Genomic DNA, 60,948 nt, shown 5'->3' with positions numbered 1-60,948 from the left:
AGCACCCCAAACAAAATAGTCTAGAACCAAGCCTGTATGCACTATCACTATCAGATAAAATGTTATCACGACGATGAATTGGCAGTACTCGGGGGAGAATGGGGGCGGGTGGGACAGGGCATATGGCATGGATAGAGCTCATAAAAGTCTTCAAAGAGCTGGGCTCATTGATCGCCGTCATTACGAGGTAGATTACTTTTTTTCATGTGCTTTATTGAATCAACATAATAAAAAACATAAACGACAAAATATCAATGATTTTAACAATAATAATAATAATATTCAACAACAAAAATAAACATGACATTAACGTAATGCATACAAAAAAGCAGCTTATATCCATGTAATACATATTACAACCTAATATAAGTGGTAGAATACTTGGTAATTACTCTCAATTCTTTTACAATTATCTACGCACAAAAATCGATTTAAAGCATTATAATAGTTTAATAATCCTTGCAGCATGAAACATACCTGAGTCCCAAGTGAATTGGTTCGATGCACTAGCGTACCTAAGGGGGGGGGGCAGACTGCCCCCCCCTGATGAGTCACAACTCATGCAGGGGACGTATCCCTGCCCCCCTGACGAGAACGTGAAGACCTTTTTTTTTTTTTTTTTTTTTTTTTTTCCTTGTCAAATTTTTTTGTGCTAAGAAAGAAATCCTTTATTTTTGGTTGAAGACTTTTTTTTTTTTTGCTTGTAAAAATTTTTCGCGGACGAAAAAATTAGCCCCCCTTCTGGAAAATCCTAGGTACGCCAGTGGTTCGATGCGACTCTTGATTCGGTCATGTTCACACAAAAAATAATGCAATTACAGAAGGCAAAGTGTGTCATAAACAAACATGATTTAATAACACCTTAAGCACTTTACATTCCTGTACAAGAACTGTTTCCAAAGCATGAGATAAAAATTCATATTGCAAAAATAGAATAACACATGGCATGGAATAAATGCATATTGCATTCATGAATTTTGATTGTCACTCTTAACATGTGAAAAACATTCTTAAGCACATTTTTGTTACCGGCTAGCATAAAACATGTAGATGTATGTACAATACTTTTCTATATAAAATATTAACAAAATCAATATGTTGGATTACATGTGGTATGTAAAAAATATTTACACGCATGAACTAAATATACAGAGTCGTATATAATTTATATCAAATTCTGCAAACTTAGAACCAATATAGTCTCATTTATATAGATGCATTTTATTATAAAAGAACTAATACTTGGGGGAAAAATCAGAGAAAGAGAAGAACAAGAACTAAACAAAGGCACACACTCTATATAGAAAACGCATACACACAAACACCCACCCACACACACACCCCAACTGGCTAAGGGGAAACACGGAAGAAACAGAACAAAAAATAACAAAACACACACACACAAACATAAAAATAAATACAAATATCTGTAGGTCAGTGCAAATGATCCTGCAGTATGTTCATTAAAATATATAATCAGTATTATGAAAAGGAAACTAGAGCGGAAGAAGAAGCTGATACCTGGGTGCACCGAAGAGATGAATTGTATAAGATGGGGTGAAATAGAAAACAAAAGGAATAGCATGATAAGGAAATTAAAAAGGATGAGGATTTGGCCGACTTTGTTAGGACATTAATAGGGACATTCTTATACGTTTTCTTTAAAAAGTTATGAAATATTCTTTCATTTTTTTATCTATTTATCAACGGTGACGAAGAGGTGTAACGTCCGGGAGGGACTGAGATAGGAAAAGTGGATAGAAATGGAGGTGAAATGGAAAGGCGAGAACGTGGAGGTTTGAAAGTATTCTTTTCGAATTGAACGTAGTCCTTAAAAGTACTGTAAACCAGAAGGAGTGGAAAGCCGAGTAGTAGGAAGACTTAAGCAGAAGGCTTGAGTAGTGAGAGAAGGCTGACTTGAGTCGGCGAATGGAGTAGTAGCAGGAGCAGGAAAGTAGATTAAAACTGTTTTTTTAGTAATTCTGAGACAGTTATGAAATACTTGTGGGGATTTATTTTTATTTTTTTGCTCATAAATTCCACCTCCACTGCTAAAGATTTTTGTACCATAGTTAAACCATAACTTTAGATCAGAGTTTGAATTGAATCAAATATATTTAAACCAGTGACAACTTTATACCATATTTTAAATTGAACCAGAGTTCTGACTAAAGGCCTTGGAGAAATTATTTCAATTATTTTGTTGTAATTATAGAGTAAATTACTCCTAATAAACAATAGAAATTGCAAAGAGGTTTATTTACCTAATTATTATAAAGAGCATTATGAAATCCAAATGTATAGCAAAACTTTCTAAGTAATGAAACTAATTAATTTCACTGGCCTAAAATATAAACTGAAAATAATATAATAGTTCTACATTACCCCCAAAAGGCAGTTCGACTCAATATGATTGATTGTGGAAAAATCCTCAGTCCAAATAACGTTATATATATATATAGTATTATACATGTGTCATATACACAGCAAAAAACTGTGGTGTTAACCGGTGTACATAGAGGACCACACCAATTATTTTACACCGGTATTAAATTGACAGTGTTAGTTTAACACCTCAGGGTGTGGTCCTCTATTAACACCAACTGGTGTCAGTTTTAACACCACAGTTTTTACAGTGGATAATGACATAGATATTCTCCTGGATACTGTTGAATAAAGAATAAAGACTTGTGAATGTTCCGGTTGACACTACACTTCCTCTCCCAAAGAAGTCAATGCTATGGAGAACAGAGTCTTCCCATCTTCCATGGCACTATCTGAGTATAACGACTCTAATCCCGAATCGGGTGATTCTGGCTGATTGCAGTTTATTGGTAGTTCCGAAGGAGGAGGGATATCCACAACTTTGCTGATACTGTCCATTCCCTTGTAAGGCATAGAATCGGCATAATACTGGCTCTCCAGGAGGAGTCTTCCATTGGCCAAGTTGTCATGGTGAACGGTGGCGGGTAGAATGGAAGGACTGGTGTATCTAGGGTAATCTGAAAGAATATTTCCATTCATCTCAGGGTTTGTATACCCGGATCCAGCCAGGGAATCATAGTCATCTGTAAATAAGGAATTCGATCAAGACAGCGGTTAGACCATAGAGATATATACTAAGAACGCAAACTAGTATATCTCTATGGGTTAAACCGACTATACAGTATGAAGGTCACACAACTATCGAATGTGACTGCAGCAAATTATCGCGATTTTCAGCAACGAAGTCTTTTCAAGGAGGTGAGAGGTGGTGTTGCTTTTGGTGTTGTAATGGCTTTCAAACAATATCAGAGCTACCTTCACTTAATTTTCTCTCATGGAAAGTGCTCACCATGTAGACCTCAAATAAAAGACAAACTACCTCGAAAAGCATAAACACTTTAATTTTGTTGAGCTTTTATCAGTCAATACAACTATCATCATCATCACAATCATTATCATCATCACCATGATCATCATCATAATCTTTTTCTTCAATTACAAGATGAGAAGCATCAGATCTTACTGTATTGAATATTCCTCCGATGAGGCACGGACGGGTCTTCACCATCCCCTTTAACCTTGGTCTCCTGGAACTCTTGAGAGGGAACTGTGCTTCTCCTCCAGGTGAGCAGAACAAAAACCAAGATCAGGACGACCAAGAGAACCCCACCTAGTGCTCCAGAGAGTGCTACCCACGAAAGACCCAGTCTTGTTGGGTCTTGAACACCGGTCGTTGATTGGACAGGAGTGTTCGGGGATGAGGTATTAGACGTCTTTGATGGTGCAGGAGAGGTCGTCGAGGAGGCAGGAACGGGCAAAGCTGCTGAGAGATTAATATTGAATAGGATGGTTGTGTTGTGTCAATGTTGAGCCAACATTAACAATGTCATCTTGGAAAACATATGGAAATTACAGAACTTGGTGGTCAGTTAGCGAAGACTAATTCTAGGTCTTACATCAGTCATTTAATTAACCTATAGGTATCCTGGTCATTTCTGATTCATACACGTTTGTAAAATCACAATTACACCAACACATATTGAGTCAAAAGTTGTTGTTTACTATTTGCTATACCTAAACCCGTCTCCCGGTAGGCTAAAGACAAGGGGGTGTTTCATGAAAGCATTGTCGGACGATTTATAAGACAGTTACTACAGTAACAGTTCTTCTCAGCCAATCAAAATCAGGGAAAGTTGTCCGATCTGACCACCTGTCAGACGACAAATGTTTGATGAAACGCTCCCCTTGAAACCCTTTGGTCACTTGGAAGAAAACCACTCAATTGGGTCCATTTCAGAACAAGACATAATGCAAGACTAAATTAACAGCAATCCAATCTCCCATGTATTTTTTTCCTAAAAATACTTATGCAGGTATCATAATTATGGAGACGGTTGTATATATCTAAGATTGATTTACAACAAAACCATATACAACAACTAGTAGGGGAGAGAGATAGGGTTCCCATGCACCCGAATGATATATTTTTTAACCTACATTTTTGTAATCCGTAAGATGTGTAGTGAATGAATTTTGATGTTCCCAAAACGAAATATTGTCCCATGGGGTTCAAATTCAAGATGGCGTCCAAAATGGCCGCCATATTCATGGGATTTGGTTTTTCGTACATAGATTCCGACACAAACATTCATTTGCCACAAAATTAGTGTCATATGAAAGATAAATAAATTTTCTACAAGTTGATACTATTCATGGGTGATGAAAAGCTAATTCAGCTGAGATTTTGATAAGAAAATTGCAATTTTGAGAATTTTTTCCAAAAAATAAAAAATTTGCGAAATACATGATTTACCATAAATCTAAAGAAAATAAAGGAATCGCCTAAAAAATTTCTAGAAAACTTTCCTAATATACAACTATTAAGCGGACGAAATTCCAAATTGATATCGGTCTTAGTCACAAACTTATAATGTCTCAAACTTGAAAATTCAATTTTCAGAAATTTAGCTTTTTTACTGCATATCGGAGACTTGGATACACTAATGTATATTGTCACATTTTCAACCAAGAAAATGGAGATAGGCCTTAATAAAATGCGAAATTATGTATTATTTTGTTGGTAGAATTAACTACAATCCCTTTATTCTTCGATTTAAAGTCGGTTGATATAGTTTTTGAAAGAATTAAGACTTTTGGCCAAAATTTGTATGTTTTTGGTAAAAAAAATGCACATGCACTATTATTGATCAGATTTATCATGAATGTTAGTAATAAATTCACAATCTCAACATTCGATATGAAAGAGGATGTATCAACGAGAATATTGGCAGGCTTCATGCCACCATAAGTATCTTCATTTACTTCAGATAAAAGGAAAATATGCTGAATGTATTAAGCGATTTTGCGCTTAAGTGATGCCAAAAAGCAACCTCAGTGTGGCAGTCGCACCCATGAAAACGATTGCAAAGTGATGAATGGTATGTCATTCAAATAATACAATAGCTTGGAACAGCCTCTCGCATCGATTGTGTTGGTATGACTAACACACCGTAATGTACAGTATGTAATGTGAATGGTAATAGAAATGTGATTCAGAAGGATGTAAAGGCAAAAAAGGTGTTTCTGTTACATTATATATAAATTTGTTTAATGAAGTCTCTTGGAAACAGTTATAAGATACACTTGCACTGCAGGTAATAGAGATAAAGTTCTTACACATCAATACACAACTCAAAGGAATATGTCGAAGCTACCCCCACTTTATCTGTATTTTTAATCTATGGCCTGTATTCCTAAATCATGTTTATCTTCGAACACAAAATTAGTGTCATATGAAAGATGAATACATTTTCTACAAGTTGATATTATTCATAGGTGATGAAAAGGTAATTCGGCTGAGATCTTAATAAGAAAAGTGCATTTTGAAATTGTTTCCCCCAAAAATGAAAATTTGCAAAATTCTTGATTTACCATATATCTAAGGAAAATGAAGGAATTGTCTTGAAACTTTCTAGAAAACTTTCCTATATAATAATATACAATTATTAAGAAATTGAGTTGTTTTTTTTACTGCATTTTACAGACTTAAATGTACTATATTGTCATTATCTTGACCACCCTTTTCAACACATTGATTAGTTTTTCTAACCTACGCCTTTTCAATCCTGGAGTCGTATACTGAATGAATTTATTTTGATCTTCTGAAAACTTGAATATTGTCCCTTGGCCGCCACCTTGACGGCCATCTGGATTCTGACAAAAAACTCTTAACAGAACTTTTCAATTCGACGTCATAGGAAAACAAATTACAAATGTTTTGAGGGCATTCTGATTATGAGAAATTAATTGAGTGGGTTATCTTTATTCTTTACGATTTGAATTAAACAATTCTGATTCATTGAAGTGCCAAAAATGACAAAAACCTCTGTTGACCAATGTAAAGAAGGGGAAGGTCTTTTTGGAACATTGAGATGTGTATGGTTGTGTTATTAATCTTTTTAATATTTTCAAAAGTAGAAAATGTGTTGACGAATCAGTACCACGGAAAAGGCCTCCTGTAAATTGCATTTTACAACTTGCAACAATTAACTTATATCATGTCAAAATGTAAGCTTTATGGTTCTTAGGGAGGACTTTGACAGACAGGCAGTCAATCTTAGAAGTCATTGGCAGGCTCATGTGCTAGATTTGGGCGATCTTTTTTAACTAAAACTTTGTGCCAATGTGATCTTGGAAGATATATTCCTGATCCAGAAGTTGTAAACTTTGGACTGGAAAAGCAAGAGATTTTTATTCTCTTTGAGAAAAAAAACCACGGAATTTTCTTGGTTGCCATCCGGGCAACCATGATGGCAGTTTTGGTTGCCAACGTCACCCCGGCAACCGCTAATTTCGAGCCCTGCTTTGGAGTGGGGATGGTGGATGGAATTTCCCTCACGTGTGATCTGTTCCTTCTCAAGATTCCTCCGCTCGGCTTTGATACTTCGTAAGACCTGGGTTCCTCACAGACTTTGGATGCTTTAGCTGGTATCCAAGTGTGTTATCTTGGATGTATAACTCTCACTGGCTGTCCTACATGCAGAGGTGGTAGATTAGAACTTGCATGTCGATAATGCACTTCTTCACCTTGTCTTGCCTATTCAAGAGAAAATCAGTGGTAGTAGAATCTCTCGAGAAATAGTGACTTGATAATGTGGTTCTGATGGGTCTACCAAATAACATTTCTGCTGGTGATCTCAAGTTACTTTCGACTGGTGTTGCTCTCAGGTTCATCATTGCTAGTTGACTGTCTTGGCCAGTCTGAGAACATTTTGTCAAATGATTCTTGACTGTACGAACCATCCTCCGAGCTAATCCGTTTGATCTTGGATAGTGTGGAGAAGAAGTAATGTGCTTGATATTCCACTTCTTTTCTTCTGCTGCCTTGCTTGATGTTTCTGGCATGTTTCACTCTGCTTTATCAACTGGTCGATTTCCTCGTTGGTGTTTGACAAGAACTCTGTCTCACGAGCAAGTCGTCTGGTACTTTCGATTCCCATGTGTCCTAGGTGAAGCTGTCCAAGGATATCATTCCTCAGTGACTTCGGTACGATGACTTGACTTCCCGTGAAGAGTACTCCATGTGATAATCCGATGTTATCTCTATACGACCAATACTGCCTAAGGGATTTCAATAACTCTTGGATTGTTTCAGGCCAACTCAGGCCAAATCTGCCATAATGATCTGGGAATTGGATCACTAGCCGTTTCTCTCTGAAGTTCTGTCCTCTTGTGTTTTCCGAAGAGTAACAAGTCGATCGCATATGCGAATCTTTTTCCTCAGAGCAGATGGATTTAACTCTGACACCTAACGGTACATCGCTTGCTTCCTTGGGATTAGGAAGTCGACTCCACGAATCGGAAAGAATCATGTCGTTTCCAGGTCGGTAATTGATTTGACACCTGTTTCCTTGGACTTTGATTATAAGCGATCGCTGTAGATGCGGCGTTGCACTTGTAAAGAGTTTTTTTTTCCATATAATTTCCAGTGGTCTGTGATTGATTATGACTGTGAATTCTTTCGCGAACAGATATTATAGCAGCGTTTGATACCAAACATTAGGACTAAGATTTCCCTCTATGTTTGAGTAGTTGGAATGTGCAGTGGAAAGACTTTGGATGCAAACGCAACAGGTTACGTTCCTGAAGCAGGCATGCTCCTAGATCTTTCATTGATGTATCTATCTCGACAGTTCTCTCTCTCTCTGGGTCATAGAACTGTAGACATGCACCTGATGATACTGCACATTTCAGGCTGTTCAAGGAATGTTCATGATCATTGTCCCAGATAAACGGTACTTCCTTGTGGAGAAGTTATCGAAGTGGTGCTGACTTTTCCCACAAATTAGGAACATATGCTGCTAGGTATTTGAACAATACTAGGCATTTCTGAACATCCTCTTTGTCCTTGGGTAATAGTACTTGGGTAATGTGTTGGCTTCTACCTTGCTAGGATCTGGGTAGATATCTGATCTAGTGCACTTGGAGCCAAAGAAGTTGATAGCTTCTTTCTTGATTGTGCATTTGGAGCTAGTGAACACTGAGTCTTCTTGCTTTGCCGTCTCCATGAACAAGTACATATTCTTGTTGTGTTCCACGTTGATCTTGATCTTGTCCTTCAATTAGTGTGCTGCACTTGCGTGGTGCGTCTATGGTGGGTTTAGCGTTGTCCTTGACATGAAGCATCGCTTTTCCTTTGAAACTACCAATTAAATAGCATCGAATTGATCTGGAAATGCTTGTTCGAGATCCTTATCACTCGTGATAGGTGTTTGTTTAGGTTTAGGGTTAGGTGTAGGTGTGTCATAATTGTACATCGAGTGAATTGTGATAATTACAAGGATAGCTGAAACCTTGACATCTGGTACATAGAATGTCTGTGTTGACCATTTCGGACTGTAACATTTTATGTCAAGTGTACCTTTACATTTAATTGGAATCTCACCATAAGCTTCAACTTTTACTGGTGTTTGTTTCACTAATGATTCCCACTTTGAACTTTATATTTCCTTGGCGTACGTACTATGATAGTCTTAGTACTTGCACGTGAGTCAACTCTTAGGTAGAGCTTATGTTGACCGACTCTGTGGGCATATGTAAATGTTAGCAAATGCTACTGTACCTTCTGAATTTACAACTGTGTGTGGCCCATTGGTGTGTATTGTGTCAAATTATGCAAAGTTGGATAGACTGCTATGTCTTTAGACTGATAATGATCATGATCTGTGATAATATCGTGTGCTGTGTCCATTTCGCTGATTGGTTAGTTCTTTCGACATTTTGATTTTGATCGTGATTTCTTTTGTTTTGGTAAACGATCATCAGATATCATGTCAGATCTTCGGTCATCTGAACTAAGTTATGGTTTAGGAATACAGGCCATAGATTAAAAATACAGATAAAGTGGGGATAGCTTCGACATATTCCTTTGAGTTGTGTATTGATGTGTAAGAACTTCATCTCTATTACCTGCAGTGCAAGTGTATCTTATAACTGTTTCCAAGAGACTTCATTAAATAAATTTATATATTATGTAACAGAAACACCTTTTTTGCCTTTACATCCTTCTGAATCACATTTCTATTACCATTCACATTACATACTGTACATTACGGTGTGTTAGTCATACCAACACAATCGATGCGAGAGGCTGATCCAAGCTATTGTATTATTTGAATGGCATACCATTCATCACTTTGCAATAGTTTTCATGGGTGTGACTGCCACACAGAGGTTGCTTTTTGGCCTCACTTTAGCGCAAAATCGCTTAATACATTCAGCATATTTTCCTTCTTTCTAAAGCAAATGAAGATACTCATGGTGGCATGAAGCCTGCCAATATTCTCGTTGATACATCCTCTTTCATATCGAATGTTGAGAGTGTGCATTTATTACTGATATTCATAATAAATCTGATAAATAACAGTGCATGTGCATTTTTTTTTACCAAAAACATACAAATTTTGGCCAAAAGTCTTAATTCTTTCAAAAACTAAATCAACCGACTTTATATTGTAGAATAAAGGGATTGTAGTAAATTCTAACAACAAAATAATAGATAATTTCGCATTTTATTAAGGCCTATCTCCATTTTCTGGGTTGGAAAATGTGACAATATATATTAGTGTATCCAAGTCTCCGATATGCAGTAAAAAAACTAAATTTCTGAAAATTGAATTTTCAAGTTTGAGACATTATAAGTTTGTGACTAAGACCGATATCAATTAGGAATTTCGTCCACTTAATAGTTGTATATCAGGAAAGTTTTCTAGAAATTTTTGAGGCGATTCCTTTTTTTTTCATTAGCTTTATGGTAAATCATGTATTTCGCAAATTTTCAATTTTTTGGAAAAAATTCTCAAAATTGCACTTTTCTTATCAAAATCTCAGCCGAATTAGCTTTTCATCACCCATGAATAGTATCAACTTGTAGAAAATTTATTTATCTTTCATATGACACTAATTTTGTGGCAAATGAATGTTTGTGTCGGAATCTATGTACGAAAAACCAAATCCCATGAATATGGCGGCCATTTTGGACGCCATCTTGAATTTGAACCCCATGGGACAATATTTCGTTTTGGGAACATAAAAATTCATTCACTACACATCTTACGGATTACAAAAATGTAGGTTAAAAAAATATATCATTCGGATGCATGGGAACCCTATCTCCCTACCAGACTAAACCATCTATAGGCAATTTAGGTATTAAGAGCATTAACCAGTAAACCATGACAATTGACCAGCAAAGCTAGGTTTTTATGATAAGCCTAGTGCTAATGCATAGTGAGGGTCGCAACAAAGATCGCAATTTCAGCAACTACAACTTTTTATGACTTAACAAATCAAAGATTTCCATGACAATCTAGCATTCTTTTTAAAATACCTTTCCTTTTAGTTCTTTTTTTTTCTCGTCTCCGTCTTTTCATGTTTTTTTTTAATCATTGAAAATTCACCAACAGCAATTCCCCTTAGCACCCCTCCCTGTAGCAAAGTCCTTTGGAAAAAAAACCTCACCTTTGATGTTCGTCACATTTCTGGATTCATACCTAGCACAATCCTCACAATCTTCAATCATAATCTGTGGTGTTATTAAACAAAAATAGTTATTTTCTTTAAAACTGAATAATTATAAACATAAAGAAAACATATGAATATAATTTTCTTTTTACGACCAAGCTGAAATTTAAACACCGACAAAAGAATCGGTGACGTAAACTACAATATTAGGTACAGCTCGCAATTGCTCAATAGCTGGTTAAGTGATGGAGGAATATAACCCCTCTGGAAAAAAAAGCACCAACAAATACAGAATTTTAACAAATCAATGTGGCGCTTAATTTCTCTAACTCTCTCTCATTAAGAAAAGCTCCTCTTAGATAAAAAAAAAAATACGGGTCTGTGACTTTCCACATTCTATATTCCAAGGATTTAAAATAAATCCAGATCGGCTTTGAATAGTGATTAGCCGAATATTAGATTTAGATTTAAACCTCGTTGATTTGAATATAAATCTAAAAGATTTGAATTTAAATCTTTTAAGATTTAAAAGTTAATCCTTTAGATTTAAAATAAATTCAAAATTCGGCTGGTCACTATTATCTGGATTTATTTTAAATCCTTGGAATTTAGAGTGCATGATTACAATTGGTTAGATTAATCACAACTATTTGTAGGACAGAGCACGTAGCCCTCATTAAGACACACAGACTGAGAAATGAACATGCAAATAACAAATAAAATGACGTACTTTATCATAAATGTCTAATGAAAACTTACAAATGCTCTATAGGTTCCTTCAGGCACATTTTGAAAAGAAGCATGCGGTTGGCCATTCCCCTAAATCAATCAATTAAAAGAGAAAGACAGAAACGATTTTTAATGAATATTAAATAAATACAAAATATCGGTTGCACTGTGCTCATATTTAACGACAGAAATCATTGAAATAAAAATGTAATTTTGTCTTACATGGAGATTTAATTGAGTTGGATATATGGCCTTTAAATTCCAGACTTGAAAATGGATCAGAAATTGAGATTGTCGGTATTATACAGCAATATATATTTTTTTTTTTTACAATAATTCATGCAATTCAGTAAATATGAATATCATTTCGCTAAATCAATGAAATTCGGATAGGGACCAGAAGTCTTGTAAAGAAACAATTAAATTATTATTTTTTAAATGTATATTCAAGATTGTTGAAACATGGCAAAACAAATAATTAATATGATATTAATCCAATGCGCAAATATGTACGGAAATATTTAGGGTTACAGCCCTGAAACTAATAAGCCAAATAGCCTGGTTTTGGCTTGCTATGAATGACAATACGATTGATTTTTAAAGATACCTTTATACAGCAGTTTTTAGGCTATCAAAATGGTCTTATAAGGGGCCATGGACCGCATCACACCCTTGCCTCGTACACTCTAAATACAAATCAGTCCAAAATGACTAGTTAATACAGGGTCAGCTGGGTGTAAATGTTATTCTAGTCATATTTGACTATTTTCTAGTCGTATTTTACTAGAATAGAGTTATATCTGACTAGAATATAATTATGTCAGAAATGTGACTATCAGTGATTGTCATATCAGTTGCACTCAGCTGACTACTGGTCTAGTCAATTTGACTGATTTGTTTTAAGACTGCAATTCGAGCAGAAATATAAATTCCAATTACAAATTATGATATTGAAGCCTACTCACCGACAAAGTAACTATTTCTTCAAAATATATTTCCCATTCATTTACATTCTGGATGCCGACTAAAAAATCTGTATATCCACTATTGCTATCAGGCGAAAAGGTCACTATTACATTGCCAGAGCTGTCCTGATATACACCAAGATCATATTGCGATGGTATGGAATTACCTGCATAAAAATAAGATCATCAAAGCAAGTTCCGAGTAAAGTCCCTACTGTAATTTTAAAACCCTACTTAAAAAAAGAATTACTGTAGAAACTATGTTTTTCTTATGAATTTTGAAAAACGAAATCTAAAATGAGGTAATATGTTTATCTATTTATTTGGTATATTTTAAACAGGGTAGCCCCATCATTAGTAAATACTGTTTTACTTTGGGGCTCTGTATAACATGAAACATAACAAAATGCAAGCATACAATACAAAGGGTAAAATACATAATCATAAACAAGATGGAATTTTTAAGTTAAAAGACTCTGGAACATTACTATAACCAAATATATCTCTCGTGAACGTAAACTCAGGTTTAAAGTTGTGGTTTAAGTATGGAAAGCCAATTGTTACATAAATCGCTAACAGTAGAGATGTCATATTTCAGCTCATTTTACTCTCAAATCATTCATAATTGTCTAGGAAGGATAAAAAGATGATTGTCTTCACCATCGATGAATCAGGAAAGAGCACAGTAAACATAAGAAACATGCAACTTAATAAAAAATTTGACACTTTTGGCTTCCCATAATTTTAGCACAGAGTTAGACCATGGTCTAAGTTAAAACTGACTTCAGAATACGGGCCTTTATGTATATTAGGGATAAGATAATTGGCAAGACACTAATGAGAAACTTACCAGAGGTGCAAGCATGTATGTCCGGTTCATCTTTGCAACCTGTTGAAGAAATAGTATAAATTTGTTAGAATCCTGTGTGCAAGAATGGGATGTAGCATACTCTTGGTATTCTTATAACATGTCTAATTTATATACATCGACCTAATATTATTAGGTCGATTCCAGTGTTATGGGGATGAAAGTCAGTGATTTTTTTTTTAAATACTGATATCAACATGGAGCTGAAAAGATCTGATTCAGCTTCATTTGACCGTTGTATACATGACCCTAGGAAGTGGGGGTGTTGGGTTGCTGTGTGTGTTATACATATAGGCAGCATCCCAGACAATCAAGTAGGTATGCTGAATTTAATCAAACTCACCTTAATTTTGTAGTGAAAACCATTTTTTTTCTTTTGCTTGTCAATATTTTCCTAGACCCAAAATTCCAAAACCCAATTCACCTTTATTTTGTAGTAGTGCAACCTTTTTTTAAAACCAGTTGTAGTTGATTAAACCAATTTAAACCAGTTTCCCAGGGGCGGATCTAGCTTTTATACAAGGGGGAAGGGGTTTGACCGAGCAAAAAAAAAAGTTTCAGTATGAAATGAAGGTCATTACTTTATTTTTTACTTGGCAGCCCAAGGGGGGGGGGGTATTAAACCCCTATAGACCCGCCACTGGTTTCACCTATAAAAAATCGTTCCCAGGTCCTTTGCTCTGATATTTGTATACTTACTAGGGAGTGTTGCCTCAATTCTCATTTCATTTGGATTGCCAATCAGATTGCCTGGAAGGCTCCGTACGACGAGGGTGTAATCTGAACCGGGCCTCGCAAAATCTCCATACTGACATGTCAATGACATATTGAACTAAATGATTGAAAACAGAAATACAAGCGGTAAATCACTGTTACAAAATTAAATATTTACAATCTAGCTGTGATTTATAGTAGCATTTTTCCAAACAACAGACGTTGTACAAGGGCGGGGGGGGGGGGGGGAGTTCCATCTCCCTGTGAGACATTTAGAAATCCTCGATTTTAAAATCGCATCTTTAAAATGTAAAACACATTTTCATTGTAAAGTGTGTACCAAATAATAATATTTTTGTTGATAAATCAATTAAGTTATTTATTCATTTATTTCTTTATTTGTTTACTCATTTATTTCATTATATTTATTTATCTATTCGTGTATTATTAGTTTGAATATAATTATACAATGTAAGAACATAGTAAGCAACAGCTGATTTACATCATATTCATAATTATATACACCTGTACGAACATGCTAACATGAAATACTAACATACTGTATACTTACAAGTGTTTCATTCACTAATAGTGTTCTGTTGAAATCTATTCTGACGCAGAAAGTTTCCGCGACACAATCATTTGCAGTACACCGGACCTGAACTTCATATCCAGTCAGAAGATGGTTGTTTTCTGTAAAAAAACAAAAATAAGGTTCCTGGTTGTTTAATATACTGAAATTAATGATACACTCTTTTGCCATAAATTTTTGCCCCAATTGACACAATATATATTTTTGGGACATAGTGTAGAATCTGCCCTGTTCTTCCTGTCATTCGCCTCAGCGATCCTTTTAAAATGCCCCTGAGCAAACATCTTTTGAAAATCATTATACACTTTAGCAATCCTGAAGATTACACGTATTCAACTGGGAGGAACTGTTGTGAACTATCATGATTTAACCCAAAAAAATAGAAAGTGGAGAGCCTAACATTGAATTATTCATACTTTTTAACAAAGCCATCGATCGAAGCGTGATTACGAATTTTCTAATAACATCAATTCAATTCAATATCTATTTAATTCCATAAAACATACATATATCATACAATTGCATGAACGCTTAATTTAAATCGACCAATTGAAAAATAAAACACAATATAAAATATAAGATTAAAAAAGAACACATCAGTATTTGGAATAGGGTGATCATAAAACAAAAACAAATGAAATTGTCTAGATGACCACCCTTAAAATAATAATTAAAATATAATGCATTTTGCATTGATGGTTTAAAAGTGTCGTCAAAATCGGGATATTTCTGGTGCAGATATTATCTGAAGGCACTGGACTGTACCATTTACCTGTAGGTGAGGTCCATTGTGGGATCATTTCCAGGTATCTCTGTCCATCTGCTGCTATGTAGGAAGAAGAGTCTAACCTGGCCCCATCGGGGGCACCCGGTGCCTCACGCCTACGCTCATTGTAGTTATACGGGCAACTTCCTGACCAAAACAAAAAGAAAGTTATGATTGTTAGAAATGATTATTAGAAATGCTCTATCAAAAATGATGCGAACGCAAACTTAAAATCAAATTTTACAAAAAAAAAACAAATATAGGGCCTACAAACGAAACAAGCACTAAACGCGTTGTATATTTGCCCATATGCACCCAAAAGAAAAATAGTATTAATTAGAACACGTTCGAATACAAAAGGTTCGTCAATATGAGAACCAATAGGATTTGAATTCAAACCCAACTATTCAACTGCCAGTTCAACCATCATTGCTATCATTATTAAGGACGGGCAGATAGACGTGGCTTAATTACTATTTCCCTTTTTACTTACTTTAATCTTACACTAATGATACAGGGTTTCAATTAAAAAGATAATAAATCAGAGAAAGAAATATTTGTGAAGGCCTCACGAGAATCCACCAAAGAATAAGAAAGAGTTATGAGTTTTAAGTTTGTAATTATTTTGTGACGTCATAGACAAGCAGATGGGTGTTTCATTAAGATGTTCGTAAGTGAAGAGCGACTTTAAGAACGACTGGTTAACCTTTCTTACGCGCTAAAATCATCAATGAACATTTAATGGTGATTATCATTCACCACAAGAAAGGATCACCAGTCGTTCTTAAAGTCACTCTTAACTTATATGAACAGCTTTATGAAACGGCCCCCAGTGTCCCAGACATGTAATATGAATTCAATAAACTTTCATTTCCATTTGCTAATGATGACTGAAAATGGCAATTTATGGAATTTATATTCACATGACACCTACGAGAGATGCTCGCACGTGGCGTCACAAAATAATAATAAAAAAATCATATCTCCGTTAATATTTGATGGATTTTGCCAAAACTTTACCAATATGTTTTTATTAAAACCAACTTTCCGTCCGGTTGAACTTACCGGTCATGCATGACGAGAAAACATGGAAAATGTGATATCTCGTATCATGTGTTCAAGGCTACATTCATCATCTTTCATTACATTGAAGAGATCAAATTACCATATCCTGTTTTTTTTTTTGCACTTTATCTTGAAGGAAGAAGAAACAACCGCACACCGTAGGCCTATACATTCCTCTGACACACCTCTGTATAAGCACATTCGCTAATTCACCCACGCCCCTCCCTCCCGCGCACACACACACACACACACACACACACTTTCCTCACGAAGAAATACACACACTAGGTCCTTGACTCCTATTCATAAAATATATTTTAGATATTGGGAGGCTATAAAACTTTTTTCCCTTCATATTAATAAAAAAACCTATTTATTATGTTTACTAATTAAAATTTCCGCAAAGGACTTCCTGATCTCAAGTTGTCATTAAAGACCAACACCTGAAGTAGTCACTTTTGCACACCTTGAAATAACTTTTTACGGTTAGTTATCAAGTTACTACCAGCATATACCAGCCTGGCATAACAACTGAGCTTGTATCAATTCTGGACAACAGGAGACGGATCCCAAAACTTCCCCTCTGAACTTTTAAGAATGAATAAAATTTAATGAATGCATCGTTACTTTGTACTTAAAGGGATCGTTTAACTTTGTGAGCAGCTGATTTATAAAATTCTCAAACTGAGACAAAACATGTGTATGAGTGCATGTATTTGTCCTCAAAAACCCTGAAACAAACCACAATATAGAATGAAAAACTCTAATTTAGATACAAGTAGCAATTTATTATAGCTTGATTTTGAGAACCGTCTAGTAGACAGGTTAAGCTTATGACCAGTTTACTCCAATTCAAAAAGTCCGTTGGCTATTTTGACTGCCTTCTGTTGTGTGTATCTCCTATTTACACACACACACGCTATTAGCTGCACTGAACATTCAGTGTATACCTAGTACACACTGTATGTAGGCCATGCTGTGTTCATCTAGAGTTCGTGTGTTGTGGTGGCACAGGTTCACTGTATACACATAGTCATTGAAACCAACTCCCAATTATTTTCAAACTTTGGTTTACATCTTTAAGGTTTTAAAATTGATCCTGTGGATATAATACTTTGAAACTTTTGGGATGGTATTTTTACACTATAAGCCTAATGTTAAGCCCATTTTCAAGAACCAAAATGAGAATTTTCTAAATCAGAACAGAACAAAGTGAAATGATCACTTTAAGACATCGATACATGATAAAAAAAATTGAGCTAGGCTGAGGTTATCGCAATGGCATGGCCTACTCACATTTTGTTTTCCCGGAGCGCAAGAAGCGAAAAAAAAAATCGAAGAAACTATATATAGAAAGCGAGGGAGGGGAAACAACCCATTCTTTTAAAGGAAATGGAAGGATTTTGTGCACATTTTTTTGTGAATTTTGTGAAAATTTTCAGAAAAAAGGTTATTTAAGAAAAAAGCATTTTACAAATTGACAGAAAGGCCCCGCGTTTAAACAACATTTTTTTTATTAACGGCAATGCCAGTTTATATCATATCAAAATCATATCTTCGGAGGTGGCGCCATGATATTTTAATGGTTAATTTCCAATTGGTCTAATGCCAATTCGTCTAATTACCAACTTGCCTATTATCATTTAGTCTATCATAAATTCGTCCACTCTCTACATGGTATAATTGCCATTTCGTCCACTCATCTTTTCGTATAATAACCAGTTGGTCCAATGGCCATTTAGTCCATAAACCATTTGGTCTAATTGGATAAGTTTTAATTAGACGAAATGGTCATAGACGAACTGGTGATTAGACGAAGTGATGATTGGACCAAATGGTTTTTAGACGAAATGTTGATGGACGGAATGGCATTCGACTAAATGAAGGTAGACCATGTGATGAGTGGACGAGTTGGCAATAGACAAATCGGCAGTTTACCATTTTAATATGTAAATTGTCCGGCTCTATCAAATTTGTTTGTTCTCATCCAACTTGGTCTAATCTTTAGGTTGGTTCAATCGATCGTAGAAATCAGGACCAGGATCAATCGTTGGGCTATGTGTAACGAGGGCCAGGCTCAGATTTGCTTCAAAATTTTATTGCAGAGCATGCTTCCTCTTTCTTCTCACCTGACGTTCGTTAAGATTAATAAAATATGATTCTTAAATTTTTGGATCGACTTACCTTTTATGGTGATATGACACGGTGGTAAAGATATACCCGACGCTTCAGATGCATCCTGCAAAAAAAGAGAGAAAAACAAATTAAATGATTAAATTACCCACCTGCGGGAAGGATATCATTATCTCATTCTCAAGTAATCAGATTGACATGAAAAAGCGTCTGTAGTTGATTTTAATTTCGCTAAAAATCAATTTGACACCGTTTCAGCGAGAGGAGTATACGAATTAAACTTATTTGAAAGGTTGTAGTGATTAGGTTTAGCTAATCATTTTCAAACACGACCACTCACGAATCCACTTTCGTAAAAAAAAATACATTGAAAATTATGACAATCTTTAACACAAATCCATGATTCTCAGGAAATCAAAGGGAGGGGGTCATGGTGACTGGGATGGGTAGCGGGAGGGGGGGGGGTGTCCGTTGAACACGGTCGAATAGTTTAAAAAAGCAAGCACTCCGAATATAATAAGAAATGAAAATTCGTTGCAAATGTATACTCAAGCTTTGAAGTGCTATTCTACTTGACAACTTGTTAACTTATCTTAGATAGACAAGTTGACATAATATTCATTATGTTATCGACTTGCTCTCTAAATGCAAACAAGCTAATCTAGTCACACTAATCCCCAATCACACCCCTCTTAGAGTGATACTACGGACCAATCCCTTTGGAGTGAACTGTAGGCCTATATCCTTGTAGAGTGCATTATAACTCCTTTTGGAGTGAACTGCAAGAAGAGGCACATGCAGTTCACTCCAAATGAAAGGAATGCACTCTAAAATGATGTCCAGTTCACTCCAAAGGGATTGGTCCCTAGCATCACTCCAAATCAGAGGAGTGTAATTAGGAGTTAGATTAGCATTTTTTTTGCATTTAGAGAGTATAAAGATATTAAAGGATAAGTCCACCCCAACAAAGAGTTGATTTGAATAAAAAGAGAAAAATCCAACAAGCATAACATTGAAAATTTCATCAAAATCGGATGTAAAATAAAAAAGTTTTGACATTTCAGTTTCAGTTAGTTAAAAAAAACAGTTATATACACATCCTGGTCGGTATGCAAATGAGGGACTGATGACGTCATCCAATCACTATTTCTTTTGTATTTTATTATATGAAATGTTTTTCTAGAAGAAATAATTGGAGGTACAGATATGCAACAGTCTTGTGATGGAACTAACACTTAAAGTGTGATGAATAGATTCGAAAAAAAATGTCGAATGAAAATAATGAAAAGAAAAAAAAACAAATACATCTTGTCTTTTTTAAGCATAAAGGAGGAATTTCATTATCTGTTTTATCATGTTGATGACCCTTGGGTCAAAAAGGGATCCTGTTTTTATCTCATGCAGAACTGATGCGTGGATCATGTGGATTTTAACAAAGTTATTGGTGGGAACTTTGGGAATAATTCTGAGGGTAAGGTATATGTAAAAGTAATACATGCAGATACTAATAGGCCTATTTTATAACTGAGAGCTTGCCATATTTTGTGAAAGTCTACTTGGTGAGATATTTCTTTTTTATTCATTTGGTAAGATGATTTGATGTATGTTGCCACGTTGATTTTGGAGAGATTATGACAAGATAATACATGTATATTTTTCCGTGACGACATTTTTTTTTATCAAATCGATATTTTTTATTAAAATGATATATGTCGCCATGCCGACATACATTTTGTTAAGTCTTGGTGAGATCATTTGTGTCATCACGTAGACTTGCAGTATATACAAATCAATGAAATACGGGTATTATGTCAACTTGTCAAGATAAAAATTCTCGACAAGTTTTTAACTCGTCAAGGGCACTTTAAAGCTTCTGTACAAATCAAAATGAATTATATGTCTTCTTTCTCCACCCCCCCCCCTCTTTCTCTCTCTCTCTTCTCTCTTATGTCGCTGCTGAATCTATAGATAAATGAGACTCCGTATCATATTAGACATTTTGAAAATTATCCACAATTTCCATTGCAAAGTCGAAAGATGTCTAATAACCGATCCAACTACAACAATCAAAATAAATATTAGCCTAAAATGACTTTGTCGCCATATTAGTGAGAATTTGAACAAGTACGCCGTAACCTATATTTAAATATCCCATGTGCATGTAAGTTAATCAAATCAAATGTCGAGTCCTTTGCCGATCATGATCCTAGATTTGATCGATGCTCACCCCCCCCCCATCCAAATTTATAATTTTCTTTCAAACTTGTACTACGATGCAATAGATTGGGGCCGGAGGCAAAGAAATTTGGGAGCAAGGAGAAAGAGAGAGAGGGGGGGGGGGGACAAGAACAAGCCCAAAATTTATTTGTGTTTCCAGATATGCACACTGAACACTGAACTTATAGGATTTGTTTCGAAACTTTCATCATCTACAGATCGTCACAACCAATTGTATTCTCATTTTAAAAGCCATGAGACCTTTGACAAGTGACCCCAAATGAGATTAGATCGCGGATATTACTTCCAACAACACGTATATGATCCAATTTTGATTTTGATCCATCATTATTATTTATGGTAATTTCATCGCCAGACCAACAAAGTCATTGTCGTATACATAATAAGCTCTGTAGACATTTGAGCTTAGCAATTGGCCCAATATCTGATAAAGATCATTTTTCGCGCATATGCGCTCACTCCCACGTGGAAACATGAGCCAGGTTTGACATGATGTTAATAGCTTATGTTCGAAGCTGATGCGTCGACGGTTCTTTATCGACTGAACTTGTAGTGATATCTTTGTCGACTTTATTTACGTATATATTTTTTGTTGTTTATAAAATATTTATATCCATGTAAACGAACTGTTGCTGCGCTAGCGCCATGAGCATTTCTGTACGGTGTGTGCGCTCAATAAGGCATCACTATTATTACTACTATAGGATTTCCCGTCCAAAATCGGGAGTATAGCATTGATATTATCTTTCCTTTCTTTCAAATTCGACGGATTCCGTGCACTCAGGGATATTTCTGCTTTATATGCCTTTTTCTTGCTTAAAGATTTACGAGGTTTTCATTGGAATGAATGGTAGTTTCCTTTTAATTAATGAACAATGCCCTTCTTTTGCGAAGTGGTCATTCTATTTATAGCACAAATCGGCTTTCGGTTCTCGCGACGGCATGTCTTTATCATTTAATGTCGTTTATAGCAATCAAATGAGCACAATGTGCATTATAATTTGCCTTTATAGGCGTTTTTTTTTTCAGTGCTCATGAGATTCTTTTTTCTTTATTTTTTATTCTCTCTTTATCTACATTAGAGAGTATTCTTCTTTTATCTTCAGATTTCTTTTCCTTTTTTGGGTATGAATTTTTGTCATAGAGTGGATGATTAATGCTCATTTTTTCAATTATAATGCTCAACTTAAAGGAGAATGAAACTCTTGGAGCAAGTTAGCTTTTGTGAAAGCAGAAAAATCAAAGAATAAGATCAACAAAAGTTTGAGTAAAATAGGACTAGCAATAGAAGAGTTATGAGCATTTGAATGTCGAGATCACTAATGCTATGGAGATCCTCCCATTGGCAACGCAACCAAGATCTATGATATCACAGATGAACAACTCTCCCCTTTTGGACACTGAAAATATACCCCAAAACATCTCTTTTTGCTCATTCTAATCATATGACAAACGATTCATCAATGATATAATGTTGTGAAACCTCTGTACTTGTCCTCTCATAAAGAGAACACCTCACCTTGTGATAGATTCTATAAAAGTGAGAATATAAGTGAAATAAGTACTAAAGCAATGAGGGAGTTGTACGTGTGTGACATCACAGATCTTGATCGCATTGCCAATGGGAGGATCTACATGGCATTAGTGATCTCAATATTCAAATGCTCATAACTTTCTTATAATTCATTCAATCTTCCTCAAACTTTCAACAATATGTTTCTTTGATTTTTCTCTTTGATATGGATTCAGCTGGTTTCAAGGGTTTCATTCTCCTTTAAGAATTTATCTTATTTAATCCATCAGCATATAAACTGAAAGGGAAAAATGATATACCATGTATGTATATATTGTGATTCATCTTACTTATATTCATCATAATTTCATTGTGGATCATGGGGGAACTCAATATGCTATAGACATGTCTGTGAATAACGGTGCATTTATTACTCCCCTTCTTAGCTCAATTTCTGAATAGACCCTTATACTTTGTTCTTGAAAACGAATAGATGAAATAACGAAGTACATCACAACGTCGAACAGGCATTTTTCGGCACATTTTTAGATTTGGAAACACTTGTAACATTTGTTCCCCTGCATTCTTAACTTGAATGATCCCTTCCAAAAAAAAAGAATTCCAATCGCTAATTTAAAAGCTAGAAATGACGCTTCGAAATTCACTGACTATTTTGAATGCGACCTGGCTCGTTTCTAAATTAAATGAAAAGAACACACAAACCTTCGACAAACATCCCAAATCTTCTGTAAAAAAAAGTTAATGACAATTTGCACGGCAATACTGATCTACGCTAATTTAAATGTCATAAGTATTGATTCAAATGAAAATCGCGTGAATTTCCCCGGGAAATCCTACATTATTATTATTACTGTTGTTATTATTATTATTATTACAACGATTCATTTTCATGTACAGTATAATGACCTCTGTCACATTTTGCATGTATACTTGGCTGTGATCTCCCGAACTGTCACCATGCATACTATGGTTTTTTCCTTTTAATATTCTTTTTTACTTGTTATTACGAACAACGCGATATTTCATGTAGGTCTGATGACCTTTGAACTCGAATCCACGCAATAATACATAACACGAATATAAAAAATGATTAAAAAAATGCAATAATAATTAGATCACTGACTGTCATTTTACATGCCAAGAACAAGTTAGAAATTAATTGTTTAACTTTTGTATTATTATTTTTCAACGAGACAGACAGTCAACCACAAAACATATTGCTTCCGGCGACCGCCCGATACAAACAAACGAAAAAAATGACCCCTGGCTGAAGAGAGCCCCCCCCCCCCCACACACACACCCACACAAAGGACCATACAAAGCGAAAGCATACATTTATTTATAATTTCTTTGAAGACTACATTTTTTTTCTTCAAATTGATATCATGGCGGAAGGTGTCATTGTTAATGTAAGGTTTTTTTTTAACCGCCTGGTATTTGACTTTAGTTGAACTGTGCGCCCTAAAAGGATACATACTCAATAATATTTAAAAATAATAAAATAAAAGAATGTCACGTATGATTCGATTTTCGATAAGGGTTATTGGATACCAACAATTTAAAAAAAGTTAGATAAACTTTTAGATATTTTGTGGGATCACTAACAAATATATCACACTAGAGGGACAAGAGAACTTCCTTCCTCATAAGAATAGGGAGCAAATCGCAATCAATGCATATTGCTTTGTTTGGTAATTTGGCGGAAAGGTAAGTCCTAATTTGATATCTTTTTTTTTTGGCACACACTTCCTTGATCAATTGGCAAACTGTCATTCCAAACAAATAGGAATTCAATTTGAATAATAGTTCCCTTTTCCCCAACATATCATCAATCATCTGTAGTCTAAACAATCGATTTTAGCTGTAAATCTTTGACAAACAACGTATTAAATTACCATTGATTGTTAATAACTGATTTTGATTTAAAAAGACTCCACCAATTAAAATACGGCTGTCAGACAATAAACAAGATTTCAAAGTCGATTAAACTGAAAAATAAAATGTGTATATAATTACCAAAATCTACAATTTTTTCTTTCTTTTTCTCCCCCATTTTGAAAATAGTTATACGCCTTGTCCAGGTTTTTTTTAATTAACTTTGGAAATATAACTTTTTTGAAGAAACATAGAAGAATCTGGGGATTTGGAAACATAATCTTGAATGAACTTTGAGCATGTAGACCTACACCATCGTCTTGAAATGTTACATGATAACCCTTTTGACCCAGCAAACTCCATGGAATCCCAGTCAGAATTCGATGGCCCGTATTCTGAAGTCAGGTTTAACTTAGACTCAGGTTTAAAGTTGTGGTTTAAGTATGGGAAGCCAAAAGTATCAAATTTTTTATTAAGTTGTACGTTTCTTATGTTTACTGTGCTCCTGATTCATCGATGGTGAAGACAATAATCTATATAATACTTCCTAGACAATTATGAATGATTTGAGAGCCAAATGAGCTGAAATATGATATCTCTACCGTTAGTGATTTATGTAACAATTGGCTGTCCATACTTAAACCACAACTTTAAACCTGAGTTTAAGTTAAACCCGACTTCAGAATACGGGCCAATGTCGAAGACAAAATATGATCACGCCCCTTTGCCATGCTTCTAGACAAACGGCTCAAAAGATTACAATTTTCAAACTGGAATTTATCTGGTTTGAATTTGATTACAGGGGAGCGTTTCATCAATATTTTCATCCGACAAGTTGTCAGATCTGACATCTTTCCATGATTTTGATTGGCTGAGAGGCATTGTTCCTATGGTAACTGTCGGATAAAATGGGACTTGTCGGATAAAACGTCCGACAAGTACTTTCATGAAACGCCCCCCCCCCGGTGTAATATACTTCCATGAAGAAATTGATATAGATTTTATATAATATAATGGAAGCTAGTGACAGTTCTTCAAATCCATCATCCTTGCACCTATATGTCGACTAGATTGTGACTGACGGCAGGACTGAGTGATGGTGACATGGACTATGGCCAGTGGCACAATGAGCCATATGGCGTATCGGGCAAAATCCATTAAAAAGTTGCGAGCGAGCAAAAATTTTGACATATTTATTATCAATATAATTTTTTTTTAAAGATTTTGACATGATATTCAGAAAATAATATCATATTTCACCCTTATCTCTTTCTTTCCTTTCCTATTTTTTTTTTCTTGGTCGTGATTTTTTTTTTTTGGTGGGAAAGCGCGCCAAACCCCCATCTGTACGCCACTGAGTATATGGCAGGTACTTAAGTAAGCTTACTACATACCTAGTTATAGAAGTCCTTCTCGAAGCGTTACTAACTTTCGTAATCTTACTATATACATACCTAGTTATAGAAGTCCTTGTTATTCTCGAAGTGTTACTATATCTTTAGTACACTTACTACATACCTAGTTATAGGAGTATACTTGCTATTCTTGAAGCGTTTCTAACTTTCGTAATCTTAGTAAATGCCTTAATATATTTATTAGAAGTCATGCTATCTTAGAAGTGTTAATAGATTTCGTAATCTTACTACATACCTAGTTGTAGAAGTCCTTGCGTGTGTGTGTGTGTGTGTATTTGAGTTTTGTCAGACGTTTATCAATCAGATATGATTATTTACGTCTGGGACCGACCTTTAACGTCACCATCCGAAAGACGTGACCAGGGCTCGAACCTCTGCATCAATTTGTAACTTCCCCGCATAGCTTGGATTACAGGCGCACGCCACAACGCCCAGTTGCTATTCTCGAAGCGTTACTTTAACTTAAGTAAACTTACTACATATCTAGTTATAGAAGTACTTGCTATTCTCGAAGCGTTACAAATTTCGTAATCTTACTAAATGCCTATATATATAGTTAGAAGTCCTCGCTATTCTAGAAGTTTTAATAACTTTCGTAATCTTACTACATACCTATTCTTGAAGAGTTACTTTAAGTTCAGTAAGTTTTCTATACACACCTAGTTCCTTGCTATTCTCGAAGCGTTACTATAACTTTAGTAAGTGTGCTACATACCTAGCTTATAGAAGTCCTTGCTATTTTCGAAGAGTAATTTATTATAAGTAGAGTAAGTTTACTCTATACCTATAGCTATAGAAGTCCTTGCTATTCTCTAAGCGTTACTTACTTTAGTAAAATCATTAATCAGGGGCGGATCTAACTTTTTCCGAAGGGGGATGGTCGACCAGAAGGACCATCACCAGGGAGCCGCGAATCGGCTGCATCTACTAACGCAATGGAGTCCTGCTATATGAATATATTGTGTGGATCTGGACATAATGATGGCAATTTTTAATGCACATAATCATTTTTACTTGGCAGTTCAAGGGGGGGGGGGTTAAACCCCTAACACCCCCCCCCCCCCCCCGTAGATCCGCCACTGCTTAATGCCCAGTTAGAAGCCATCTCCATTCACGATGCTTTAGTAACTTTAATAAGCTATAATAGAAGTCCTTGCTATTCATGATGCTTAGAAAACTTTTATAAGCTGTAATACTAAATGCCTAGTTATACAGAAGCGCTTGCTATTCTCGAAGCGTCACTAAATAGAGATAAAAATGACGCCATCACCTTACTAACTTTAGTAAGTTTACTAAATATTAACGCTTCGAGAATGGTCTATATGTTTTCAGGAATTGAGCATTTTTCTCTTGAGCGCCTTTTCCTTCGGGGCTATAAAATAATGGATAGTTACACGTCTTGCTAAAAGAAAAAAGATTTATTCTGAGTACACACCCTTTGAAATCATTTCAGTAGGTCTAGTTTTTGTGTGGAGCAAGTAGGAGAGTTACGTCATAATAAAAATATGTTTTTGGTGTGGGCTATATAGATTTAAACGTCTAACAACTTCGAAAACGTTCTTATTGTTTGTCCAATTATCTTCAAACTTTCATCTATACTTTACAGGCTACCTGCTTCTCTGATCTTTTTTTTTAACATAACGTTTCATATCTGTTGGATTCCCCTTTGATTTTGGCTCATTTCCTTGTGAGAAGGATCTATCCCCTCGATCTAGAATGACATTCCGAAGTTTTCGCATTTACTATACGGGGAAACTCTCTACAACGCACAAATTCCTTTGGTCGAAAGTTGGTGGACCGGCGCAGCATCGGAATCTCTTGACTCTGGACGACATAATAATTTGCAGTTGTTCGTCCGGTGCAAATCTTCGGATGATCTGCTGTCCCAGTCCACAAACTTTCCACAAAAGCGTCTCAGATCTCCATTGTGACTTTAATTGCATTGTCAAAGGAATCGATGCGTTGGAGAGAGTTTCCCCGTAGTAAATGCAAAAAAAATACCTACTGCACAACAAGAGAGATGAGAAAGATGGGTACGGAATTGGTAATTAGGGAGAGTGCAGAAATAGCAAAAAGCCCGTCTGACACTGTGCGATCCGATATGACATTATTTTTTTAATAGATCACATTTTGCATTAAATATGAAAGTTCCAAAAGAAAAATTACTTTATTTGAAGTTCGGCATGATGCTATATAGGAATAATGAAATCATAATTTTGCTTTGCGGCAAGCCCTGTTGTCGGAGTAAAGTCCAAATCGGTTTCAGGTCGCAGATGACGTAATTGCGATTTAGAATTGAATTTGATTTTATTCCTACATTGAGGCTCGAACTACATTGGATTTTGATTTCAGTAGTCCTACAACTATATTCTGACCTAAGATCGCTAAGAATTTATTGGTTGGAATGTCCATGTCAAATGTTAGTATGATTTATTTGAAAATCGCATCGCGACGAATCGCATAGTGCGAGACGGGCTTAACGGAAATGGACATAATAGCTCCATGGAAATGGATTTCACAAACCGAATTACCTGGAGAACAATATGTTTTCTAAAGAAATGATAAGAAAAGAAGAGAGAGAGAGGGGGGTGGAAAGAAGGAAACGGTAACATGAAAAATAAAGACGTTCTTGAATATGTCGGAAAACGACAAATTTCGGGGGCGATCGAAGCGGGGGCGAGGCGGGGCATAGTGTTAAAGAGAGTTTCTAAACAATAACAAATAAATCACACAAGTTGGACTTTACATGCCAGTGTCTGTCTGTGCCACCGTTTGGGAATCCCCAAAATCAGTCCCGCGCGCTTCCACTTTCATTTATTGACAGTCATAAGACGACCACATTTTACCCCCCAAAACTGATTTGTAAAATGCATTACATGGGGGAATCGAACATTCATTTAATCTAATGAAGGTTATTTTTGCAAACCAATACAAACAATAAAGGCTTCACTTTTCTACAATTGGTTAAAATCTTACCCAAATTGAAAACGTTTATACCCTCAACTGTTTAAAGTTTACATTTAACATGGATTACAAAATAAATGAATCAAGTCACTCGACGTTTTCATTTTGGTTGAGTAGTACCTCAATATTCAGTATTCATGAACCTACGTACCATACACATCTGACAGATCGAGGTATATAGAATTCAATCATCATCATGATGATACCACCAAAAGAAATTATAAAATCAGTCTCCATAGCTCTCCCCGTCCCAACTGGTACTTGAAAGTAAGACAAAAAAAATCAAATTTTCCCCAACCACATACATAATTCGGAGTCGGAGAACTGAGAATAAAGAAGCTACATCTAGAACCTCCAGAGGCACCAAATCCAAACAAAGTAAATCATGGCAGTGCATTATATAAAACATACTTTTGGTGTATATACGTACCGCACAGGGGGTATTGCATGACAACTCTCCCGAAAGTCCCGAACCCAATCCAATGTTTTCTCCTGACGTGCACACGATGAAGCTCAAAATAATTCCTACCAAAGTAGCAGAATGGTGACAGAATAAACTTCCAAACATCTTTGTAGAGCATGTTGTGGTATTACAATTTCAAAAGGGTATACCTGAAGAAAACACACGGTTTTTTTTACATTTTATTTTTCTCAGAGAGGTAAGTTGGGTATAGTACACTGGGTTCGTAAATTTGGCAAGCCTGTATTTATGACTTCCATGTTGGCCTATAGCTCATCATGGTATATTTATATACCTCCATTCTACAACTGAAGCTCGGAAGTAGTGGTATACCTTCGCGTTCCATCCGGGGGGCGGAGCTTACTCCACGTCCAGGGGGAACTTGCCCTGACCTTTCCGATCCTGTTTCTTGGAATAATATGCAGTCGAAAACATATAAGAATAAAGTGTAGCAAATACTGACGCACTGTCATGATATAAGGGGGTGGGGAGTAATATGTATACCCAAATGCAGGGACGGATCCAGGAATTTCCAAAAGGGGGGGGGGGCACAATATTTTGCCGATGAAAATTTGACAAGCAAAAAAAAAGAAAAAATCTCACTTTCGAAGGGGGGGCACACTTGGGCAAAAACGGTATTTTTACATTACAAATTTTGATTATGGCTCTCAAAGGAGAGGGCACGGGCCAGCTTTGCCCCCCCCCCCCCTTGATCCGCCACTCCGGCCGCCACTGCCCACATGAATTTCCATGAATACACCGTGTTGATGTTGCACAACGTCCCCTTAGACAAAGGATACACCCGGTGGGTATCACGCACCTTGACTGGTCAAAACTTCGATTTCAGCCAGTTTACTCCCGGGGGTGGGGGTCACATTTGTAATTTGTACTAGGTACATGGTTGTAGTGATATCGGGTATGATATCTGATATGTTGCATGTTTTCTTTTTAATATCTTGGGGTCAATTATTGTTCCATTGTTTGGGCGGCCTATGAAATAAAGAAACCCCCTCCCCGGCCCACCCCACCAACTAATACAGATTGAATTTCTCCCATTATCACATTCTCATCACAAACATCACTTTATATTGCAGTAATGATGACAGTAATAATGAAGTTATGATAATAAAAACAATAATAAAGATGATAGAGAATAAAATTGGTAACAGTTAAAATGGCACAATTATCGATAACTATCTATACTTTGCTTCATTTGGCACTCGGTCATGTCGAGAATTGTATTGTTTCCCTGCCTGTCTATTGTTAATAATAATGTATCCCGGAATTGCATGTTTCCCCAGGGAGATTGACCTTCCATCTCCCTGGTTTCCCTTATTTACATAAATTTTATTCCACGAAACTTTTAGTTTTATATAATGACCTGTACTTTTTTTGTTTCAATTACCCCCCCCCCCCCCACTTGTTTAATTCACTTTTCTCCTCTCTCTCTACTCTTGCCACTCTCTCCTCTCCCTTTTTCAGAAAAAAAAAACGTGGCGGCTGTGGCCTCCCCCCCCAAAAAAAAAAAATTACGGACTAAAAACACGCTGTGTTAGATACGTATCTTGATTAGATTATATTAAAATGATTAGAATGATTGATTACTTAAAACATAGTTTAGAGTCAGGAGTGTTGATCCATGGTTCGGATGGCGAGAGGGGGTAAAGACAGTGTCTAAAAGTTTCGGCACGCTCTTCGCGCCAAGAATTTTGCACGTGAAGCACACCGAAAAAATACAATTTTAAATATTTAATCGTATTTTTATGTCAAGTTTGATGGTTTTATAGCGCTTTCAGATGTTTTTGTTTTTAGCAAACACATTTGTGCAATGGATTCTTAAAATTTTCATTTTGTCAAAATTATTTGGCAGGGCAAGTCGATGTGTTTGCCGCATCCCCAACCCCCGCCCCATGATAGAAGCAACACGTATTGCGTAATTTCCTTCGGCAAGACATTTATCCACATTGTGCTGCACTCAACCCAGGTGAGGGAAATGGGTACCTGGCAGGAATTTATTCCTTGAAATGCCACCGCGCTGTAAAAGAAGGATGCGGGGCTAAAGCCAGGGTAATAACATTTTTATATTCAAAATTTAAAAAACCGCCTTCCTCCCCCTTATCGTTATATGCTCTCATCTACCATGTCTACATCTATAACACACATCAGGACCTGATGCATAATATGGATGAAAAATTCTCAAGCACTTTTGAAAATGTGATTATTTTTTTCGCTCGGTCGCTACGCTCCCTCGCACTTTAGAAATCGATTTTTTTTTTTTTTTTTTTTTTTAAATGGGGGAGGACTATTTGCTTGGTAAGTATAAGGCTATCCACTATTGGTCATTTTTCATTGTATTGAATAAACCGACATCGAAAATTTCTCAAGCCCCCCCCCCCAAGTTTTAGTCTAGAACCGCACCTGTGACATACCTATCTTTTTTGTTATAGTAAAGTTAAGATGTAATTAAAATTTCAGTCTTTAGTTAGGACTACCCCTCATAGACCAACAAAAATCAGATTGTAGTGGCCGATCGTGGAAAATGTGGGTAAAAGTACCCCCCCCCCCCTCCTTATTGGCGAAAGCTCGGTCCGTTCCTGTGAGTATGCAATCTTTATATTTGCTGACATTTTCCTGGCTTGTTTTGCAAAAACGACCCATTTATCAACAGGGGCGGATACAGGATTTACCAAAAGGAGGGGGTAATTTTTTTATACAGGAAAAATTTGACAAGTCCCCCAAAAAGGTTTTCACTACGAAATGGTGATCATTTTGTTCCAAAAAAAAATGACAAGCCAAAAAAATAAAAAAAAAGGTCGTCACTTGCGAGTGCTTTGCCCTTAAAAAAAGCATTCTTCTCTCTCAAGGAGGGGGGGGGGGGCACGGGCCAGTTGTGCCCCCTTCCCTGATCCGCTAGTGTCAAAAGTATTCTGCTTTCTATCGCGATGAAATATAAATACTCTTTCGCCCCAATAATTGCAATGACTCCATGTCAGGGGAAAACTTAAATCGGGTGTCAGATAAATTTGGCATCATCTTTCAGTGGTCTCTCGACATAGAGGAACTATTATGAATTAAATGCGTAAAAAAACACGGACCTCATCAAAACGCCAGGAGGTGTGTGAAAGTTGTGGAAATAACTAGAGATAGCCGTGAAATATAGTTCAAGGCCTTTCAGATTTAACACTCCCTAAAACGATCTAGTTCAAGATTTCTTACTCTCTGGCTCTTTGAAACAAAAAGTGAACAAAATTTTGACGAAACTTCGTGTGTTGTAACAATGCGTTGTGTTCATGGGGCTATTTCCCGTCATTTTTCACAATGTATATTTCCTGAAATGAAAGGATTCTATAGTGACCCTACTTACGAATCTCATCAAAATTTTTACGAAAAGATATATGTTATTATCTTCACAGTTGTCAAAACCCTTAGATTGGACATCGTACTTTTGAATTTTCCCTTTCGAATCTTGACCAAGATCTCAATCTAATAATTATGGTTTTTATTGTTCATTCTGTTTTTGTTGTTTTGGCTTCTTATATACGGGTGGGTTTACTTTCCCCCAAAAAGCCTTCTGTGTTCCATAAAATGAAATATGTGTACTGCAATAGGAAAAAAATTATTATAATACACGTTTACTTCTCAAAATTGACCCTAACTGTCACATTTTTTCTACGCATGATCAGAGGAAGGTCATTTGTACTAAAATGACATGGTGGTTTAAAATTTAATGAGATAAGCACCAACTTTAATGTCTTGATTATTCATGTATTCTTTTGAATTGTGGTTTCATTTACATCCACAAAAAACAGCAATGCGTCCACGAACGACTGGTATTTTTACAGTTTACCAAGTACATTGTACAGCATGCTATAATATGCATTCAAAGTAGAAATGCAACAAATAACTTCATGGAGTCTTCATTGATGTGCTATTTTAGTCACCTGGTATGATTCAATTTCTTCATCCTGCTATGTAAGGCATGCATATGTTATATCTTGCTTTGAAATCTGCCTATCATAATGAAAGAAATGAAAGGTCATTTGACCAAAATCGTCCCTGATGTAACTACGAACTGGTCTATTATTAGCAATCATTAGGCACTAAAAAAAAAAATCAGAATTGCTTATAGAAATGCCATTGTTTATAAAGTGAAATTCCCCAAAGCTAATGACAATTTGATTTTTGGGAAAATTAACCCAAAATGGGGAGATGAATCATGGGGTTACTTGATTAATATTCATGTTTTTGTCGATATATGAGAACACTTGTATGTCCACTGTGCCAATAGACACTAAACGTTCTTATGTTGGTAAATCCATTTCTGTCAAAAGTACCTCTCCGAAAAAAAGGCAAATTGACAGAACATGTATTTAAAAGTTTGAACCCTTATAAAAAATAATTAAAAAAAATATCACTTCACTTGTTACCAAAAAAAAGAGGGGGGGGGGGGGGGAAGAAACAACTTTTTAGTCAAATGAGACGGTTAGGTTACCCAGATTGTAAAACAATCAATGAAAGAATAGTGATGGGAAGAACCAACGGAAATAGGAGCAGTTGAAAATCAGGGATATCATACAGTTAGACTACTATCTTCTCTTTTCTTCCTTTTTGGGTCTTTTTCTCTTTCCCTCTTTTTTCACTTCTTGAAAATCATACGGTAAGTCGGGTAGGGGGGAGGGGAGTCGTCTCCCTTCCTCGCCTGTAGCAATGGTCTTGGTATAAGTTTTTTGAATTACAGGATGAAATTACAACAAAAGTACACTGGGATAGAATGACAGCGTGACATTACAAAAGTACAATGGGGTTTTATTTCTGTCATAAATGATGAATTAGGAGGATTTATCATTAACAAATACGATATTTTCATGAGAGGAACTGAAGCGATCATGATCCCGGCAATCGTCTCCTGATTCATCAAATAGTGAAGGGTCATGCAAAATTCTGTAAGGTGTAGCTGGTATGCCCTCATGAAGGTAATTGGACGCTGGGGAGGTAAATTTTCAAGAGGATTCTCAGTTATTCATCTATTCAAACTCATTGTTTGAAGGGAATTAACATTTTTTATTCAATCACTTCACCTGGAGGGAAAGTGGCAAATACAAATAATTGCCACAGTGACAATCTTTTCTGCAATCAAATCTCATTATAAAAAAAAATAATTAGTATTGCAAATATCTTAATTCAGTAAAAGTATAAAATTCATATGATAAATCAAGCGCTTTCAACAATCAATTTTAATCAATTCATGTAACAGATTATTCATTCAGATGATTCAGTTGTAGACAATTGTTGGTCATATTTCAAATTATGTGGTAAGATTCAAGTTTCAAGGTAATAAGATCTAATTTTCGGCTTCATTTTTTCCCTACAAAGTGAAAATTCTTGCTATTTTATTCACTTCTTGAAATCAGGTTCATTTGAAACGGTACAAATAAAGTAAGCATTTCATTTCTTATGCAGTCAGTCTCCATCAATTTCTTGTAAAACAATCACGAAAGGCAAATCTTACATCATATGGAATTAAATTTGACTCGACAACTTGAATTTACGTCATTTGGGATATGTTAACTCAGAAATCATAGTTTTTCCAATATTTGATGGACAGGGAAAGTCTATTGACCAAAAAGGAAGTTATTTCCTGTACATCGACATTAGTCAGAACCAGAAATTCCTTTAGGCTCCAATCTGCCAGACACGAGCACTATACTTATTCTTTAAAAGTGTATATACCTTTTATAGAAAATGGAAATTTGCAGTGAATTAGAGGATTCAGAAAACTATTAGAATGATCAGGGGCCCGTTTCATAAAGAGTTACAACTGTTGTAACTTTGCCATTATGGCAACTACCATGACAACCTTGATTATGATTGACTGCTGAGCCCTGTTACCATGGTAGTTGCCTTAATGGCAAAGTTACAACAGTTGCAAGTCCTTTATGAAATGGGCCCCTGATCTGCATGTCTATGTGCAATCATGACGTAAGTCATGTGGTGCAGAAATGAAGCTCTATATTAAAGTAAAAAGGAATTAGATTCCCTGTAGACTGTCGTCTGATGTCAAATAATGGAAATGTGTTCCATTTCATTCAATAATTCTGTAGCTATATTAGAACAGAACTATTGTCAGATCGATGAATATAAGCCCCCCCCCCCCCCCGCAATACAAATTATAAAAAAAATAAATACAGTAGTGTTATCATCAAAATATCGAACAGTATACAGCTAGTCATGACACTGTTAGGGTGTGATTGATATGAAACTAAATCCTTCAAGGGAGAAAATACCATCTGGTAATTCCTGTGACTAACATATTTTGGAGCATTGCTTAAAACACACATACACAGAAAAGCTGGTCCTTTCTCATTATTAGCACACCCACTGTGTTCAGACTTCTGGGTGTTGCAAGGAAATAATTTGATTTGATTGTACAGTGGTGCTGAAAAGTTAGTGAACGCCAACAGAAAATGAACATATCTAAAGTGTTCAAGTTATGACATATGTTTCAGATATTTAATTGTGAAGTCAGGTGATAGAATATTACATTAAAAAAGTTTGTTTTCTCTGGGCTCGCTGAACATTGCAGGGTTGTTATCGTCTACATTCAACACTCAGCATGAAGGAGTGCATTTTGCGTCGAGGTTCACTAACTATTGAGTACAACTGTAAACTTCATTAGAAAATTTACAAGTGATAGATCAATTGTAACTAAAGCTTATCAATTTGAATAAAGGCATTAGCAATTCATTGCAAATTTTACAATTAATTTCAAGACTTATAACTGATTTTTGAGACCTAAAATTGACTTGCGATTAATTGTAAGTTTCTTGCAATGCCGTATTAAACAAAGAAATGGAGAAAGTTTCCTTGTAAACAGTTTATGTAAACCAAAAAAGAATAACTAAAAAAAGTTGGGGAAAACCAGTTGTGGTTCAAAGAGAGCACTGTACAAAAAAGGCCATAACATTTAATGGAAATGGAATTATCTGAAATTCAATTGACACTGTTTGATTTTCAATGAAACCGTATTAGAGTTTCTTGGGTAGGATTTTGGTCAATATGTTACTTCCTTTATCATTCTGATTCTCTATAAAATGGTATTTTACTTTTCCAGCAAACAAACTTAAAAGGTGGATTCAATGCTAGAAAAATTAGCAATTTTCACAACATTTTTCAACTTGCTATCCAAAAAAAGAGAGAAGAATTTCAATTTGTTTTGTGGTAATATTAAAGTATTACTGGGTAGTCATGTTAAAAAATGACAATCAACAAAAATATGTCGCCCATGGGTGAATTACAGGTGAAAATATTGCATGTCGTACAGGACATTTCTGAGTCCCGTACGACACACATTTTCACCTTTAATTCACACATAATCAAACATTTTTTGTTCGTTATCAGTTTTTTTTACATCACTACCCACTATTAATTTACCACTGACATAAAAGAAAATTTTCTTGCTCGAGCATTCAGCTAAGAGACTAGAAATTGTTGTCGAAATGTCGCGCGTCCCGTACGACACATATGGAATCCCCCAAAATAGATTAAGAGATTTAGGAACAGCAGTGGAGACAGTTGGCGATGAGCAAGTTCATGTGTCTTTCTGTTGTCTTTGGGAGATAATTCATCCTTTTACGGTGGTGATTTTTTTTTTACCTGATTGCTATGAAAGCATGGATGGTTGTAAGCAAGCAACCAGAGGACCAATGGCTTCAAGTCCTCTCAAAGGCACCTGGTAATTAGGATAAATGCCTTTCCAAAGGGCACTAGCGCATCAAGTGGGAATTGAACCAGGGTCACCGGAATCCAAAACCCCCGCTCTACCGAATGAGCTATTGCGCCTCCTGAATAATTGAATTATTGTATAGAATTTCAAATGCTGTTATAATCTCAATTAATATTATCAAGATAATAATAGATAGCATATATTTACACTGACATTTATCTTTTTGTAAAAATGCAACCTCACACAGAGCCAAGTATGAGTAAAAAGCCACGCTATTCTGTCTATGCATTGTGGTGTGTGCCTGTAATCCAAGCTACGCAAGGAAGTTAAAAAGTGATACAGAGGTCATATTTTTTGGCTGGTGGCATTAAATGTCAGTTCCAGATGTGAATAATCATCTCATTGATACGCGTCTGCAAAAACCCAATAACATACACACACACACCCTCACACACCTACATGATATTTAACAAGTAAAATAATTAATAAATACACGGTAGACTGCTCCCCAAGAGAATGATCTGAAAGTGCTGTATACCAACTGCATCTGGGAAGTTACTCTTAAATCTTTGTGAAATACCTCCAAGGTTTAATTCAATAATTCAGAACATATGCTGGACAGGAATTCCCCTCAGCTTCTTTTATGTATGTTGAAATGAGAGGATTAGAAGGGAAAATGCTGGGCTACAGGATAGGAACTCCACCTCAGCATCTTTTCCCACTTAATTCCCCATGTTTTGTCTATTAGAAGAAAAAGTGGTTGGGCAGGAGTCCCTCTCAATTTTTATCTTCTAATCACATTATTTTGTAGGATTATGTTAAAATAAGATTATAAGAGGAAAGACATACCTCAGCATCTTTTCTCAACTAATTCCTCATTGTTTTGTATATGTTGAAATGGGAGTATTGGAACATACAGATATTGGGTAGAAGTCCCGCTCAGCATCTTTTCTCAACTAATTCCCCATTGTTTTGTAAATGCTGAAATGGGAGGATTGGAACACACAGCCAGTGGGTAGAAGTCCCGCTCAGCATCTTTTCTCAACTAATTCCCCATTGTTTTGTATGTGCTGAAATGGGAGTATTGGAACACACAGACACTGGGTAGAAGTCCCTCTCATCATCTGTTTATCTTCTAAATTCCCATTGTTTTATAAATGCTGAAATGGGAGATTAGAAGGGTATGACGCCACGTGGCATTTCTGCTGAAAGCTGCGACCAAGGGTGACTGAGTTCTTATTTCTGTACCATGATATCCCTGATATGAACAGGGGTGTGCCTAGCTGCGTGCGTTATAAAAGGCACGACCGCATTGGTCAGATCATGCAAAGAGGACACGCACTTCTACGTATTGATCAATAAGATTTCATATCGTGTACGCAACAGCATTTAAGTGCGACTCTAAGTCATACTTCCATCTTTGTGAAACACCCCCCACCCTCCGATCACCTATGGAAGTTGGGTGGTATTCATAAAGCTATTCATAAGTTACACATGACTCCACACACGACTGGTGACACGTTCCTGAGTGTTGAATGAGATACACCAAATTGTCCAGTTTGAACAGAGTAGGAATGAATTTCTTGTAACCTTAATCATATTTTGACAAATGATAAACTTTGCATTCAGATGCTTGTTATCAAGATTTCCAATGCAAATAGATTTGCATTTTGCACTTCAGCTGATGGAGGTATAAATGATAGAGAACATCATTTTGCAACCAAGAACAGGTCACCAGTTGGGCATTTATTTGTGCGTAGATTTAGGAAAGCTCTATGAAAAACCACCCGTGTCATTCCTGTGAATGAGAACAAGGTCATTTGTAGGTAAACAAGCCAATACAAAAAGAAAATTCAACAAGCAGTAGCCATTACAACGCATCTATGCAAAGTATCAGGAAAAAGAATTCAGAAATTGAGAATTCATTTAATCCAAAACAGTACTTTGACATGGAGTTCACACTTAAGCATGCTTCCATTCCAAATCAATCTACATGCAGGAAATATTCTGTGAAAAATAGATCGTTATGTGAAGTACAAAAGGCTAAGTTGCATTGTCTTTAATACTACATATCACAACATGCAATTCCTCATACATCATATTCATGGGTTACAAATACTCCATTTTTCATTATCTACAATTGGTTGGAAAATGTGGAATGCAAAGAATGTCTACACAAGGAAGGGGACTTATGTCAATGATATGATTTTTCACAAACGATTGTCTACTTTGGAAAGACCAAATACATCTGACCAAATATCATGTCCACAGGAAGTGTTGGTCCTACCACATCCTATATTATTGCAAGCCTCCCAAAATGACTTCACAATATGAATCTTCTCTAATTCATTGACTCTAAAATCAATTCAAACTACATCTATCTCCATTAAAAAAAAAAATCATTTTACAATGCTTATTACATGTACTAGGAATTAAAATATTTACAATTACAAATATTTCAAAAACCGAATGGGCTATTCATATATATTACAAAAATAGGAATCAAAACTGCACATAATGATACATATCACTTCAAAAAAAGGTTCTATAATACATTTTTCACAGGTAAAAGCACAAGGAAATAAATAAATAATCTTATTTGAAATAAGAAATTATAAGGAAGTAAAATAGGCCTCTTACAATTTACAAGGTAAAAATTTGCCTGAGAAATCTTTTGCAGATGTTTAGAAGAAAAACTATAAAAACAAAATTAAACAAATATTTGCCAAAACTTGGTTTTACTAATAAGTGGCAAGTGCTAAGTATAAACTCTTAATGAGAAGAAATTAATGTCATCATTTTGTTTTTAAAAATACACCTAACTATCATTGATGTTTTATATAGTCAGGAAAACGGAGTGAAGAAAAAATTCCAATCCTTCATTATAAGAGAAAATCCCAATTGTTTTTGTTTTTTTCACTTTGCAGAAATGAAAACCGGATCTCAAATTTCTCTGGAAATCTTTCATTTCATCGAATATTATTAAATAATGCAAATAACACCTCGGATTTGCCTGGTTAGTAATACTGACCAAAAATAAGGAAGTAGAAAATGATAGGTTTGGAAAGAGAGAGAGAGAGAAATCTTGTTTGATAACCCTTGTTGGAATTTTATGTGCATTTTGTTGTCAGCCAACAGAATGTTATAATTTCTGAGCAATCGATGGTAGAACACAGTTTCATGATTGATTGCATCAAATACATTGTACAATCATCTTGTGAAAATTTGTCTTTTCTTTATTGATAATCCTCTAATATGGTGTTACATTCTTTGATTAATATTTTATCTAATTTTCTTGTCTAGATATTTTATTTTTATATCTTTGTATTAAATTGATAATTCATTATCTCCGGACAGAATATCGGCCAATCACTGGTGCATTACAACATAAAAGCACCAGTGATGATGGCCATGTATGGCGCTTGGTAAAAAAATCTACTTAATTTCTTTTTAATAATGGAAGGCTTTTTATATTGGATCCTATTTATATCTATTTTGTTTTTATTTTCAACAAATTCAGTATAAATTATTACAGAGGCGCTATCCGTTGCATTGATATATGATAAAGAATATCATTATCGTCATAACAAATTCATTCAAATAAAGCATTGCTTCAATCTCTCTTCTCTTTACCCCAGAACTCATCACGCCTCTTCTTTGCTCTCTCCAGCACCTCCGACGCCAGCGTGGAGCTGGATGCATTGGACATGGTTGATAACGAGAGCTCATCGCTGTCTCTCCTCCCCCTTCCCCCGCCCCTGGGAGGGGTCAGGTCCCAATCGTCAGGAGACTCTGGACCGTTGGATCTGGGGGACATGAAAGAATTGAGTCGCTGGACCTGCTGAGAGGCTGCGTCTCTTGTTTGCGGGACAGCCGTCTGTGGCCGTCCTGCGATGCTTCCTGAGTGGGGTCTTTCAAGGGGGCCTGAAACGCAAGAATAGTCAGAATTAACATTTAACGATCAAGTACAAAACCAGCAAAAACTTTATTTGAGTAAATAGAGAGAAATATCAAACAAGCTTAATGCTGAAAATTTAATCAAAATCAGAAGTAACATGAAGTTATGACATCTGAAATTCTCGTCTTTCTTCACTAAACAACACGTGATATGCAAATGCCTGAGTCTATGAAGTCACATGCTCACTATTTCTTTTGTATTGTATTGTATGAATTATAGCATATTTCAAATTTTGCAGATTTGACAAGTTTGTCACTTAATAAGTTGCAACAATATAAATTATACATGTTCAACAGAGAATCAAACCTAGTTTAACATTATAATGAGGGATAGAGTTAAATATTTCATATAATAAAATACAAAAAAGAAATGGTGAGCGGTAATGTCATCAGTGACTACATTTGCAAAATAACCAGCATATAATGGTTTTGTGAAATTAATCATATTTGTTTCTTTTTAATTAACAATGTGTTGGGGTGTACGACATTCTGACACAAACAGAAGTCAAAGGTCACATGAAGGTCAAAGGAAACATGAAGGATCATACAAGGAAATTATTTTAGAAATTTCATAATTCCTTTAATAAAACACACCAATTTTGCAGGATAGCTACAAACAGAAAACAAACATCCCATAGAGTACTAACTTTTATGGCACCTCTAGAGTTAATCCACTTTAACAGAAACTATTTTTAGGCTTTCACCCAAACAGTTTCAAATGCTGACAGATGTTTCTCTTCAAACACGAGACATTGATGATACTTTTCTCAGCAAGGAGACTATGTGAGAACACCAGTCAAGATCCCCCACCCTACCGGCCAGCATCCAATACTTGACATAAGCCAGACCTCTAGAAAAGGTTACAGGTGTTTCTTGTCTTGAACAAATACAGCAAACAGACCTACCTTTCCCAGCATGAGGAGCTGTTTTTAGACCCGCCCGAGGGGCCGCCCACGTCTTTGGCGGTTCGATCTTGCTTGGAATTGTGGGCATCCCAGGACTGGTTTCATAGAATCTTTCCGAGTGCCTTTGGAAGCCTGGGGATATCAGTTCATCGTTGAGTGGATGAGGGTCGGAGGTTCTCCTACCAGCTAGTGGCGAGGTTTGCAAGAATCTTCCAAGCTGGATTGAATGACAAGAAATTAAGAATTACTTGTAGAATATAGACCATTATTAAAGGAAGTTCATTTGGATGTCAAGCTGTTATCTATTGAAAGCAGAAACATTTGAGAAACATATCAATATGAAAGTTAGGTTCAAATACATCAAAGAATTAAAAAGAGTTATGGATTCTCAAACTACTGAGTGTTTTATGTCACATGAAAGCAGCTTTAACACATTCCACATATATAAATCTCATAAATTGCAATTTTCTCAGAAAATTGAAAATAGTTTTACATGTGCATTCACTATGTACCCACATTACTCTGTACAGATCGACATTGATACACAGGACACTTGGGCATGGGGAACGGGTTATTAATGTCATAAAACTTCCTTATCGATAAGAATTGCCACAAATCCACTCTTAGAAATATCATATGGATGGATTTTAGTAGCTTATAACAATTATTTGAACTTCTTCTTGAGTATATACATATAGAAATTGCACAATATAAATTATCATTATTATTAATTCAATTACTATTAAAAAGCACAGACCACGGTCCTGTTTCATACAGATTTTTGTTAATAACAAAAGCACAATGTTTATAAAAAGTTCACTATCAGCCAATCAAATTGAATGATTTCAGTAGCTTCAAACTACGAAATATTATTTCAACAAGTTTTATGAAACAGGCCCAGAAGGTCCAATCCATACTTGTTTTTGCTGTGTAGGATTACGGGGTGGTGTTTGCTGGCCCTGCGTGAGTGTTCGGTCGAGATCAACATCATCATCGTCATCACTATCATACTCAAAGCCTTTAGTGATGCCTCCAGGAATGATTGCTGTCAAGTAGAAAATGACAAGATAATAATAACAATAATAATAGGCATTTGTATAGCGCCATCTATCTAGAAACAATCTATTTCGAGGCGCATTGTTTTTATTATCATTACCCCGGCTTTAGCTGGCAATATTACAATATTAAAGATATTAAACTTAATTAGGCCAATATGCATACCTTTTCAAAGGGAGAAATTAAAAAAAAATAGACATTTAAAAACCACTAATAGATAATTGCATCAAAATCTTTTACCTTTCTTTTAACCTCAAGTTAAAAACTTTCTTTGAGATGCCATCTTTGAGACTTTCAGAGAAAGTTTGCACTATTCCAATTAATTGTGTACTAATGCACACTGCACACTGAATATATGTTAACACATGTGATCACAGCGAATCAAAGTATATACACGTTCATCGTTACAATTAGGCCACACTTAAATCCATTACACAAACCACAACCTTGCTGCTGTCCTTACATGAGCACATGACACAATTCAATGCTACAAAAACATGGTATGAGCTCAGCACCAGAAACTGCTCACATTAGACTTTTTTTTAAATAACCATACAATCAAATCACTCATAACTTTACATCAACAAAAAATAATTCAGCCACAACACATTTTTTCTTTTAACATGATCATTTATTACAATTAACAACCATTGAAAAAAAATTTAGATCATTGTATGGAAAAACAAAACAATCAGAAATCTGAATTAAATCGTGAGAATACCATGCCTGTTTAGGGAAAATCAGGGAACTGGAAATGAAACAGCATTCTACCTATTCCACAGAAGCTTAGGTCAATAATAAATAAATAATAAATAAATGAGCAAATGCTTTAACATAAAAGTTAGTAAGGGCGAGTGTGTCTCCATCAATTTTGGGGGACCATAGGAATTTGTTTGACTGACCGGTTGGGTGAAATTAGACTCGGGTGAGCAGATTAATACGTTTTGCATATTGAGAGGGGTGTTTCATAAACATGTATGTACCCTAACTTAAGCACAACTCCAGGCACAACTGGAGCATGTTTGGGGGTGCCAAATCAAATTCTCAGTCATGTTGATTTCATCAGCGACAGTTTAAATCTGATCTGTGCAAAAAATGAAATTCTTGAGAACAAGTATCTGAATTTAAAGTTGTTAATGATTCTAGGAAGTTCGGTCCGATGCTGTTGAAACACAACTGAAAATAAGGGGTATACCTTTTAGCACAGGAACGTGTACATAACTCATCATGCATATTTAAGTCACATGTAACCTACAAACTGCATTATGAAGCAACCTCACCAGAAAAAATGGCTAAGACTTAGACAATGATTTTCATTTATGATTTTCATTATGCAGACTCAACTATATAATTGATGGCACTATTTTCTATTAAGTTTATAATAATCAATTTCTATAACAGGTTCCTTATGAATGAAGTTGTTTCTCACCTCTCGCAGGGGCAGATCTTGCAACATATGTACGACTACTTGGCTTCATATGTTCCCCTTGCCTAGGGAAAGTCGTGGTAGGTTTAGGAACATGGTGGGCCCTCCTCCTTGATGCTGGCGATGTCAGCAAGGCTCCTCCTATCAAAAAGAAATTTAAAAAATAATGTTTTTTAATAGGATCTGGGTCTGTTCTAGGACAATGCCATAAAGTATGTACATCTGGGGTCCGTTTCATAAAACTTTTTCAGAATAACAAATTTGCAATAACAGTAAAGAGCTATTGAAATCCTCCAATCAGATTGGCTGATAGTAAATATGTTGAAGAAACTGTTCATTTGTTATTACAACAAGTCTTTATGAAATGGGACCCAGATCCCTTACATGGGGAAGTTTTAGTTAATGATTATTCTCCGGCTACATATGACAAGGTGTAATGCTCTTAAATGATCAAAGCTTGGGTGGGTCATGAAGTGAAGTAACAAGGTTGATTATGCTATTTAATTGCCTTCTAGCAAACTAAAAGTCCGCTTTATCAGAGTTGCAACAGTTTATCCTGGTACGAGTCATCTCTATGAAGACATAATGTTAGAATATGAAACAGGTTGGGATTGGGATTGGCATTGGGGTTCAATTATTCAATATTTACACTATTTCATAATCACCAAAGCAGATACATGTATCATGAAATTGCGTTAAAAATCAATAAAATAGTAAATAAAGAGGCTTTACTAGGAAGAAATTATAATTTGTAAACAAATTTTTTGACATTACTCCTATGTGTTTAAGATCGCATGCTCGATCTGTAATGAAAATCATAAGTCAGAAAGAAAGAAAAGATTTTCATTACAGATCGAGCATGCGATCTTAACTTAAACACATAGGAGTAATGCCAAAAATTTGTTTACAAATCAGTAAAATACATTAAAATTGCATCATAGTATACATGTAAGCAGTCAGGTTTCAACAAGTTGAGACAATGACAAGAAGCGTTACCTTTTGCAGGAGTGGTCCTGTCTAAATGATGCCTCTTGGTTCCATGTGATGGCTCAGACTCTACGAGGGTTGGGGTCGGGAGCCGCCCGTTCTCTTCGATGCTCTCGATATCTGAACTCATGGAGGACGTGCTGGGCACTGGTTCTGGGGTTGTAACACTGCTGATGCTGTGAGAAGAAAAAATAGACCAATCATTCAGAAATTGCCAACTTTGTTCACAAAGGCAGTAGAAAACTCTTGACCCCCCAACCTCTCCAGTACACCTTAATATAATATTTGATTTCAATTAATTTGGGTATACACATCAATGAGTTAATATAGGTATTTCAAATCTGTTCTTCGTTTTGTAATTTCTTTCGTGAAAATAAGGCAACCTAGCCTAATTAGAATCAATGTAACCTTAAGGCTTACCCTTGATGATTTCATGTATGCGCTTCCCATCCATCCATGCTATTACTCTATAATCTAGCATATTCTGAGCTGTCGTCAAAATATTTCAATTTTGAGATACGAGGTTTAAAATGCTTAGACATGTGAAGGGAAAAAATTAAAATCACAAAAAATGTCATTCCTGCATATCCTATTCACTACCAATAACATTTTTTTAATTGTTGTTTTGCACAAATAAGATTGGGCCATTAGAGGTAAATGACTATCACAAAGAGAAAATTGGCACGAGTGTGAAGGAAGGGCTGTTGATCACCTTTTGACACAAAACCAGCTCTACTGTTTAGCTCTACTCAACTGTTTGGCAATACATCATGTAAACATGATTGTTTACATATTCAAAGCCAAATATGCATAACATTTCATTGTATGATATTAGTGGTATTTTTCTTGAAGCTCTCATGGCTTATTGTCTTCTATTTCTTGAACACCATCTATAACAGGAACTACATCAGTAAATCAAACTTTAGATAATTTGGCAAGGATGCCTTTGGACAAGCCAACCCTACTAGCAAAAAATTAAAAGGAGAGACAAATGACATTACTGAATCGACTAAACACTTTACACTAAAAACTTTACACGTTTTATTAGGGACAGAAATCATTAAGGGTGGAAAGTGATTTCCTTTTCCCCAAAACAGGGACTTTCCCCTAGTAAAGAGCTACATGTAGTAGAGTTATTGGAGAGACAGAAATAATTACTATAAACTATCAATTTCTTTCCACGACATTAGGAGGAGATGAATTTCAGATATTGTGAACTGCAGAGTTCTGCTCAATCGCTCAACATTCACAATGAGGCAATTCATGTGTACAGTAAAAACATATAGCAAATAATGAATATCATTTTAGAGAATGTGCACTGAAAGGACTGCTCTGCAAATGCCCTAATATTTATTTTAAAAAATCAGATTATCTGTGTGTAGAGCAAAAACAAAGCTCCTACTTGTTTATATAAACAACCTTTCATAATCACTTGTAGATGTCAAGAACTAAACTTCATCCATAAATAATTAATTATTAAAACAAAAAATCCCTAACAGAGAGAGAGAATTGGCAGGAATTTAATATACACACCTTGATCTCCTGTCAAGAGGTGCAGTGTGTATGTTTTGATTTGGTTCTTCCGCTGCTTTGTTGTTGTTGGCATGCCAAGCTAGCTTCCTCCTTGTTGGTTCATGGCCCAAGCCTGGAGCGCTCGTCGAGGGACGTGGTTCCTCCTTTGGTTTGCTGTAAATAATAAGACAGTTATTTCATGAATCAATCTTAAAGGGCTAAAACCAATTTATGAATCAAACTTGAAGGGATGAATCAACTTTGTCAAAGGAAGATAGATTAGCATCTGACGTAATGACGGGTACACTGCATCTCTTCCTTGTGTATTATAAACAATACCTGAACTTTTTAAGAGGGAAGTCATTATTAATGACTATCAAAGAATGCAATAGGCGACCAAGGTCTGCCATTCACCATGCCCAAGAGTACCCAGCAGGTACACTGTATGGGTTGCCCAGCATAGCAGCAGGAGACTCACAGAGACCATGAGATATCTTGATGAATATTAAACTGACCACTTGGCTTATAAAGCTCAGGCCATTAATGTCTGACCTGAAGGATTGACCAATTATGACTGAATTACCAGCTGAATCACTGATTTTAATTCATGGACAAAGCTACTACCTGCCTTTAAAACTTATTGAATTTAGATAAATCTAAACATGATTGTTTCCCAAATTTGATTTCATTATCAGAAGGAATGAAAGGGTATATCATGAAATGCTATCAATGGCATGGTATAGGTTACATAGATTTATATACCGAATATGTAATGGTATGTGAAGCACTGTCATAATACCTGGATAGAATTACCTTTGTTGATTTTATTTCTTGAGACTTTGCCAGGTGCTCTTGACTAATTGCCAAATGATAATATAATCCCAGTCAGACTGCAGGTCCCAAGAAAGTGGCTTCTTTCATCCAAGTGATATTCATGACTTGAGATGTTTTGCATATTTAATGAGCTTGATGCGGACCAAAACACCTCTTTTCATTCGGTCATTGCTGCTCTAATTGTGCATCAAATTTCATGAATTTGGTACCATTGTAAAGAAGAAGAATCATTCTTTCAGGTCATGTGTTTGAATTTATTCAAAGATTTTGTAATATAGGTTAAAATTTTGATCTAAAATATGCTACAAAATAAATATTTTCACCTGACAAAAGCTGCTATTTTCACACTTTTTTTTTGTTTGAGCCCAAATGATTTTTATATCATGATAAAGCTGAATATGTATGCTTTGAAATGATATAGGTTTCAAAATAAGAATTTGTTTAATCGGGTCAAGATCACACTTTTCATTTGCCAAGTACATAAAACAGTTTGAAAACAAGAATACTGCACTCTGATTGGTCAAAGAGACCACACAATGGCAAATTCCAACGGTCCCAGTGCCTGGGCTCGTGGGAAGGTCACACTTCCCATGTGGTAATCTCCTCAAATACCCCGCGCCTGTTGTTCTGTGAACCTTATCCAGCCAATCAGAACTCTGGATTTCTTGCAAGTACAAAATTTCAGAAATCTCGTCTTGTACCTTGGTGGGAAAAGTGTGATCTTGACCCGATTAAAAGGTGCCGCATATCAAGAGTGGCATTGTGAGAAAGTACAGAAGTTCAGCTTTATGGTGATATAGATATCATTGAGGCTCAAAATAAAAAGTTTTGCACAATTTACAAAAGAAAACAGAGGAAGAAAATTCAGTTTTGAGGCACATTTTCAGGCCAGAAATTTACTTATTTAACAAAATATTGTATACAAAATAAATGACCAATATGAAAGAGTAACTTTTACTCTACCTGATGGTGCAATAATATTTCATTTAACTTGAGGTTAAAACAGGTAAATTCTTAGAGAAAGAAAATCTCACGAATCACGAGATTTTGCAAGGAGGAGGATTCAGCCACGAGATGATTTGGATGAATCTGGCCTTTTTGCTCATTAGCATAGGGACCTGCGGTCTGACTGATCCTACCAATTATACAATTAATTTACACTCTATTTTTGTTTGTAATATGATATTTCCCTCGCTATGGAACCTGAGAAAATGAAACCAGCTGAACTCAGGAAGGGATAAAGGGATGGATTAATCATGTGAAAGGTGAAAATTATTGCGAAGTGTCTAATCACTTTCACTTAATAAGGAAGATTATTACAGTAACTGGGGCAGCTGCATGGGATTGCACTTCAATGTGTGGGTAAATAATTTGTATATAGTCCCATACACTCTTCTACATGTGAGGCTCAAGTGGCTCTCAAAAGAATCAAGTTAATTTTTCAAGATAATAATCAACCTTTCAAAATTAGAATATGAAGAAAAAAAATCAAAATAATCAGCTATTCTTCTCTGACAGTATATTCAATGAACCATTTTTACCTATGAATCAGAGAATTCAAAGATGTTTAGCTCAAAACAGGTTTCATTCAAGTGATCTGATTTTTACAATAGCAAGCATAAACATGAACATCTTTCAAAATGCAATATTATGACGTCATTGCAGGGGCCTGTCTCCGGCCATACGCTGTTTTATGATTTTTAGCTCAAAACATGATTCCATTCAAAATTGAACAATAACTGCCTTCACACTCTAAGTTGCCATCTTTTTATGTTGGCCCTTTGATCTGTGATCCATGTTTGCCTAGCTCAAGAAAGTCACATGAACACACCATGTTAATTTAGCAAGGAAAGCATTGAGAAGTCAAACCTTCAACCCTTTGTGAAAGTCAAAATCACTTGACTTTCCCTTTTTTTCCCCAAGTATTGTGCACCTTTAGAGATCAAATATGTGAAAGCTGGATACATGGCTCCAAAGTTATGCAACATTTTGCAAGATCTTAAAACATGTCAGACCCAAAATCGCCCAAAACTGTGATTTCATGTATAGGACATTTATGAAACAATAAAATCCATATAAGACAAAGAGTGTCTTAGCCAAAAAAATTATACCTCGACCCGTATTTCTTGATTTAGAACAGACTTTTCATTTCATGCATAAATTTGCATACACTTAGTGAATTCACATAATTTTCAAAAACAAATTAACTGCTTATTTGTAGATTATGTCACAGGTGCCAAGCATGCCAATTTTCAATATGATCGTGTGGGCAGTGGTTGAGGTCCTGCCCCTTCCCCCATGGTCTACAAAAGTAACCAGCTCTGGGCCCCGTCTTGCAAAGAGTTACGATTGATCTGATGAACCTCAAGTATATGGAAATCCATCAATGTCATAATTTTTTCTTTGAAAACAGAGAGAAGCACTCTCAATTGTCAAGAGAACAGTGAATATATGAATATACATCATATCTAGAAAATATTTTAAACAAATTTGCAATTTCAGATGTTGACATATTTGGCCATCCATAGTTGTGATTGATCGGATCAATCGCAACTCTTTGTAAGATGGGGCCCAGGTGGGTGTTTCATAAAGCTGTTCGTAAGTTAAGAGCAACTTTAAGAACGACTGGTGATCCTTTCTTGTGTTAAATGGTGTACACCAAAATGTTCATTGGCGATGGTTTAGCGCGTAAGAAAGGATCACCAGTCGTTCTTAAAGTCGCTCTTAACTTACAAACGGCTTTATGAAACGGCCCCCAGGTTTAGAAGGGTAGAACACTCACTCTTTCTTCTCAGAGCCTGAAGTCTGAGTGGATATGGAGCTTGATATACTACGCTGATCACTGGATTCCTCCCATAACCTGGCCTGAGAAGCCAGCAGTTGAGCCAGGTGCTCCCGGGAGAAATGAGTGCCTCGGGAACGCTTCTGGTAATCCCTTGCCCTCTCACGCAATTCTAAAACCTGACAGGAGGATATCAAAATAATTGCTATAAGTACATTTTTTTTCTTTAAAGTGGCATCTGCGAGCATTCAAGCTTTGAAATGCATGTATGTGTCATTTAGTAGCAGTGTACAGATCAAACAAGTTATGAAATTGAGATTACATAAATTGATATTCATTTAAGAGAGCTACGTAAATTCTGGAGGGGAGGGGACCCTGTTAAAAGAAATTTTTCATTAATTACAATGCAAGAAATCGATGAGGAATTCCCATCCAGCCAATGAAATATGGATATTTCAGTAGCTTATACATTACAATTGATAATAAGCCACACCAGACTCCCTTACTTTTGAGAACCAGTCTGGTCCCCATCCCCCCCCCCCCACCCCTCTTCTGTCAGTTGAATCCTCTCTGGGCTGGTCACGAGAAGAATCTCCAGACCACCAAAACTCCAGGATTTCATAAGCATACATTTCTAAGTGAAAATCACTGAAAAATTGCTCCATGGTATCATGCCCGACCCCCCCCCAAAGTATCCCCCATATCTCTTACATACCTCTGAGAACCAATTAGGTAGATCTCCTACAGACTTAGACCGGGTCAGCTGCTCTGGTTTAGGAGCCCCTCTATCAGACGAGTCATCCCTTGGTTGGATATGGGGAGGATCAGCCCCCTTCCACACCCCATTCTCGTAACTAAACACCTCAGGGGTCTTGAAGTTGGATTTGTACTCTGACCTCCATTTTCTGAAGATAAGCAATGTAACAAATGAATTTGCGAATGGACGATATATGCAGATCACAAAACTGCTCTGGATCATACTTCAGTACTTATATACTAAAAAAAGGACAACCTGATTTTTTTTTAGACAGGAAATTAAAATCCGATATTTCAACGAGAGGAAAAAAGTGGCATGACCGTAATCAATTACAACCATTTGTACTTGGACTGTTACTACAGTAACATAGTTGGTTAAAATGAGACAGAAGAAGAAAAAAATATCCACTAGAGTAGAGTGACAAGAAGTAGTTCTTTCCTTTACAAAAAAAATTCCCCTTCACACATTCCATAAAATAATCACCTTTTGCAAGTCTGACCCCCATTTTCCTCTTTTTTTTTTTTACTTCACAAAGGCAAATTATTTCAGAGACATCCCACATAGGGGGTCAGTCAGGTGAACATAATTTATGGACTTGCCCAGTGGTACATGTATATCCCACAAACAATGCCGGAAGGAAAAGCTCAACTGACCTTGTTGTAGCGTGTGGAAAGAAGGGTCTCTGTGGATTTTGTGATGATTTGACGAGTCTTGGATCATCATGTGAGATGACCGATGGTACTCCAGCTGGATGATGTTTATCAGGGGTCAGCTTCTTGGCCCGTTTGCTCTGAAAGATACAGAGAAAGAAATACATATTGATACTGCACACTATACGCAATTTTAATTATGTGCTTTGTCGATGAATAAGCATGTAGATGCTAGAGAAATAAGTACCGGGGAGTATTTCACAAAGAGTTTTATCAGTGATTTTCACTGGCTAATTTGCTTTCAGCCAATCAGATGCTAGGATTTCCAGTAGCTTATAACATCTGTTAGTGAAAGCCACTGAAAAGATTTTCATGAAACATTGCCTTGATGAAAAATGACGGGGGAATACTAGGAGAGTCAGGGGACAAATTGAGATTCATAAAACGCATCACCAATCTTGATAAATCTTGAAAAATATAATCATATTGGCTTCATCATTTGTCTACATTTCTTCTCCCCCCCCCCAAGTTTCAACACTGCTAAAACTAACAGAACACCCTCTCCAATATACATGTAGAAATGAAATAAGTTTGTTGTGATCATAGAAGTGGACTTATTATGATGTTTACAAGCACTGAAAATACATCATAACAAAAATTTCCTAGCATTAATATCAAAATACAAGAGTCAGAATCATTACACCATTACAACTCCATGAACTGAGTTAAGTCTGATTACTTCATGCTCAAGTGCCAACACAAATGGTATTTAATACTTAATCTCATTAATTCATATCATTTTCTAGCGCATCCCATGAACATGATCTGATCAATGTGGTGTTGTGGTATATACCACAGGCATTGGAGTGTGACTTTTAGTTAGACCTAATACTCTTTATAAAGCATCCCCCACCCCCGGTCTCTTACAGATCAAACTTACCTTTGTTTTGACTCTGTACTTTGCTTTGATTTCTTGTTGTGCATTCTGCATGAGCTGCTCTTGTGCTAATGGACCGGCATGGTTTTGCTGCTTGTATTGCCTCTGGTATTCAGTATGCCGGTGTATCTTATCGGGTATATAAGGAGCCAGGTTAGCATTGGAGTTATGTACCATCTAAGGAAATTGAACACAATTTGAAATGATAAATTAATTTGGCTTCAATAGCTTTACTTGGTGAAGCAGTTGGCTTGGGCGAAAATGACCCCAGGGACCCAAAATGCAATGCTTTCCAGTAATGATTGATTTCACATGATGATCAATGTAGAGAAAATCCAATCTTTATTGTTCGAAACAGAAAACCGAGAATAGAAATATTCAGAAAAAATCATTTTGCCCGATTGATCGTGGGCCCTACAGCCACTGTGCAGTGCCAGACCAATGAAGCTCTATCCCTTTATGTTGAACGCCAAACAGGGTAGCAGCAACTCCCATCTCTTTCCTTTTTTTGGTCTGACGCGGCCGGGGTTTAAACTCCCGACCTAGCTCCCGGTTGTGAGACGGACGCTCTAATAACTGAGCCAACACACAGGTTTTAATGTAACCAGGCATAAAAACAACTTTACAATCAAGCACTATATTTTGTATGAACAGACCAAGGTTAACAGTCAAGTGGATGCAATTTTACCATTTTGGTAACTGAATAGCTGTAATCAAGAATGACTTGCATTTGACCCAATGAATTTGACCGAGTGCAGTGGATGCTTCAAAACAGAGAGAGAAAAATAAGAGAATATGATACATGTACAAACAAAAACAATAAAGAAGAGTAGATAATGAACAGCCATCCTACATACCTGTTCTGCTGCCATTAATGGTGATTCTTTTGACGGTTGCTTCCAATCAAACTGTCGTTGGTACTCTGATGAATACTTAGGACCACCAGGCCTTGCACGAATACCAGCGCGGTACTGTAACGCTTCATCAGTCTAGAAAAGAACCAAATCAACCAATCATTTAAGGTTGCATCAGGCATGGTTGTCTGTGTGTACATTTATGAACTAGTTTAATCTTTTCTGTGTTTTTTCTGAAATTTGGAAGATCAAACTCGATTGATTCCATTAAAAATTAGCATATACATGTGACAGCCCACATTTTTGTAGCATAGATAGAGTGATTTTTAAATTTTTATCATATTTACATATTACACATTTCATATTTTCATAACATATACTAATTTTTCACAAGAGTTGGCTGTTACGCTGATTACAATTTCACAATCAAGAGCATACTCACTTCCTGTTCAGCTTTGCTCTTTGTTTTTGAAGCATCACCTCCTGCTTTTGGAACATGCTTATCTGACTTGGTGAAGGCTGGACCTTTCTCTGTCTTGGTCGGAGATGGAGGGGCCACCTTCTTCGTCGGAGGAGGTGGCTGACTAGGTCTGGATATAACTCTCGTGTTTGCCGCAATTGCCTTGTTTTTCTCTGTCTTTAAATTCTTGTCAATTGGCGGCCTGAAGAAGAAAAAAAGAATGACTGAAGAATTCGGTTCTTGGACCTGTGACATAAAGCTAAGCAATTGGGGCTGATTTTTATAATTGATCATACAAAATACCAATGCCATCAATCGTAGCAATCAGCTGTACAATCAATCGCCAAGCTTTATGTTACAGAGCCCTGGGGCCTGTTACACAAAGCTTGGCAATGATCGTAGAACAATTTTCTACAATCGATTGCACTGACTACAATGTACAATGAATCGTGAAAATCAAGCGTACGATTAATTGCTTTAACCTTTGTGTTACGGGACCCAGGACATACTACAAAGAGTGGAAAGAACATGGTTGTCAAAGCTTGTTTATTAAGCACCCTAGTACTGGTTTTTCCCGTAAGACATTGAAATCACCAAAATACTATACCGCATAACATGGGCTGTTGAAAAATTGCTAAACATGAGAAGGAATGACTGTTTACCAGTCATGGTTAACGTAACCTACCTGGTTATTGTAGGCATGTCCACTTTCTTGAGGAAAGTCTTTGAAAGTGATGAGCCAGGTATCTTGTTTGGTTTGCCTATATCGCTGCTATCCTCCGAGTCAGGTGTCGTCATGAACTGCTTCGTAGTGTAGGTCATCTTGTTGTCTACTTGCAGCGGTTTCCGCCTGCGTTGGAGTGGTGGCTCCCGCGTGATTGCAAAGCTATCCGCTGAAGAAAATTGAAAATATGATAGTACAAGACATATCAATACTTTTCTCAATACACATACAAAGTACATCAACATTTACCACATTGATTAGAGAGATATTAGAATGAACTATGCAAGTAGCTTGATTGATAAATTGATATCACAAGAGGCATGCATTTACATGCAATTCTCCCAATGTTCAAAACATCTCCTGACCAAAATCTGTAACGCATCCCAGATATCTGCCAATATCACAGTACTGACATACTTCTTTTGTATAATTCAAATGTATTCAAACACGTAGATCAATCCAACGATACATTTTATTATCACACTCTCATTAGCTGCAATTTTTCTTTTTTATTCAGGATCATGGACAATGGTACTGTGAATTAAACTTAGTGTTAGAACTTAGCAGTTAGACCTAGTCCTAGACTTCTACTCTAGGTTAGATCTAACAGTTTCAAAAATTATGTTAGAATCTACCCTAAGGTCCCATTATTAGATCTTGACCAAAAATTTGCTGAAACTTTTAGAGAATGAAAACTTCAAACTGCTGAAAACATCCTAAGACTGTGCCCATGAACATCTTACTTACAGTAAGAACTGTAAAAAATACCTTAAATGAAGTATAATACCAGTAGCAAAGACATCCTTTTCATGCCATGTTTCATGCTTGGGCATGTGTGTGTTGGGGGGAGGAGGGAGGCTTCAGCCTCCACTTGTTAATGTTTACAAAATTGGTGTGTTTTTGTTAGCATGGTCAGCCCCCCCCCCCCCACCCATACACTTTCAAATATTTTCCACTGCCCCTAAGATGGAATGGGTGGGAGTGGTGATACAAACATGTACTTACCGTAGTCAACAGAGGACATTCCAGCCTGGGGTGCATTTTGCTCTTTGGTGGGGGTAAATGAAGCCGACTTGATGGAGTCATTCCATCGAAACTTCTTCACGTATTCAGATGATGTCTGTTGAATAAGGAATAAGTAAAGAGGAAAATTCACTGGTGTTCTCAAACCTAATGGAATGGGAAACCCATGATTCTGCCACTAAAGTTTTCCTTGGCTAATTATTCTGGTATTTTCATAAAATGATACCTCTGAAATATTTTACTATCTAGATGTAGTGTCATGCTCAAAGTGCTTGTAATTGTCGCCTAAATCGCCCTTTTTACTTCTTTTTTAATTGATAGATACCGTTTCCTTGTGCATCAAAAATCTAATAAAATTGTGAATGATTTCTTGGTCAGTCATTTTCAGATTGAACACGAAAAATGGTGCCCCATGACTTGTGTATCCATTCACTTTACACATGATTCAGGGATTTTGATGAGAAAGGCATATTTGGCAGTATACTATGTATGTGCGGCTCTTGTTTAAGACCCACATTTCAGCCAAGCATTGCAAGCCTTTCCCAAGGCAAGCATATCATTTTCAAACTTCTTCACTGACCAAACCTCTCTTCATAAGGTACACAGTTGAAATCTCTCATTCTCTGGTTTATCCCTCATTCTGTAACAAGGGTTCCATTTCCGATGCAAGCACATGCACACTTCATTCCGTTCTGAATGATAACATGCGTAAAAGTTTAATTCCCAAATTTGTTTGTATGAATCATGTCAAGGCGCAGGCCAGACGGCACCGCTACTCCATCAATTAAGTGCAAAAGGCAATACACTGGTATGGTGGTGTAGTCATATTTCGCGTGATACCTTATTTTGCGCACAGTCGCATATCTAAAAAAGTAATGATATACATGTAGATCTTGAAAATCTGATAACACCAGCAGAAAAAGCGACTTAAAATTACCCGGGTGATTAATTTTTTTGAAGATTAGGTGTCTATTTGTGAAAATATATGCAAAACATCTGCAAATTTTGATGCCTTTTCCATCCGTTCCAAGAAAATCCTAACTTCTCAACAAGCATCAAGAAAACACCATTTGTGAGCAGAGATCTTCAAAGTAGAATGTGATACCAACTGAGCATGGCTGTACGCAGCAGGGGGTAGGGGGGGGGGCAGTTGCCCCCAATTTTTTGTTAAAAACTTACACTTTTTACCCAAAACTTTAACAAAATTCATCAAACGTCTGCACAAAATCCTTCAATTTTATTGTACAAAATGCATAAGCGCCCCAATGACTAGACCAAAAGCTTCGGTCTCTGTTCAATTGGTTGTTCCGCTGAACTCTGTTGGCTCAACTCACCAAATACAGAGACCGAAGTTCGAACTCTGTACAGGTACTCAATGGCCATATGTTTATGTATTAAGTTCAGATAAACCAAGGAAGTGGGAGTTGCGCGACAGCCGAAATAAATCACTGTTTTTGCCCTTTTAAGTTTATTTTTTCCCCGTTTTGGTGCATTTCAGGCCAAAACGGAATAATAATCTTTATTTTGGTCCAGTTCTTTTTATATATTTTTATGAAATAAAGACAAAAATCGATGAGCCCAGTCATAGGGATTTTGCATTGTTAACCCCCTTATGGCGTCTGCACGATCGCGAGCCTTCTGTGTACGAGGAGAAATTAAAAAAATTTTAAATGTTAAAAAACTCCTCGCAACAGACGGCTGCCAGCTGTCTACCCAATGACAAGCTCGGTCACTTCGCTCCCTCGCTCTTAAGTTGTTAAGTTTGCGCGTGCTGCCCCCCCTAACGAAAAATTTCTGCATACGTCCATGCAACTAAGTTTATTATAGCATTTAAATCTCCATCTGATACTTGGACCTCTATCTTACCTTTGTCTGCTTGATTTCTTTTCCAAATTCCAAAACTTTGCAAAACGATCATGAGCACATTAAGGTCATACTTTTTTCTGACACTATCTGCCAAGCGCACACTAGATCTAGATGATTGCCATGGAAATTTGAGACCACGATACCAGCGAAACCCTTGTCCTACTTTATACTTTCATCAACTTCAAGCAATTTTTACTCAAGGATCTTGCCTTCCAGTTCCATTAGGTAGGCATATTTCTGATTTTAATTAATTTTGTGTGAACTGTAGCTGTGAGATATTTTTGATTGAATAACAACTTCATAATAATTTACGCAAATGTACGCAAATTATGGTCACCCAATCAATAAGTTACAATGCGATGATCGGATGGAAGATGATATCGTATTCGTAAAAAGAAAATTGATTTTTTTTATTGATCTTGGCAAACTTTCTACATCTTTAATCTTTAAAGACTTTATTTTCTAGATATAGATCTATATGTTATGACTATATACTATAGTCAGTAGAGGCGCACGGCCAATATTGGAGACTTTTGTAAAGAATTTGGGTATCCAATTTCAGAGACAGTCTCCAGTTTTGGAGTCCAATTTCCTTTGTTTACATTTGCTGCAAAAGGATTAACTTGGCGGCAAATAAAAATGTGATAAGCAGATTCCTCATGAAAAATTACCCCCTTTCACCATCTACTTTAAAAATTCACCATCTACTTTTGTTTTGATAAGGATTTTTGTTGTCAATCACACACAAAACAAATGGGCTTCTGACTTCAGTGAGACGAAATTTTGGGTGGAAAAAATCATGCTTTTGTTGGTGTTGTTTCTTTTGTCCTTTTGCAAAGCAAGTCTCCAATGTGGGAGATTGTAGATGCTGTGTAAAAAGAAAGTGGGCTAAGCTTAACCCCATACTATAGGTGGGGCTAAATTGCCATTTAGCCCCACCTATAGTACGGGGTTAAGGAAATTTCAGCGTGTGTAAAAAGGGTATAGGTTTATCGCTAATCAGAACCACAATGCGTTATGGGGATTGAAAAGGGGGCAAGTAAGCGCGTAAGGTAGCTCCGGAAACGGCGTACTGTCCGCAGTACAAGCAAGCTGGCTCCGCGCACGCATACTGTCCGCAGTGCACGTGTGCGGAGCTAGCTTGCTTGCCCCCTTTTCATGCTTTTCGATCCCATAACGCATTGCGGTTCTGATTCATGATTAGCAATAAAACTAAGTCTAACTCTAAGTAGGCCCTACCTTCATAATTCTAATTGGTGGAAGTTATGAAAAGGGCTGGGTAAAACGTGTATATGATATGATCAACTGGCTACCATAGACATGAGCCTAACGTTAGTCCATTAACTTGTCTAAAAAAAAGACTCAATTCAGTCTCAGCTCAGCTCAGCGAGTTCGAGAGCCAAGCTGCTGCAGCTGGCAGGCTAGACAGCTGGCAGCCGTCTGTTTCGAGGAGTTTTTTAACTTTTTTTTTTTTTTTTAATTTCTCCTCGTACACAGACGGCTCGCTAGCGTGCAGCCACCATTAGGGGACTTGCAATGCAAAATCCCCCCGTCGGGGCTCTTCAATTTTTGTCTTTAATGAATAAAAATTTTGAAAATTAACGCGACCAAAATGCAAATTAATATTCCCTCTTGGCATTAATTGCCAAAAAACGGAGAAAAATCAAGTTAAAAGGAACAAAAACAGTGACTTACCTCGGCTGTCGCGCAAATTCACTTCCCCGTTTTATCCGATCTTAAGTACATAAACATATGGCCATTGAGTCCCCTGTACAGATCGCGCTAGAACTTCGGTCTCTGTATTTGGTGAGTGAAGCCAACGGAGTTCAGCTGAACAACGAACATAACAGAGACCGAAGCTTTTGGTCTAGTGAAGCCAACGGAGTTCAGCTGAACAACGAACATAACAGAGACCGAAGCTTTTGGTCTACTGGCAGGCCAGACCACCACCAGCGAGCTGGCCCGGGCCGAGGGAGCATCTTGCTGCACGGCATCGACGGCCGTTTTCTCACACTAACAAATTTCGCACTCTTCAAATTCAAAAACACAACTACAAAACATGAATTCTAAAGAATATAATTATATGGTCAACAAGATTTACCTTCGCCCTGACTGGCATGACTGCAACCTCACAGTTTCATCCTCGGAGCTAGAAAATGATAAACAGCAATAACAGTTGTTTTGTTTCGGTCCCTTTCAGATAGCTGCCATCGTATCAACAAGTAGGTCAAGGAGTCATTTGTGTTTGGCGTCCTTTACATTGCGCATGCGTAATCAACGGCTCTTTAATCCAGTCCCAATTATATCCTTGATGATCGATGGGGGGGGGGGGGGTAAGAATCAATTGAAAAGTTTTCCAGTGAACACCATTACACGGGATTAAAGTGGAACATGAACTGGTCGTTTGAAGAACACAAACTATACAACTTAAAAAAATACTTTCGCATTTCGGGAGGGCAGTGGGTGGATGATGGGCGTGGTCGGTGGAACATTGAATGGATTATATCAGTACCATAGAGAGATATATATAGCCTATATATACTAATAACGCACTAGTAATATATCTTTATGATCAGTACCCATCTGTCCAATGAAAATTATAATTTTTTAAAGTTATAATAATGTCCATCGAAACATTATCAAACAGGAAGGTTTTATCCGTTGGTGGATTGCCATGAGAAACAAGAAATGTCTATATCCCTATGTATAGGTTTTTTTTTATTTACCAAAAGCAGATCGACGCACGCCAAGTCTAAATCACTTTTCTTGACCAAATTTTCAGACTAATGTCAGGTAGGATTATTGATATATAGAATTGGCTAGATTTTTCGAGGAACAGATCGCAGGCGGGTGATTTTTTTCCGTCCCCTTCATTGGACCTATGTCAAATCCACCCCTGAGGTGCAAGTATCATAATTCTCTTAATTGGGGATCAAAGAGCGGGAGAAGAAAAAAGAAGAAGAATTAGAAGAAGAATTAAGAAGAAGAAGATCAAAGAAGAAGGAGGACTCTGAGGAGGAGAAGGAGAAGGAGAAGAAGAAGACGAAGAAGAAGAAGAAAAAGAAGAAGTGAAAATTATACTATAAAAACAGAGGGAAAATAGTAATGAGGAAGAGAAGAGGGATGAAAGAGGAAGAGGAGGAGGAGAAGAAGAAGCCTGAGAAGAAATG

General features: G+C 36.4%; 2 protein-coding genes across 2 annotated transcripts; both read right to left on the bottom strand.

The window, feature by feature from the left end:
* Window positions 1-829: 829 nt before the first annotated feature.
* Window positions 830-19,009, bottom strand: LOC129255964 (uncharacterized). Its single transcript, XM_064097927.1, has 11 exons — window positions 18,992-19,009; window positions 18,891-18,945; window positions 15,648-15,788; window positions 14,855-14,976; window positions 14,269-14,401; window positions 13,552-13,590; window positions 12,702-12,868; window positions 11,767-11,826; window positions 11,005-11,068; window positions 3,509-3,808; window positions 830-3,068 (listed from the first exon to the last, which is right to left on the bottom strand). Exons 1-11 carry the CDS (start codon window positions 19,007-19,009, stop codon window positions 2,710-2,712), a joined length of 1,458 nt encoding a protein of 485 aa, XP_063953997.1. The 3' UTR covers window positions 830-2,709.
* A 19,921-nt stretch (window positions 19,010-38,930) lies between these two features.
* Window positions 38,931-60,201, bottom strand: LOC129257909 (nuclear protein MDM1-like). Its single transcript, XM_054896346.2, has 15 exons — window positions 59,880-60,201; window positions 55,895-56,009; window positions 54,851-55,058; window positions 54,148-54,367; window positions 53,709-53,840; window positions 52,855-53,028; window positions 51,918-52,054; window positions 51,223-51,412; window positions 50,508-50,686; window positions 46,913-47,065; window positions 45,389-45,555; window positions 44,396-44,533; window positions 42,828-42,955; window positions 41,911-42,127; window positions 38,931-40,972 (listed from the first exon to the last, which is right to left on the bottom strand). Exons 1-15 carry the CDS (start codon window positions 59,895-59,897, stop codon window positions 40,662-40,664), a joined length of 2,487 nt encoding a protein of 828 aa, XP_054752321.2. The 5' UTR covers window positions 59,898-60,201; the 3' UTR covers window positions 38,931-40,661.
* Between the last annotated feature and the right edge of the window lie 747 nt (window positions 60,202-60,948).

The sequence above is a fragment of the Lytechinus pictus genome, chromosome 3 (genome assembly GCF_037042905.1).
Source record: "Lytechinus pictus isolate F3 Inbred chromosome 3, Lp3.0, whole genome shotgun sequence".
Taxonomy (NCBI): Eukaryota; Metazoa; Echinodermata; class Echinoidea; order Temnopleuroida; family Toxopneustidae; genus Lytechinus; species Lytechinus pictus.
The sequence above is the reverse complement of the archived record's forward strand: the minus strand, read 5'-3'. Positions and strand labels throughout refer to the sequence as shown.

Excerpts from the sequence above, each read along its gene's own strand:
- LOC129255964 (XM_064097927.1), bottom strand. Across the intron at positions 15,789-18,890 it reads GTGTCATATCACCATAAAAG|GAAGTTGCCCGTATAACTAC; the intron begins GTAAGTCGATCC and ends TGTTTTGGTCAG. Across the intron at positions 3,069-3,508 it reads TCGGAGGAATATTCAATACA|ATGACTATGATTCCCTGGCT; the intron begins GTAAGATCTGAT and ends CCTTATTTACAG.
- LOC129257909 (XM_054896346.2), bottom strand. Across the intron at positions 44,534-45,388 it reads CAGGACCACTCCTGCAAAAG|GAGGAGCCTTGCTGACATCG; the intron begins GTAACGCTTCTT and ends TCTTTTTGATAG. Across the intron at positions 42,128-42,827 it reads ATCCTACACAGCAAAAACAA|CTTGGAAGATTCTTGCAAAC; the intron begins GTATGGATTGGA and ends CATTCAATCCAG.